Genomic DNA, 56,236 nt, shown 5'->3' on the forward strand with positions numbered 1-56,236 from the left:
CTCTACAATAAAATGTGCTTGGAGACCAAATTTTACATTTTTTGGAAATTTTTTACTATTTATTAAGATGGGTACAAAAACTAGTCAAATTCAGACCATTGAATTTTGTACCCATCTTAATAAATAGTAAAAAAATTCCAAAAAATATAAAATTTGGTCTCCAAGCACATTTTATTGTAGAGATCACATCTAACGGTTTGGATCAACGATTTGGACTTTGAAAATGTAGAAAATGCTTGTTGTAACTTGTTGTAACTTGATCCCTCATATATATATATATATATATATATATATATATCCAACCTACAATTTGTTTTTTTTTTTTTGAATGCCACTATAATCCCAGTGTGGAGGCAATTCTGATAATCTACTAGTTAAAAGTTCTTTTCTTTTGAGAAAGGGGTATATCCATTTTATGAAACTATCTATAGTTAAACTTGAATGTCATGCATGTAATTAAGGTTGTAAAATTAGCTTATATAATATAAAGCGGACAGATAATTAAATTATATATTGACTGCATATATTAAATAGTATAGGTCAATATTAATGGTCCCAGTGCTGTGCCAATATAATTAACAGGTAAGATATGCATGTAATAACATGCATGCATGTCAAATAGCTAGGTAGTAGATTGATATAATATATATTTTAGAAGGTTTAAAGTGCAAATTCAATATTAATGATTTTTTTTTAGCTTGGAGAACTGGATCTGGAAGCAAGAACGGAACAAAGTAGGTAGGTACGTATGAGAATCTTTGTTTTATTTTTCTATGATTGAGGTACGTACGTACCAGAAATTAAATATTATTCGATATTTTGTGTTTCTATTTTGTGTTTTAGAAAATGAAAGAAACGGCGGTTAAGGGTTGATAAGGGCAAGTTACCTCTCCAAATGGTGCATGCTGTTCTCTGGTTAGAATGAGCTGATTTTATATCTTATAATGGTTTCCATATCATAAATTAATTAAACTGTCTAATCCGTGTTGAGATTCATATTAAAAGTTTAATTTCACATAAAGTGAAAATTACTGCACATTTAAATTTTTTTTTTAATAAGAAAATCAACTTTTGATCCAATAACACAAGCAATACTATATGTACAGAACATTGTAGGTTTGAAATCTAGATTAAAGTTTTTTGTGGATATGAAAATATTTGATGATTTGACCTCCAACACTAAAAAAACTGTTTGCACAATTTTCGAAATATTGGACATTTTTTTTTTTTAATAAGAGAACAAATTTCAGTCCGATTGTAGAAAAACCTATGCTATCTTGTTTAGCATCAACCCCAACTCAGCTTGTCATTGAATACAAAACAACATTTCCTTATTTCAAAAAAAAAGAAAAAAAGAAAAAAACCTGTGATCAGGAAAAGGAACCAAAATATAATCAGGACAGAAAGTAGTAGCAAGGTTCTTGTGTGGCAACGGTGGTGTAACAGTTTATGTGTAGAATACAAATCCAGAGATGATCGTCTTTTCCTATGGTGCTAACAGTTTGCAATATATAAAAGACTATATATATAAAATTGTTAAAAGGAGATGTTAAATAAGTTGATTGTAAATATATATTGACAACATACTCATTGCACATTTTTAAAGTGGCAGTTCATAAAACATGGTGCAACACGGAAGCAAACACCGAATATGTGAGAGAGAATCGAAAGAAATAGAGAACCTGGTTCAAGCGTCACTGTCTGACGCGTCATTTGGGCCACGTTTGGTAGAAACTTTTCCTTGTCACCAGGGCAACCTAATTACAATTAAGCCCTCCTATTGTTCACTTCTTAGTTTTACGGAAAAATTTATGCAATTATGCAAATATGCAATTGGATTGGACTGGACTGTTTGTTCCTTCTCCCAGGGGCAAATGTGGCAAATGTGGCAAATGCGGCAAATGATAAGTTAGTTAAATTTCCGGATAGCCTGATGAGTAGAGTAGCTATATTTCCTCCTGTGGTAATGGTATATTGGTATACTAATACTATACCCGTAGGCTAGCAACGTTTAAAATCTAATAAAAAATAAATAGCAAGTAAAAATAAAATCTAATAAAATAAATTAAAAGGCTTGATTAGTGCGGTTGTTATATTATATATATCTATATTCTCAAATGTGATTTTTTTCTTCTTTTAATCTCCAGCAGTCCAAATTCTTGAGTCCGCATCGTCTGCATTAACTCAAAAGAGTATTTTTTTGAGTTAATACACATATCGGTCATCCGATTATAAACGGAGCCCATCTGCTTCCCACCTAAAACATAGGGGTCTTTAATACTAGTGCGGATCTAATTTGTACGAATTTTGAAACTAATCGGACAGTCTAGATGCATTAATTCAAAAGTTTCCTTTTTGAGTTAACGCAGAGGATACAAATTCCAAATTCTTAACCCTTTTCATCTTAATAATTCTGAAACTGGGTAAGAATAAGACACCTAGCTAACATCCAAATTAAATTTAAATTATGACTAGGTGGAGATAGAGGTTTAATAAAACCCGGGTCGGGAATACCCGACCATACCCGCCCGTGCCCGCCGCCCGGGGTACCCGTGCCCGAGCCTGGGTATGGGTCGGGTACTCGGGTACGCGGGTACGGGCAAAAAACGGACCGGACGGAATTTTTTGGACCCATACCCGACCATACCCGTACCCGACCTTACCCGTACCCGACTTTACCCGTACCCGACTTTACCCTATCCGGATACCCGTCTACCCTTACCCGTACCCTTATACCCGACCCACTTTAATTCAAATTCAAACCCAAAATTTGATTTTCCCCCCACCCGGTTCAAAAAAAAAAAGAAAAAATACAGAAAAAACAGAAAAAAAAATAGAAAAAAAAACAGAAAAAAAAATAACAGAAAAAAAAATAACAGAAAAAAAAATAACAGAAAAAAAAACAGAAAAAAAAAAGAAAAAGAAAAAGAAAACAGAAAAATAAAAATAAAATACCCGTACCCGCCCTACCCGTACCCGTCAAGGGTACACGGGTACGGGTATAGGACGGGTAGGGTATGGTTTTTGAAAAATATACCCGCCATACCCGTACCCGTATACCCTTGTACCCGTCCTACCCGTACCCGAGACGTACCCGTACCTGTCCCGGGTATACCCAGGGTATCCGTACCCGCCCTTGTATTAATACACTAGGTGGAGAATAGGAGTAAGAAACTAATTATAATTTAAAATTTAATAAAGGGATGAAAAGTTTATTGGTAAAAATTTGAGAGACAGAAAAGAAAAATGATATTCGACAATTTTAAAACTAAGGATTGTATAATGTTTAGTATAACAGGCCAAAAGAATGTAATAAACTATTAAAACATAATTAACTATTTGAATTGATGTCCCAAAACCTTGGAAAATGTTATGAATAAATATTAAATGTGTGAATATCATTCATTTTGTAACTCCCATATTCCCCACTACTCCATGCACATTGATATCCATTGCTATTGGAATTCATTTCTTCATTTATTATTTGTATGACTTTCATTTACAATTTGTAGCCTATAAATAGAGGTTTTGTAATATTGTATTGTACACACGAGAAATGTATGAATAAAAAGATTGCTATCATTTTTCTCTCTATCTTGTTTATTCTTCTTTATGCTTGTTTATCTTTATTTTATAACACGTTATCAGCACGAGAGCTCTACTAGTTGAAGATTCAAGGTAATTTTAATAACTTTTATTTCAATTTCATTTATATAAATAATACTTTATAGTAATTGCTAAATGAAATAAGTTATCAATTTATTTATATTTATTTTGAGATGTTCAGTATGATTCATATAATTTTATATGAGGTGCAATTTTTTTTTGTCTTCCTGAAGAAGATATATATGATATAGAAAATTAATATGAGAAAATTTTAAGAAATATTTCTGAAGAATTATATGATATACAAATTTTGTATGATGTTTATTTTGTTATTTTTTTCTCAATAGTTTAATCTTCTTGAAGAAGATTTCAAAAGATATTAAGGTCTTCCTGAAGAAGATTTCAAGAGATATTAAGTTCTTCTTGAAAAAGATTTCACAAGCTACTGTGGAATTAACATTAGCCAAAACCACAAGCTGCTTGTCTAAGCATAAAATTGATTATTGCTTGGTACCCAAAAGAAAAATCTATTTGCTCCTTTGCTCGAATTGAGTGGCCTTTGGACAGCCATCTATGGTTTGTATTAAGCCTTCCTTTTATTATCTTGTACCGAGGTTGAGGACAATATTACTTATTTTGAGTAAACTTTTTGTTTCTTTGTGGTTAAACAAAAACATCGAGCTGTTGATGAAAAATTATGAATTTCATCCAATAAATTATGCTTCATTCCCTGAAGTGAATGTATCAACATATAATAATTTATAAGGACGTGATAATGAAGAAAATACATATTTCCACTGGAAGTGGAGAAATAATGAAAAGGAGAAAAATGGACATAATAGTAAATAAGAGAATTCATGTTATCGTTGTGAGGATAAATGTTATTGGTCACGTACTTGTTGTACGTTGAAATATTTTATTGACCTATAGCAAACACTAATAATAAAAAAAAATGAGACAAATTGGTGAAGGTAATCTCAATCTTATTCAAATTGATGTTGCTTATTTGTATTTTTGATAGTAATTTGAAAAAGAAAAATAATAATCTCCTAAGATAGTATCTAAAATAAATAAATTAATAAAACTTAGTTTTATTAAAGTATTATTTATTGTAGAGTCAATTATTATATGACATCAGATTAGCTCTTGTATAAAACAGAATTGATTGGTTATATATTTTATAATTTTCTTAACTTTGTAACTTAGAAATAATTAAGCGATTACGAGTGTTGTGATCCTTATATGATATTCTTAATTTGAGTCTTCGGCATTGATTTATTTTCCTTTTATGTTTCAATGAATGTTGATATATATTATTTTGATCAATAATGTTATTAATAATGAAAATATATTTTGTCGATAGTATAACTCTCGAAATATATCAGTTTTTTTTTTAACCGACAGAAGCTGAGTAGATGTATCAGTTTGTTATTAATTTGAAACAAAATCCAATAAGATCCAAATCCATTCTAGAATCACTTAAAATAAGGATATGGAACTGCATTAAAATTTGTTGACGGTTATCGAGAATTTATGATTCATAATCATTAGCTAAATTAAAAATTTTCGTTCCATGGTATATCATCTGAATTAATAATTACTTATTTCGTACTATATCATAAAGTTACAGAGATAGTTCTTTATGCTATACATAGTTTAAATTTTAGTTCTTTAATGTTTTATTTTTTTATTTGCTTATACTTTATTTATTAGTTTAAATAAAATAAAAATATTATTTTATTTAGTAATTCAAGAAGTCAATATTAGTACTATTTTGGGTAGTACAAAAAATTGATTGAAGGCTTCGAAAAAGTTATCTTGTTGTTACATGGAGGAACACAAAAATATATTGATGTTGCATATATTATTCCAAGTCTCAAAGAAATTTATTAAGATTTAAGAATATCCGCTGAAATGGATATTATGCTGAGACAAATAATGTTGAATATATGCTTATTGAAAATAAATTGCATATGTTTTCCTTCGACTTGTACTACTCATATATTAGTACAATTGAAGTACATGTTATTGTAATTCAGCAGTTTACAAATAAGAATATACTTATAGTTTAGCATGACCGGTTGGGCCATTCCAGATCAATAATGATGCGAAAAAATAGAGACTTAATGTGAACACTCATCAAAGAACCAGAAGGTTATTTAATCTGATGAATTTTTATGTTTTGAATTTATTTCTAGAATGTATAAAATATGATATTTGTGGAACACTATATCAACCATGTGAACCATTTGAATATTTTATAATTTAAATTGATGCATCAATAAGATGGTCACATATATGTTTATTATCAAATCGCAACCTGGCGTTTGCGAGATTACTTGCTCAATTGATTTGATTAAAGAGGATAATTTTATGATTATCCAATTATGAAAATACGTCCAGACAATGTTGAAATTAATGTTGAACATTCTATAGATGTTCGTATATATAAAAAAAAAAGATATGATATTTTACATGCAACAAAACTAATTTGCATCATGCCAATTAGCTATTATAAAACTTTGTTCATACAAAAGCATATGCACAAAGTTTCAGTATAGTAAACTATACTTTTTAACCTTGATTACACTTTCGACTCAGATTGGAAGTATACAATCCTGTCGCGTAGTATTATCAGGTATCGATCTAAGGGACGGTTCGAACTTTATCGGACTTTACTTAAGTTAACTAAAATCTAGAAGTGAGAAATGGTAATTTGATTGTACTTAAAACAATAATGATTTTTGGTTTTGGTTTTAGAAAGAATAAAAAAAAGGGTTTCAGACTCATCTTAGTTCTGCCTCTCAGTTTCTAATACGGGCCGTGTAGCTTCCTACACAGGCCGTACAACTTCCTGTCCTGTCTGTGTTGACTTCGAGTTAATGGACCAGATACTGTTTCTCTGTGTTGTTCCTCTATGTAGGGTTCAACTGACCAGACCTAATGTTCATAAACCTCAACCGTCATATGTTGGTTCATTAACTTGGTATGGAATTGCAATATCTGCCCTCGTCAGGTTCTAGACCACAATTGTCGTATATTGGTCTGAATTACCTAGTTGCTTGTTTGGTATACTAAAGGTAACCTCCCATCCGTTGATAAGAGGAAATGTTCACCTTTCGGCTACTACTTGGTTTCACCTTTCGGATCATTAATCCTACCTCATGTACTTAGTTTGGTTGAGAGATAGTAAGGGTTGAAATACGCTTTAGATGTGATCATTCATCTAGTGACAAACCAATAAAAATCAAACAACTTCCACTAAGCAATTAAAATACTACACAATCAAGCAAACACAAATTTCAACACAAAAATCCAATAACTGACATGCAAACAAAACATTCGATTATATCTTAACCCTAGAAACTAAAAAGCCTAATCTAAAATAATAAAAAAAGGCAAATAAAAGAGATAAAGATAATGGAGTTCATGGCAAAACTCGAAGAACGAAGAAGATTCATCGCAAAACTCATGTTTTCCTCCTCTTTACTTCGTCTCCAAGCCGAGCTGTCGCTCCCAAACCCTAGGTTTGCTCCAGAATAGTCTGAATGCCCCCTCTGGTGCAAGAAATCTCGCTTATATGCTATTCTGGCTGACCTTCCTTCATTAGACCTTATTTCCATATTTTGGATCTGTTTCCGGATTTGTCTGGTATGGCCCGGACAGGATTCTGTACGGCTCGTATGCCTGTGTTTCTTCTGAGGTCGAGTCAGCGGTCGGACTAGTGATCAGGTCGAGGCTGGTACGGCCCGGAAAACATCTTGTACGACCCGTGTAGAAATTTCCCAAATCCAGATTTCTCCTCGATTTTGCCCGATTCCTGCAAAATAGGAACAAACTTGTAGCAGTACCATATTCTATAGATATTCACTGAAATGCGACTGATTTAATGGTTCTAAACACAGGTTTTGATACAAAATATGGTTGGAAAATAGATAAGTTTGCGAGATATCAAGCTTCCCCTTATAATTGGTTTTTGGTCACATACATAATATTTCCCATATAAGAATTTTTGAATGTGCGGTATATGTCCTAATTGCTCCACCACAACGCACTAAAATGGGATATCAAAGAAAGTTGGGAATTTATATTGAATTTGAATCTTCATATATAATAGAGTATCTAGAACCATTGATGGGAGATTTATTCATGGCTAATTTTGTCGGTTGTGATTTTGATTAATAAAAATTTTCAACCTTAGGGGGAGACACTATCAGCTGGAAAAAAAATATATTAGTATGAATTATCATTATTTTATTTTGATCCTCGTACTAAAGAATATGAACTAAATATTCAAAAGATAATTCATTTGCAAAGATTAGTGAATCAATTGCTAGACACATTCATAGACTCAAAGAAAGTGACCAAATTACATGCACCAGCTGTTAATGCTCCAATTAAAGTCGGTGTCCCTGTTGGATAGACTAATTATAACATGCATGAAATGTGAAAAAATAATCGGTTCTAAAGATTAAAAAGATAAAAAAATTCTCATAAAAAAGGAGCAAATAATGAAAATGGTCAAGTCGAGGATATGATAATTTCAGATAAAACTCCAGAAGAGAATCAAATTTATAAATAATATTGGAGTTCCAGCAGAAACTCAGGTATATGAAATTCAGGAAAATAAAGAGATCTCGATAAATTATATCATGAATGGAATAAGATGGAACCGAGATAAAATTGATGTTAATGATATTTTTACATATAATATAGCGCTAAGTATAATAAATATTGAGGATCATGACCCGAAGTCTATTAAAGAATGTCGACTTAGAAATTATTGGCCAAAATAGAAAGACACAATTGAGACAAAATTAAATTATCTTAAAAAATATATATATTAATGCTGGGCTTGCAGTCCCAATAGCTGAAGACATAAATTATGAATGATATAAATTGATATTTACGTGAAAACAAAATGTTTAAGGTTAAATTTTGAGATATACTCACCTGTGGTGGATGCAATAATTTTTTATAATTGATATGGCTGATATTGCCATATTTGATCTATTGTTCTGACCAATTCCCGTACCAAAATCTTCATTTTAAACCATCAAATAGCGTCTATTACATTGAATATCTATAGAATGTGGTACTGCTGCGCTTTCATTCTTATTTTACAGAAAACTAGCGAAATCAGGGAAGTTACTGACATTCTGAGACTCTGACGTGAGTAGCATCAGAGTTGATGCGGGTAGCATCAGACCTGACGCTGGTAGCATCACGCCCTGACGCTACCACAGATGCGAGTCGCATCACGCCCTGACTCTACCACAGACGCGAGGCGCATCAGACAAACTCTGATGTGGGTCGCATCGCTATTGACGCGACTCGCATCGGAGTTTCCCAGAGCAAAAGGCGGAGGCCCAATGAAAGCCCAGTAAAGGCCCAAATTGGATGGGGTCGTTTGGGAAGGCTATAAAAGACCCCTCTCTGCCACTAACCAAGGGTTCATAAATTCAAGATTTAAAACCTCAAGGCCTTTGAAGTGTCGCTCAAGAAAGATGAGGAGCTGAGGAGGGAAGATTGGAAAATTCTTTCTAGATCCATTTCTTCATTTGGTTTTATCATGATTTATTCTCTTATCTCTTTCTTTATGATGCTTGAGTAGATCTTTCTTGTTTCTAGGGTTGATGTAATCTAAAATTCTGTTTGTATGCATTGAACTTGAATTTGAGCTTTTCTTGTGTTTGATTGTCTGAGTATTATTCTTCCATTGCTTGATTGTGATTGTTTGAATGAATCTTGATGTCTACTGTTGAATGTTTCTTGCATCTCTTCTAGTACTTTGACCTTGATGTTTATTGCAATTAGATCAAGTATTTGAGGTAGATCTTAGATCCGAGAGGTGAGATCAATAGTAACTGAGAGGTGAAATTTTCATCTATTGAGAGATAGTGGATACCTTTAGCAAACCAGACAATTGACTTAGGTTGAACACCGGTAAACGAGAGTTTGAGGTTGTAGGTCTAAGAAGGTGAAGTTGCACATCCTTACCAGGTTCATTAAGCCAATAAACGAGAGTTGAGGTTTAGGAATATTAGGTATGGTCAACAGATCCTTACACAAGCAGATAACTCAGATCGAGATTCAAATGCTGCATTCACTCGAGGACCATGTGGGTCGCATCACTAGGGTCGCATGAAGGTCCAGAGATGCAGAGTTGAGGATGAAGTCTGAAACCCTAGAAACTTCATTTTAAAATCAAAGTAAAACCAAACGTTTAATTGCTTTCCTTTTATGTTATTGAACCTAGGAATTTAAACAAATCAAACCAACTTTTTCTCAAAATCTAGTACCTAACTGAGACAAGCAAAGGTTCAGAGTTGAACTATACCGTCCCTGAAGATCGATACCTGATTATACTCTTGAACGAAAGTTGTGCACTTGAAACCTAATTCGAAAGCTAAATCACGGTTTAAAAGGGTACAGCTAGCTGTACCTGAAACTTTGTGTATAGCATATTTTTGTGCGAACAATGGCAATACATGAAAGACTTAATTTGTGTCTAATGGATATTATTATAGCTTATTTAAATGGCTCGATTGATAATGATATTTATATGAAATCTCTGAAGGATTTAAGATACCCGAAGCATGTAATTTAGGTTCTCGAGAATATTATTCAGTTAAATTGAATAAATCTTTATATCGATTAAAGCAATATGGACGCATATGCTATAATCATTTAAGTGAATATTTATTGAAACATGGATATAAGAATGATACGATCTATCCATGTATTTTTAGGAAAAGATATAGAAATAATTTTGTTATAATTGCAGTTTGTGTTGACTATCTAAGTAACATTGGAACTCCTGAAGAGCTTCCAAAAGCAATAAATTATTTAAAGGAAAAATTTGAGATGAAAGATCTTGGGAGAACAAAATTTTGCATTGGATTGCACTATTTGGTCCTGAAGTACCATGACGTAGTGCAATATGAGCACTTATGCATCTTAATGGATATACAATACATGATATATCATTTGCTGGAAATTTATTAGCAAGATATAGTTCTTCTCCCATGTGAAAATATTGGCATATAATTAAACATATACTTCGCTACCTATGAGAAAATTTAGTAATACACAAAAGAAAGCTGAGTATGTGTTTGGTTAAGATCTGTGATTCAACACATTTGTCAGACATGTAGCTTGTCTTTTAGAGAAATGATCCAAACGATCATATATGAATATAATATTGTATATATTGCTCAATGAAATGAATGATACATTAAATGAGATAAAACAAAACATATTTTACAAAAATTCTTTTTCACATATGATCTCTAAAAGAATAATGTTACTAATGTTCAACAAACCCGTTCAAGTGAAAAATCTAGCAGATTTATTCACTAAGGCGCTCCCTACTGCAATATTAGAAAAGCTAGTTCGTAATATTGGAGTTCGCCAACTTAAATATCTTGATTGATGCTGTCATGAGGGGAAGTTAATATGCACTATATTTTTCTTAACCATGGTTTTTCCCACTGGGTTTTTCTGGTAAGGCTGTAGTTGCGTATTTAGAAGAATATTGTACTATTTTTCCTTTACTAGGTTTTTATCCCATATGATTTTTTCCTAGTAAGATTTTAATGAGGCATATTCTTATATAATGGACATCTAAGGGGAAGTGTTATGAATAAATATTAAATGTGTGGATGTCATTCATTTTGTAACTCTCATATTCCCCACTACTCCATGCACATTGATGCCCACTACTATTGGAATTCATTTCTCAATTTATTATTTGTATGACTTTCATTTACAATTTGTAGCCTATAAATAGAGGTTTTGTAATCTTGTATTGTACACACATGAGAAATGTATGAATAAAAAGATTGTCATCATTTTTCTCTCTATCTTGTTTATTCTTTTTTATGCTTGTTTATCTTTATTTTATAACAGAAAACAAATTGTGGCAAAAAGTACTTTGTTTTTGTAGAAGGCCTTTATGTTCCAATGTCATAATTTTTTGGCGTTAGTCCGCGCCAATATATATATATATATATATATATATATATATATATATATAGCGAGAGAGAGAGTTAGGTTACGGTGCTATGCATATATAATGTCATTATGTACTATGCATTTTTTAACCATTCGATCGGCTTTAATATCCGTGCTGATATGGAGCGCTAATTAATTTATTATAATAGAGACAAACAGAAATAAGAAATTTAATTACGGTCGCCCCAACACACGCCCCAACCCCAAGCCTCTCTCCCGCTCCAATCCACAACCTCTCTCACTGCTCGTCGTATTCTTAAATGCCCCTCTCTCACCCCTCTATCCGACTATCCCTCCCCCAGCAGCTCTCTGTTGACATCGCTCTTCTCACAACAACGTTCTTTAGTAGTATGATTTATGAGTGAATAGTATTAATTACCAAGTGGAATTAGATATTTCGAATTAAAATTGGATCGCCTATATAAGAGTTTGTATCTACGGAACCAGTATGAAGAATCAATAATCAATTTTAGAGGATTTCTATTGTTACTGTTACTTGTTTGTATTAGAACATCTCTTTCTTAAGTTCAATTAAGAATCAATTATAATTGTATCGAATTAGAATTTCTCTTTCTTCCACGGCAGCTACTTGCTTTCATTAATTAAGTCCAAATGATCGATTCAAACCGTTTATCTTGTTCTCCATGTTAATATGTCTTTGGAGACCAAATTTTATATTTTTTACTATTTATTAAGCCATTTTGAAAATCATTGATCCAACGATAACAGTAAAATCAAAAGGCACCGTTGGATCAGCGATTTTTAAAGTGACTTAATAAATAGTAAACAAATTCAAAAAAAAAATATAATTTGGTATCCAAACACATATTAATATGGAGAACAAGATGAACGGTTTGGATCGATGATTTGGACTTTGAATCCGGTGATTTATAGTCCAATGCACAAAAATGTCTATATATTGCAATGTATGGTAGCCTTACTCTCTCTCTCTCTCTATATATATATATATATATACAGAGAGAGAGAGAGAGAGAGAGAGAGATGAGCTATGGTGCATTGCAATGCATGGAGGGGTTTGTGCATTGGACCATAAATCTAAAATTCAAAATCCAAATGGCCGATCCAAACCGTTCATCTTGTTCTCCATATTAATATGTGCTTGGAGACCAAATTTTACATTTTTCTGAATTTTTTTACTATTTATTAAGTATTTTACAAAATTGTTGATCCAACGGTGGCTTAACAAAACAGTAAAATCAGCAGCCATTGTTGGATCAACAATTTTGTAAAATACTTAATAAATAGTAAAAAAATTCAGAAAAATGTAAAATTTGGTCTCCAAGCACATATTAATATGGAGAACAAGATGAACGGTTTGGATCGGCCATTTGGATTTTGAATTTTAGATTTATGGTTCAATGCACAAACCCCTCCATGCATTGCAATGCACCATAGCCCATCTCTCTCTCTCTCTCTCTCTCTCTCTCTCTCTATATATATATATATATATATATATATATATATATATAGAGAGAGAGAGAGTAAGGCTACCATACATTGCAATACATAGATATTTTTGTGCATTGGACTATAAATCACTGGATTCAAAGTCCAAATCATCGATCCAAACCGTTCTTGTTCTCCATATTAATATGTGTTTGGATACCAAATTTTACATTATTTGGAATTTTTTTATTATTTATTAAGCCACTTTAAAAATCGCTGATCCAACGGTAACAGTAAAATCAAAAGGCACCGTTGGATCAACGATTTTCAAAGTGGCTTAATAAATAGTAAAAAATTTCCAAAAAATGTAAAATTTGGTCTCAAAGCACATATTAATATGGAGAACAAGATGAACGGTTTGGATCGGTCATTTGGACTTTGAATCCAGTGATTTATAGTACAATGCACAAAGATGTCTATGTATTGCAATGTATGGTAGCCTTACTCTCTCTCTCTCTCTCTCTCTGTGTGTATATATATATATATATATATATATATATAGAGAGAGAGAGAGGGGTTAGCTATTATGTTATACTAAATGCACCGCTAATCGGTTCAAATTGAAAAATAATTGCAATTAAAAAGTAAATAGATGAGTTTAGAGAAATTTGACACGCTAGGTGATAACGGAGTTCGACAAAACAAATGCCTACATTTCCGGGGTGTCGTAACCTCTTCTAGGTGTGTCTTTCTATTCCCAATGAGAAAAGTTTATAACTTGTGAACCGGTGAACCCTTACAACCAATGGGAAGTCACACGGCCAACTTAAAGCGAGAACGAAGTCTCAAAGTTTAGATCCTCAAGAAGAACACTTAAGAAGATCTTACTCTAACCTAATCTAACTCAAGATTAGTGAAGTGGGTTGAGGTTGTTTGATAGATATTGAAGTATTAAGCTCAATCAACAATGAAGGACTCAAGCTCACAGAAAAACAGTGTTTTGAAAGTTAGGGTCGGCTGGGAGAGTTTGGGAAGAAGGCCCAAAACTCTATTTATAGAAATAGCTTCAGAAAGAGCAATTTGACTTAAAACGTTACAATGTTTTAGTTCAAAATTTGAATTTAGGTTTTCTTTTTCCGCGAGATTGATTAAAACATTACCAACGATTTTACTCTGTGGAAACTTGATCAAAAACATGAATTATGAAGTTTAGAAATTTAATTAAAATGTTACAACGTTTTAAAACGTTGAGGTAACGTTTTTGATTCCTTTGTATTTGATCAAGCTGTTCCTCAGTGTTTTCTTACAGGTAAATCATTATAACATTTTACAAACGTTACCAACGTTTGTAACCTGTTGAAACAACATCAAACACACTTTACCAAGTTTAAAATATTACAAATTAAATTCTTGTAACTTGATATGTCTGAAAACAATGATTTGTCTGAAAACAACGATTTTCAATAAATCTAAAATATAGTAAAAAAATTTCAAAAAATGTGAAATTTGGTCTCCAAACACATATTAATATGGACAACAAGATGAACGGTTTGGATCAGTTATTTGGACTTTGAATCACGTGATTTATAGTGTAATGTACAAATAAGGCTATACATTGTAATTTACCGTAGCCCATCTCTCTCTCTCTCTCTCTCTCTCTCTCTCTCTATATATATATATATGAGGAGGGATCAAGTTACAACAAGTTACGACAACCATTTTCTACATTTTCAAAATCCAAATCGTCAATCCAAACCGTTAGATGTGATCTCTATAATAAAATGTGCTTGGATACCAAATTTTACCTTTTTTGAAATTTTTTTACTATTTATTAAGATGGGTACAAAATTCAATGGTCTGAATTTAATTAGTTTTTGTACCTATCTTAATAAATAGTAAAAAAAATTTAAAAAATATAAAATTTGATCTCTAAGCACATATTATTGTAAAAATCACATCTAACAGTTTGGATCAACGATTTGGATTTTGAAAATGTAGAATGAGAAAGAAAGCTGTATTAATTGTCGCTGTAATAATCCTCAGTCCGAAGAGAAGGTATAAGGTAAGAAAATATTATAAAATTTGGTGCCACGGGCCCATGGAGGGATAAAAAAAGGTATTTTCCTATTACGAAAACCAAAGCCTCGGAATAATTGTCGCTGCCTGCTATTAATATTCCATTTGATTTATCCTCCAATCCAATTCGTGTTCTCTTCTTCAGCTCTACTACTCCCACTAGGCACTCCATTCCAAGACTAAAATATGAATAGTCCCGGTGTTCAATAGTTGTAGACCGTATAACAGTCACCTAATTAAGTAATGAGCCCACTGTCAGTGGTTAAACTGCCGCCGCCATCGACCCCTTTCTTTTCTTTTATAAAGATTAAAGATACACCAACTCCACAGAAAACCCTCTTCTTCCCTTTGCCACCCATATATGAAGAAGACGACAACAAGCGACGCGATAGAGGATTAGAGAATAGAGATAGTGAAACAAACAAACGTCTTCTACACGCACGCACTCAATTCTTCACACAGAGATAGAATTGTATATAGCAGCAATATGTCCAATTTTCTACTAGGGCTTGTCATGGCCGTTTTAGCGGTGGCGACCACCGGCGCCGCCTCGTACGCTGATACGCCTCAGACTATATCCTTCGACGAAGGTTATTCTCACCTATTTGGAGGCGGGAATCTCGTCAAGTCGCCAGATGGTACCAGCGTTCGTCTCAAGCTCGACCGTTACTCAGGTATGCGATTGAATCGATTGGATTAGATTATATTAATTAGATTAGTATGCGATTGATTGCGTCGATCGAGATGTTTGTCGTCTGTGGATTGTGAATTTGAAATCGGGACTTGTTGTTTGAATTAGCTAGGTTCGGGGTTTATATCAACGGATTCGTATCAGCATGGTTTCTTCAGTGCTTCGATCAAGCTTCCAAGGGGCTATACCGCTGGAGTTGTTGTGGCCTTTTATGTAAGTTTTCTCATTGCTTATACTTATATATATTAATTGTTGCATGTAATTCTAATTCTAATTGTAATTGCTTTCTACGTACAAGAGCGAAGACATATTAATTAATTCACTAATATATATATATATGTTTCATTCCCCTGGTTTTGCATGCTGCTTATTCACACACACAATTATCTCTCAAGGAACAGAGCACAATCTTCTACTTTTTCTAAAAATATAGCTCCAATAGGAGACTAAATTCACTGTAAGGTTTATTATTTAGACTTGAAGCTTTGAGAGAAATATAGGTGGATCGATTATTCCTTCTGACTCTTTCTTATCTCTTAATTTGTAACCTGCATTCAATATACAATAGGATAAATCATGTTGGGTAAAAACTGCTAGCTTAATTAAGACCAACAACTGAGTTGTCACTAACTTAACCTGTCAAAAGTACATTACATAAATGAGAACACTATCTTATGTAGTGCAATACTATTCTATTCAGCCATTGGACCATCATAAATAAATCTCTACAAATTAAGCCTTTTTATTATTGTAATGATTAATCAAGTGGCTTGGGGATGGACGGGACGACACCACTTTTAATACTGTATGCAAACTCGTGTTTAAAAAAAGTTGATAAGTTAAAAAGTTCATGTATGGTAGAGTAATCACCAAAAAAAAAAATTATTATGGTAGAGCCATTGGTACATCCATGTAAAATTAATGTTTTGTTTGGTGCGGTAGGAGGGACTTATCTGTCACATGCTTAGTGCTACTTCTGAAATCCATCTTTACATTATTTACTGTCTCCTTTCGGTATCCATTTACATATTTTAATCAGAAAAGTGTTGTGGCATAAAAAGGAAATAAATAAAGAAAGAAATTAGTTTCACACAAGCTAGCTAGTACACAACTAGAGTAATAGTTTTTCATTTTAGCCTAGTTATGTGATTTGTGCAGCAACATATGACTTTTGTGCAAGCATACCTTTCTGTCTAGTACATATTATATATATGATATGCAGCTTTTCACCAAGTACATGAACTTACAAATTTGATTTAGGTACATGCAACTTTACTGGAGTTGTATAGTGTATGGTCTTATGCATTCCTCTGAATACCATTTTTTTAAGTGGTCGGTACATCCATGTAATACTATATATAGGTTATGTCTTACTGTTATGTGTTGTCGTATCTTTCTTTTTCGAAGAAGATGAGATGAAAAAAAAAATTTAAGTGGTGGAACAGTATTTTACTGGTGGATAGTTCTGAAGGGAGCTTCTAAAAGTGTAATTAATAATATCAAATAAGAATTGTAACTGTTTAATTTGTTAAAATTACTAAAGCTTTCAGTCTGTTATAACACAAAGTATACCACAATAGTATCAAATTAAGTTAAAGCTAATGGCCATGGTAATAATTAACAGTACACATATTTACTCTATCAAGTTTCCTTTTTCTTTGACTTCTGTTGTGACTTACAGGACTAGTTTAAAGTTTGAACCAGAGCTACATAGTGGAAAGGGTCAATTCGATTTTAAAAATTTAATTATAATAATAATAATACTAACAACACTCCTATGTTTATAAGCAGTTTTTTATAGTATAAAGATGTCTTGTACAGCAAAAAAGGGTTGGCCAGTCCAACAAGCACATGGGAACTGCCTCCTGCATACCATACCATACCATACCATGCTTAATTTAGTATGTTTTTCAAGTACTATAATGAACTCCCTACAAAAAAGTACCATAATGAACAACCAATTGAGCAGCCAATGATTAACTGTAGTTCATACTGTTCTTTGTTAATTAACAATTAATTTTAAGAACTTAATCTTAATTTTTGTATAAATTGAGTTGCTATTGCAGTTATCAAATGGAGATGCATATGAGCATAACCATGATGAGTTGGATTTTGAGTTTTTGGGCGAGAGAAAAGGGAAGGAGTGGAGAGTACAGACAAATATTTATGGTAATGGCAGCACCAGCCGGGGCCGGGAGGAGCGATATCTCCTCCCATTTGACCCATCTGAAGAGCCGCATAATTATTCTATCTTATGGACCTCAAATAATATTATGTATGTCCTTCTATTACTTGATTTTCAAAATTTTAGTTAATTTTTTTTAATATGATCAGACCTTTTACAATACCGACCTAGATTTTTTTAATTGAAGCCATTTTATTTATTTCAGATTCTACATTGATGACATTCCAATAAGAGAGGTAATCCGAAATGAGGAGATGGGTGGTGACTTTCCCTCTAAGCCGATGTATGTATACGCGACTATTTGGGACGGCTCAGCATGGGCCACAGAAGGCGGAAAATTCAAGGTTAATTACAAATACGCCCCTTTCATATCAGAATTTTCAGATTTTGTCCTTGGAGGATGCCGGGCAAATAACATTCGGCAAGCACCATCAATTGAGGATTGCGCAGAGTCTGAGGTGGAGTTAATGACAGAGGAATATGCTATCATGACCTCTAAAAAACGCAATGCTATGCGCCAGTTCAGGAATCGCTACATGACATATACTGTTTGCTATGACACTGTCAGGTACTCGACAACTTTTCCTGAGTGTGATAATATAATTTCAGAGAAGGAGAAATTCTGGGAGTGGGGTGAGTCGAAGGTTGTAATGCCTCGACGCCGGTCAAAGAGGAAAGTACGGGCAGGGGTGAATACTGTGAATACTGGATTGAGGAATCAGGCTGAGATTTAAATTTTATTTGGGGTGGTTGTCTTGTTAATAAGATATTTGATGAATATAGTTGATAGATTTTTGTTTCTCCTCGGATGTCGTTCTCTTTCTTAGATATGTATGTCTGTCTGTATATTGGTTGGACTGATAACAACTATACAAAGTGCATGTGATGGTGTGAGTAGGACTTGAGGAGGCTTTTTCTTTGGTTAGCAAACCTTTGGGTTGATAGATACATTGATTAATTTACTTTTGAGGAAAACAGGGGGGGTCGTTGGGTTCACAGGAAATTTGGACTGTTCCAGGTGTATATTTGTAATGTAGAGAGAAGGACACTGGACATAGATTAAATTATTCTTTTTTTTTTTTTTTTTTCTCTCAAAAAGGTTTGCTGGTTGTGGTTTTGGTTTCTGGTGAGTTGTTTGGCTTGGCCTGTGACTCTTGAAAAAGGTGGTGGTTGAACTGCAGTCGCAAGTGGGACAATTATTAACCAGTACATCCCCCAGTGCACTGCACACATTTCTCTGTTTTAACAGAGTTTTTGTCACTGAACTCAAGTGTGCACAAATATTAATATACACATTTGTCTGATTTTAACTTTTAAGAAATGAATATAATGATAAAGCTACTCTGCAACTGATCATCTTTTCAAAGGACATTGCATCCAAAAAGATGCTTGCTTAAAGCTTAAAGCTTAAAGAGAGGTATAAGTAACTAAATAGTACACATAAATTGCGCCGCAGTTATTTATCAATGAATCAGGCACAACTAAGTTGGGAGATTAAATTTCAATGAATTATGTAAATTTTCAAGTACAAGCATGTCACTAACTAACTAGCATATAATTGATTTTGATTTAATCCATGAAATGGCTACACATAATGGAACTCATAGCTGTCATGTCATCTTCCACCACTAATTATTGTGTGTCAAAGATTTTTTATTTTTTAATTTTTTTTTGCATTAAAAAGATTCCCCGCTCCGCTTTTATCACAATAAATGTACAAAGACTTTTGTTTTAGTGAAAAGAAAAGTGCATGTGTGATGTGGTGGCGAATTCTGTAATCATCTTTTATTATGTGGCTAACAATGCGACTCTTAATGAAATACTTATCAGCTTTTGGTTAGGTAATTTATTAGGTACTGATGCCTTTTGACGCTGCACACTCCTCAAATCGCAAATTTGGCACAAATAACAAATTTTCTACTTCATTTACTTTTTCTAGTGAACTCAACTTAAATCTCTTTTTACAAAAATGGAATCACAGGGGTGCGAAGGATCATTTATTATCCGTCTGTATCTGAGTTCGCATTCAAATTATTGCAGATTCAGATTTTCATATACATATAATTTAAGAATACGGATATAAATATGGATATGATTTATACAGTTACAAATGCAAATACAGTTTTAGTTTTCAAAACGGATACATATACGAATATGGATAATTATTCATATTTGTAAGATCTTATATTCGTTTGTTTTACAATTATGTATGTTGAGAGAAAAATATTTGTTTTGTTGATATTTTTTTTTTATTAAAGATATGGATTAAGTTAGTGATTATTTTTTTGTTAACGTAATGTATATTTTGTAATGAAATAACAAGAATAGTATGAGAAAAAAAATATTTTGTTCACTACAATAATCGAATATCTGAATTATATATGTATTTCATGTTACTTTATTTTGTAATAACATAATTAATTTGTTAAATAATATGTTAATTTTGTTATAATATCTAAATTAGAGTTATGAATTAATAATATCCGTATTCGTGTATATATCTATTTAATATTCAATTCAATTTGTATTTGTCACTACTACAAAAAAACATTTTTTCCATCGTATCTTTACCATCGAATGTGCTTTTGCACAGATGGTGTACGTCACGAGTGGTGATAATGCCAAAACATATAACGAAAATCACTACTTTTTAGTACGGAAAATGGTGGAAAAGTGTATACAAATTATTCATTTTTCTGAATTAGTCACCGCAAACATGTTTTTAGGCTTATTTTAATAGGTTTTGGAGAAAGTTACGAATTTAGACCGAAAACAGAGCAAAAATGTCATATTTAGACCGATTCTGAAGGAAGTATCGAAATAGGGCAACACATGGAGTATGCGAACACCTCACACGAAGTGCATAACATACAACGTGGTGAAATTCACTGAAATTCGACTAAGTACAGTGCCCTACGGCCTCGGCTATACCGCGTGCGGTATAAAGGCTATGTCGCAGGGGCCTACGGATTGGATCCGTGGAGTGTCTAGTTTGTATTAAATCTCAGCCGTTGGACAACAACCTTCTAGAATGACGAATTTCCATGATCTCCATGACTCCTCAACCCCTCTTGTAATAGGAATTAGTGTGCATGTTTTAGTTGTGTAGGTCCATAGTTTAGAGCAGAATATTGCATAAAATATTTAGAGTCGTGGAGAAGAAGAGGCGCTCGAAGTCCAAGGTGGAAGAAGAATGAGTCTTTTAAGGAAGAGGTGTTCTAGGTTCTAGGTTATGTCTTTCTTTTATTTCTTCTTTTATTTTGTCATGGCTTTGAGTAGCTAAGCTCATTCCCTCTAGGGATGGATGTAATGAATTCTAATTGCTCTTTACTATAATATTTATTTTTCTTTTATGTCTATTTGAGATTTCATTATACTTAATATGCTATTGAAATATGTCATTGCATACATAGTTCTGTCTACAAATGGTCTAGTGTCCTCCACAAACCAATAGGTGTTAAGTCATTGTGCCTCAGTGTGAGAGGGGATACAAGTAAAACACTTCGGCTAACGAGTCCTGGCCGCAATTCAAAGGCTAGGGTTCGAATCGAGTGGGCTCCCTTGGTAGGACAAAGAATAGATAGCATCTCGAGGTTTAATTAGGAATTTATTCATTACTTGTAATGAATAGGGTTTAAGGTTATTACTTAGCAAGTAATAGGGGAATATAATTGATTAGATTGGTGTGAGTGATTTAATTACATTATATCCTGTGATAATTTTGAATTGTCTCTCACAAGCTAACCTTAGAGTCGGAGAACCTTTTAAATACGCATAAAAACGAACCCAAGTAATAAGTGGGGAATAATAGTACTAGTATGCGGCTCTGCTCTGCAGGGTGGTCTATATCGCATGCAACAGTGACAGAAGGCCATAGGTGAGGTCGTATGCAGCAGTGACTGTGCCGTATACGGGTAGACATGAGTACTATAAATATTGTATTGAGTTAATTAGAAGGAATTCGTCCAAAACCTTAGAGGCTCCCTAAACTTGATATACAGCAATTAGCATCTCCATCTATACCATCGCTAGAGTAAACTGTAAAATCACTTTTACCTTTATTATTTATTTTATTTAATTAGCATTCATGTGTACCTAACAAACTCGAAGAACCTAAACTAGTGCTAACGTTGTTAAATAACTTAGATCTATCCCTGTGGATCGACACCCGACACCACTACACGGTAGGATTATGTGCTTGTAATCCGACAAAGTAGCATTAGGGTAACTAAGTATATATTTATATATACTAAAAGTTAGTAGTACTCATTTAGAGTCATCAAGTGGCAGCACTGTAATTACTTTGAACTTTTTACCGTCTGTTCTCGGTACAAAACCAATAGCGTTGATGGAACCCCTCCTGACCCCCTCATTTGCCATAGGTTAAATTTCATGAACAGTTAGTATTGAGAGACTCTTCCACATCGGTTCGGCTAACCGGCCGATGGCACTGAAGGGGTTACTTTTACCATCCGTTATGTACATGATTTGTTGGTGATAGTACAAAGTAATAACAACTCGTTACCATATTGAACCAATGGCATATTCCCAGGGGCAACGCTTTGTAAATAATTAGAACCTCGAGTTTAGTATACACTATCTGCTCAATATGTTAAACCGATGGTGATGCTGTTATATTTTATATATTCCAATAAACCTTAGGTCGATCGATTCATCTCTCCAGAGCCTTCCAATATATCCCCAAATTAAGTATTGTGCTATATTGCTTGCTGCAAATTTTAACTTTCCAAATCGACGGACAAAGATCAGCATTTCCTCTCCCAGAGTCATTAATTTATATGCTAGATCACTCTTTCCTCATTTATTTTTTGTTTATTTTAATCATTACTTTGAATGGTTTCTTAAATTAGGGAACAACTAATTTAAATTAGGGTTTAGTTAATTAATGTTATTTTTTTGTTTTGTATAGGCGGAATGAGTAGCCAAAGTAGTCGTTACTCATCAGAACCTTATAATTGCAATAGATGTCTTAAGTCGACTGTTGTGAGGCTTTTGAAGACCAAAAAGAATCAGGGGAGAAAATTTTATACATGTCCAGTATGCAATCAATGGATGGGCTGGTGTGACAGCATGACCAATTTAAGTAACGTAAGTTTAAATAATCCTCATATGCAACCTTACAGGCAAGTTGCGATATACCAAAATGAGGCAGAAATATCTTCGATTCTCAAGAAATAACTAGTAGTATTAATTGTGATTTGTGTGTTGATTATGATTGTGATATTTTTTTTTATTATTTTGTTGCTTCATGTAAAGTAGTTGATTTAATGAGATGGATGTCACAAGCTGTCCAAAATTTATGCAAGACATGTTCTTAAAATTAAACCATGTTTTGATCCCAACTCTTCGGCAGTGTAAAAATGGCACGTGACAGTGCATTGTTGTTTAATCTCTTACACAAACTCCCTTTGAATTAAGTGGTGGTTTGCAAAAGAGTTTAAACAACAATGTAAGTCTACTGTCACATGGACATTTTTACACTACTGAAGACTTAGGATTAAAACATGATTTAATGTTTAGAACATATTTTGCATGGATTCATGTTGGACGGACATACTTTGTGTGTTGATATTTGTGATCTATTTTTTAATTGTTGTGTTGTTGCTTTATGTCAAGTAGTTGATTAATGATATGATCGATTTAATATAGAGTCAAACTTAATATATTTTTTTTTTGCATTGGAAGATAGAACACTATAGCAAAACAATTAAATGAGATGGATGTCATAGTAGCTGTTCAAAATCCATGCAAAACATATTCTTAAAATTAAATTATTTTTTTATCCTGAGTTTCTGCAGTACATGAATGACACATAACAGTGCATTGTTGTTTGATCTCTTACACAAACTCTCTTTGAATTAAGTGGTGGTTTGCGAAAGAGTTCAAACAATAACGTAAGTCCACTGTTCTGTATCCATTTTTGCACTGTTGAAGACTTGGGATTAAAATATAATTTAATATTTAGAACATGTTTTGCATTGATGTTGACAGCTTGTGACACTTATCTCATTTAATTGTTCTGCCATAGTGTTCTCTCTTTCAATGCAAAAAAATATTAAGTTTGGCTCTATATTAAATCGATCATACCATTAATCAACTACTATGTGTGATGCGTTGTAATTGTTGTGTTATATATTAAATCGATCCTACATATTAAGTTTACATATGATGTGTTGTAATTGTTATGTTGTAATTAATTGTAAATACTGTGATGGATTTTATGAATGTTTATTTGAGTGTTTATGTTGCATTCACATGGTAACTTTTATATATATTAATTAATTGTTACATGTCCATTGCGACGCTGCCGAAGACTTGGGATGAATACATGATTTATTGTTCATAACACGTTTTATTAGTTGAAAGTTAGTTTGACCCATTTCTTTGTAACCTAACCAAGATAATTGATAATGACTTTATAAATTTAGTGTCTAATAAAATATAGTGAATTAATTAGTCAAAAATAAATAAATTATTGCATATATATGATGTGTTGTAATTGTAAATAATGAGATGAATTATATATATGGATGTTATTTGAGTGTTTATGTTGCATATATGTACATCGTAACTTTTATGTGGATTAATTGTACAATTAGAATTAGTGAATATTGCTTGCATGTACAATTCAATCGGTGTTTTCAAGCTCCACGTATTGAATTAGAAACGGTTAACTCCAATAGAATTGGCAAATCACTACGAAATATCAACAAAACACGTTCACATAATATATAATCTTCACACAATCTTTATGATTCGTATAGGTGTATATATATATATATAGAGAGAGAGAGAGAGTGACTAATGTGCATTCGTATGCATATGGCCCGATATGCATACGGACCAAATTTGAAATTTCAAAATTCAAAACGTCGATCTGAACCGTTTATCTTGTTCTCTATATTAATATGTGCTTAGAGACCAAAATTTATATTTTTCTGAATTTTTTTTACTATTTATTAAGCTACTTTGAAGATTGTTGATCCAACGGTGGCTTAACAAAACAGTAAAATCAGTACCCACCGTTGGATCAACAATTTTCAAAGTGGCTTAATAAATAGTAAAAAAATTCAGAAAAATATAAAATTTGGTCTCCAAGCACATATTAATATGGAGAAAAAGATGAACGGTTCGGATCGACGTTTTAGATTTTAAAATTTTAAATTTGGATCGTATGCATATCGGGCCATATGCATACGAATGCACATTAGTCTCTCTCTCTCTCTCTCTCTATATATATATATATATATATATAGAGGTTGGCTAAGATCAAAATGGTAGTTCCTGAGCTTTGGTGCTACCAATTCGTTTTTTAATTTTCAAAGTTCAAAACGTCGATCCGAACCGTTCAAGTTGTTCTCCATATTAAATTGTGCTTGGAGACCAAATTTTATATTTTTCTGAATTTATTTACTATTTATTAAGCCACTTTGAAAACAGCTGATCCAACGGTGGCTTAACAAAACAGTAAAATCAGAAGCCACCATTGGATCAGCTGTTTTCAAAGTGGCTTAATAAATAGTAAAAAAATTCAGAAAAATGGAAAATCTGGTCTCCAAGCACAATTTAATATGGAGAACAACTTGAACGGTTCGGATCGATGTTTTAAACTTTAAAAATTGAAAAACGAATTGGTAGCACCAAAGCTTAGGAACTACCACTTTGATCTTAGCCAACCTATATATATATATATATATATACTAGTATCGTGCCCGTGCGATGCAACGGGATATATTATAATAAAACAAAAACATTTTTTTATTAAAAAAATATTTCAATGAAAATAATAATTATTTTGTTAAAAAAGTAATGATATCACAGAATTGTCTGAAATAGAATTTGACATGATAGAAAACTACTTTTAAAAAAGCGGCAACCCATGAATACAAGTATGCACATGATTTTCCCTGTTTAATACATACAAACAGCCTCTGCCTGATTAATACATACCAATAACCCATGACAAACCATTGCAAGCAATTTGTTTGCTTCACCATAAGCAGATGTCATCTGATCCATAACCCCACAAGGAGCTCCTACTATGTGATTCTCAACCTAACATATTTTGAAATTTAGGTAAATCTTACAGCTGCAATTACATTCAGATCAAAAGACCACATATACAATTGATTAATTACATCTAATAATACTTTCTGACAAAGCAACGCAAGCTTCTTTGGTTCAATACTCCAACCTAATATGGGGAAAAAGATGTCTCCAATAACCATCAAGATTGACATAGAACAACATAATTAAAAATGTTCAAAGAAATAATAAAAAGGATAACCATGAGCTGTAACAATGGCAGACATAGTGGCAACCTCCACTGAAGCAGAAGAAGATACCCCCTTTCCTATGAGCAGGATAGTGGTATAGCCGTATAATCAAGAATAGCAATCTTGTTAAGTAACAATAAGAATGACATAAACAATCTGATATTTGTGTTAGTTAAAAGAAAAAAAAGGAGATAGGAGTGTAATGTAATACATACCAGTATGGAAATGCTATCAGTAAAATGAACACCTAGCTCTGTCATCAATATCAGAATAGTCCCAGCAACATATGCCGCCCATCTAAGATACAGACCTGGCAAAGTTAAAATGAATAATTCTCAATATATCTGCTTATTTATTTCCCTTGTTGGTTTTTTTTGTTCCGAGCTTAATTTGACTGTGAAATTGAAATTCAAGGAAAAATTGTTTGACCTGAACAATGTGGCCTAAAACTTTTCACTGGTCGATGCTGATGTAGGTCCCGCTGTTATTGCTTCAACCACAAAATCAGGGTCCTAACGAAATTAAATAAACATGAAATATTAAATTAAATTCTTAGAAGATGAAGTTTCTATAACCATGCTTTCGAATGACTTAGATATATGTCAGACAACTAATTTGTTAAATGAAGAAATAAAATATGAAAAAATAGATTAATTGTTCTTTGAGTGGTTGCGTCAGAATCCTCATGTCCATTAGTCATACTTTCTTGAACTTTAACTTGCTTTCCTGTATGATGTCTCGACATGGAACATTCAATGAGGCTCCAAATGAGTTTATGGCAAGAGACTGATATTAAAGCAGTTACTGAAAAATAGTGAGATTCACTGTAATCTTTTTGTAAAGAAATTAAAAGGCCCCAGTGATGTTTCGTGCTAAGTGACTGGTACAACAAGCCTCTAATTAAAAGGCGCATGTAATAATTCAGTGTATTTTTAATATTACCGTCATGGATGTTATAACTTCAACAGAATTTAAAAGGCGGCAGTGTATTTTGTAACTTCCGTATAAAATGAAAGAGTCTAAATTTAATTGGATAAGTGGCACATGGCGCCACAATTAAAAAATTCAAATTTATATATAAATTCCATGCGCTGTCAATAACTAATTAATTGTAGGCTTGTAGCACTTTGTAAAATATATACATGATAAAAAAATTATGTAGAAAAAAGTCAACCAATCGAATAAAGATCCTAATTAAGAGCATATATATGTCCCAAGAGATTTTAATTAATAATTGTTTTTTTTATTGCATAGAGCTTATTTATACTAATTGTCCTGGTTGTCTATAAAGTCAATCAGTAGTTATGCTTTTGTCACCCAAGCCTAAAAAAGAAGGATAAACTAACATTTTGCCGGCTCTCACGGATGCGGTGTCTAGTGCTAGCTCTGCGAACATTAGTATAAAGAGGCATTAGTCAATCAGTAGTCCCGTTTGTAAATCAAGAGGCATTGGATGAATTGGGTCTGGAATTCTAACTGCTGCATGACAGATATCTTGCGATGCCACTATCTGAAAGAGGAGCCTTCCGCCTCTCTATCGGGTCGTAATCTTTACGGGATGAGAGCTTTCAGATAACATTGTATTTCAAAGATCTCTGTAATTTTATGACTTTTAACAACATTGACGTCTCTTGTTCACATGCAAGCGTATACACAAAGTTTCAGTACAGCGAGCTGTACCTTTTAAACCTTGATTTTAGCTTTCGAATTAGGTTCCAAGTGCACAACCCTTATCAAATAGTATAATCAGGTATCGATCCACAGGGATGGTTCAACTCTGGACTCTTACCTATCTCAGTTAGGTACTAGAAGTGAGAAAATATTGATTTGGTTTGGTTATATTCCTAAGTTCAATAACAGTAATGACGACAATTAAAAGTTTAGTTTTACTTGATTACAAAATGAAGTTTTCAGGGTTTTAGATTTCATCCTCAACTTTGCCTCTCTGGACTCTCACGCGACTCGCACACTTTCACATGCAACTCTTGTAACGCAACCCACGTGCTCTCCCACGCGACTCGCATGGTCCTCGAGTGGATGCAGCATGTAGCCTGTTTCTGAGTTATTCATTTGTGTAAGGATCTATTGACCGTACCTAATGTTCCTAAACCTCAACTTTTGTTTGTTGGCTTAATGAACCTGGTAAGGAAATGCAACTTCACTTTCTTAGATTTCAAACCTCAAACTCTCGTTTACTGGTATTCAACCTAAGTTATTTGTCTGGTTTGCTAAAGGTATCCACTATCTCTCAATAAATAAAAAATTACCTTTCAGTTACTATTGATCTCACCTCTCGGATCTAAGATCTACCTCAAATACTTGCTATAATTGCAAGAAACTTCAAGGCCAAAGTACTAGAAGAAATGCTATAGATATTCAATAGTAGACAACAAGAATCATTCAAACAATTTCAATCAAGCAATGGAGAATAATACTCAGACAAATAAACACAAACAAAAGCTCAGATTCAAATATCATGCATTACAAAACAGAGTTTTAGACTACATCTTAACCCTAGAAACTAAGAGATCTACTCAATCATGATCAAGAAAGAAATAAAACAAGTAAAGAAAGAAGAAATCACGATAAAACCGAAGAAGGAAATAGATCTGTGAAGAACTTCAAATCTTCCCTCCTCAGCTCTCTTTCTTGAGCGACACTTCAAGAAACAATGTAGTTGGAATCTCCAGAATCTACTGAATCCTTTAGTTAGTGTCAGAGACTGGCCTTTTATAGCCTTCCCAAACGACCCTTCCACTTTGGGCCTTCATTGGGCCTCCGCCTTCTGCTCTGAAAACTCCGATGCGAGTCGCATCAATAGTGATGTGACCCGCATTAGGGTTTGTCTGATGCGCCTCACGTTGGTTGACGATGCGACCTATCTGATGCGCCTCACGTCTGTGGTAGCGTCGAGTGTGATGCGACTCGCGTTGGCAATGATGCGGGTCGTGCGCAGAGTCTCAGAATGTCAGTAACTTCCCTGATTTCGCCAGTTTTCTGCAAAATAAGAATGAAAGTGCAACAGTACCACATTCTATAGATATTCAATGTAATAGATGCTATTTGATGGTTTAAAATGCAAATTTTGGTACAGGAATTGGTCAGAACAATAGATCAAATATGGTGATATCATCTCTATTATCCAAGTCTGGATGGTGTGAGTATTTATTATTATAAACAGATCTATTATTTTTATAATCAACTCCTTTATTTCATTCTGACACTGACTATTTTCAGGTATTGCACGAAACTAATTCCTAAAGGTGCCCAAAATAATGTTGACATTGGTTTCCTGGACCCCAGTCAGCTTAGCGACATAGTTATTAAATATGCTGGTGAACATTACCTTTCGTACTTGGTCGATTCCTTGCTAAAGTTGCAGGATAAGAATATTGTATTCTTACCATGCCACAAAGATGAATAAGCTGCTAATTATACTCATGTTTATTGTCTATTCTTAACCGGATAAGAATATTATTTTATTACTTAAATTGTAGGGAACGTTGGAGGCTTCTTGTTATTATTCCAAGATAGAATGTTGCCTACTTGTTGGACCCGATGCCAAATAATAATAACCGGGAGATTTACATTGTTCCCGTATTATAACAGTAAGCAAAATACATATAATTTAAAATGCAAAGTACTTCCTATTGACTACTTCTAGGTACGTACTATATATTGACATTTAATAATTCTAGGACTTTTAAGTCATACATCTCTCGGGAAGGTCGGCACACACTGGGGAGAAGAGCACTGAAGGTCAGAATGTTTCAGGTAAGAAATATTTTAATCGAGTATTTTCTTGCAACTTATTTGAAATTCCAATTGCACTACTAATTAGATCTTGTTTTAAATAATACACATTTGATCAGAGCCCCACACAAAGTAATTTACGGGAGTTTGGGTATTATGTAATAAAGTACATGGAAATGCTCATAAAAATTATACACATTATTTTCCAAAGGTTTGTTAATCACCTGTTTTTATCATCTTTTCAGATTTAAGTTCTTAATTATATATATCCTTCATATATTTTCATTTATTCATGCAGTGTCGTCTGTCCGAAACGTCGTACAAAGAACACGAATTACATGACATCCATATCCAATGATGTAAGTTTTTCTTGGAATTATCATCAATTTAATTGTCGTGCAGGTACTTGGCGGTGGGAGGATTTGACAAGTTATTGTCTGTGGTTTGAAGCAGTTATTTTTTTTCAGGTTCTTGTGTTCAAACACTTAATTAATTTGTTGTTGGTTTTAATAATTATGGTAAGAACAATTAGTTTTCTAGTACAATGAACTATTACTGTGTTTATTGGTTGTATGTTTAATAATTGTTGTAAACTCTTTTTATATATTGCTTGTGGCATGGATTGATATATATTATATGTTGGAGTACTTATGTATATATTAATTGTTGGTTCAGAGATGGGCATGGAATGAGCACATGCATGTTTATCTTTGCTTTGCTAGCTGTGTTTTAAAAATGGCTAGGCTAGCCAGTAATACGAGAATTAATAGTAAAAAATAATAATAATTACATATACACCATCATCGACCCAGAAATTAATGACCCATTATAATTCTAGGATTTGCCAATGCCAACATAGATAAAATAGATGATGCAAGACACTATTGCAATTGGCTATTGAAATTCAGTAGACAGCATTAATCACATTTTCCATCGGTTGGCGAAACAAAAGCGATGGCGTTGGGTTCGTCAAACCCGATGGAGAAAGGTGCACTGTTGATTGTATATTGATTAACGCCATCTATTTTGATCTGATAGCATAGATGTGTACATTTTCTATCGGGACGATATGCATCGGTTCGAAACCCGATGGCGGAACGCGATTTCAACCAATATAAAAGTGTTTTTTTGTAGTAGTGCGTTTAACATCCAATCTGTATTTGTATTTTTGTTTAAAAATACATATATAATTTTACTACTATCTATCCGATATGATCTGTATTCGATCTGTTTGCATCCTTTTTATTAGATAGAGGCGGCCTTTTGTTTTTTTGCATCGTCTTGCGTCACAGTTTTGGAGAATTTCTTTAATCCAACTTAAATCTCAAGTGCACTCTTTTTTTTCACCACATAATTTTGTTTCTTTTTTCGGAGAATATGCTTCGGAAATTTTTATTAGTACTCTAAAAAAATAGTTTTTACGAATCTACCTTCGATTTCATTTTTCTTTAAATTGCCCCAACCGCCCTCTCTATGGGCGGTCCACTATCCCTATCTGACCGTCCGGGGCACATGCGGTTCTGTCACACCCCAGATTTTTATCATACGGAGCGTGATTATATAAGCATCTTCGCACCTTTTCTTGGCCCGTCAACCTACGTCGCCAAAAAGAAATGAAAACAAAATAACAAAACGGAGTCAGCCACAAAGCTCAGTAACCGGTTATTTAACGACGCGCTTCTCTATAATTGGCTTAATTTAACAACTATTCAAATAGGCCGGATTAATCCACACAAATACACATCAAATTATGCACGTATATTTAATCAGCAATAGCACGTCGGTCTAGGTTATCCATAAAACCAGTCACATCATATTCACACATGTGTAAATCCCTGTCACAGGCGATTCCCACATTCTCATAACACAATTCCTTTAAACCGCCAATCCAATGGGAAATCCATCCAACATTGGAAGGCCGCCAACCCACTGGGAAATCCATCCAACAGTGAGAGGCCAAATTCCAACCTCAGACCCGCTATCCCACTAAATATACCATCATAATTCAATATGCAACATATACCAATATTCAAATCAACCATACAAAACGAAAACACATTTATAGAGAAGTCCGGTTACCTGATAGCGAGATATTTCAGAAACTGAAATCAGATTGCAGTCAGTGGTACAGAATTAATCGCGACGTAGGATCAAAATTTCACTCAGGCGGATTACATAATTTTCTTTACTATTTTTGTTTCTCCTTTTCTCTGACATTTTTCTTTCTATTTGGTTTTGTTTTTCTTAACCGAAGAGAATGAGATAGAAATCATGAATAAAACAAAAGGGAAGTTATTATATGGCAGCGGTTGCGTGATTAGCGTCGTTTCATTTTTTTTTTGCAATTCTGCCCTTTTAATAGAATTCAAAAGGTCGATTATGAATAATTTAATATATGGAAATAAATATAAATAAACAAAGTGGCGTTACTAGCATCCAATGGAATTGAATATAGTGTACCGGCAAAGTAAAAGGAAATAAAGAAATTAATAGAAACAAATTTAATCAAATTAATTATTTCAAAATCCAACCAAAGATGACAAGTTTTTTTTTATTTCATTAATTATTTATTTTCAGTAGACGTATCAATGGTTTCCATATTATATGAAAATAATATTTAAGCATAAATAATTATAAATCCAAATTTTCGGGTTGTTACAGGTTTCTTAGCAGACCCAGCCGCCCATAGAACGGACGGTCCATTATTATTATTTTTTTGCACTATAAAACACCTTCTCTCCCCTCCCTCTCAAACTCACCATAATTCAAAGAGAGAAAGCTCTAAAGAGAAAGAGAAGGTAATTTCAGAGGCAAAAAAAGGGCAAATTCTGAGGTGATTTCGGGTAATTTTTTTTAATTAATTATTTTCCATGCAACTGTCACAATTAATCGAGTATTAATTGTTAGAAAGTGTTACAAACTGCTCTAGACTAATAGTAATTAATTTTTATGAATTGTTTACAATTGATACTGAATGTCTAATCCATCGCTGTTATTTGAAACCATAGGTCTTATCTTGTCCATTTCACATGAAGAAAAACATGAAATTATTAACAATTTCTGGATGGGTAAAGCCCTCACGAGAAGGCGAATGCAACGTATATATTCTTGGGAAATGAGGGATGAAGAAATGCTTGATGAGGGCTCGGCAGACAAGAACCCTCCAACTGGATGGGGACATTGCCTCTTATGTCAGGTGAAGGGGGATATGCTCGATATGTTCTTTTGTTTTAATTGTGGTAGAGTTGTTCACCCCAACTGCATGGACACGAATGCAGATCCGGTGAATGACGCACGTCTTACTAAGTGGGAGTGTCTTTCGTGTGTACGCCAGGCTTCAGACAAGAAAGCAAGTTCCTCATCTCGTAAAGCCATAGGCTACATTTTTTGGTATCGCTGTATTGGTTTGTATAATTTTATGTTTAAACTTTACTAGTTTGTAGTATCTGGATTATATGTTGTATTATTTTATGTTATGATGTATCCATGTTTTAGCATTTTTACGTTGAATATGGATTGTAGTATTATTTCATGTTTGTAACTTAGAGGAGACGGTTTTGATGGAATTGCTTAGTTTTCAAACTTGCATCTAATCAAAAGATACGCCTGCAAATAAAAATGACGAAATATATACGTTATAACTTAAAGGAGACGGTTTTGATTAAATTGCTTAGTTTTCAAACTTGATTAGTTATAATCTGTTATGTTATAATTCGATTTGTTATAATTATGTTGTAACTAATAAGTTGTTTTTTTTTCGAATAGATACGCCCGCATATAAAAATGATGAAATGTAAAGTGAAAACAACATAAAAGCCAACATGAAATATAAAATAAAACAATCCCAAACATGTAATACTACAGTGTCAAAGTCACAATACTACAGTCAGAACTGCATCATAATAAAAAACAGATATCATTTTCGGGGTTTGCGATCGGAGAGATCCAACTTATTAGGCGCACGGCGCTCCCTGTATGGCTGCATGCTCCCCAAGCAGTGTCTTCGGATGGCACCTCAACAACTTCAGTATCATCTTCTGCAGGTCTGGATGGTCTGAGATGCCACCTATGGGGTCGCCATCGATATGTAAACCCCATAAGGCGCTCACATCACCAAGGGTGACTGTCATCTCCCCAACCGGGAGATGAAATGTATGGGCCTCAGATTGCCATCTCTCCGCTAGGCCATGCATTAAAGCCTAATCGATCTTACTCTGCAGCATGGTGGCAATCTGATACAACCCAATATTCATGATGCATCGCTCCATCAATGGATGGGCGACATATGAAATCTCAGGTGTGCGGTGCCTCACCGTAAACATCAACTCGTCCTGTATTTATTATCAATTTGTGAGACTCAAATTGTGTCATTTTTAGTACTATTTAAATTACGTATAATAACCACGTACCTCAATAAATGCCAATGAGACACAATGCTTAACATGGTGGATCCATAGAAGAGGACTAAATGTGTCAGGATCATGCCAGCCCTCTCTAGTCGGATCCACCGAGGATGGACCCTCTCCAATCGGAGACTCATATAACGGATCTGCTCCAGTCGGATCCACAAAGGATGGACTCGCTCCAGTCAGATCCATAGAGGACGAATCTTGTAATCCCCACCATCTAGATCTGGTCATACTACATTTACAAAAAAATAATAATAATAAATCACAATTTAATCAATCGAAATTTATTCGCAATTTTAAATAATTTCTAAATATTTTCAATCAAATTCAAACCCTAAACCCTAATTCAAGCACAATTCAAGCAATTCAAACCTACACGCTAATTTAAGCGTAATTTAAGCAATTCAAAACCTAAATACTAATTCAAGCACAATTCAAACACAATTCAAGCAATTCAAACCCTAAACCCTAATTCAAGCACAATTCAAGCAATTCAAACCCTAAACCCGCAATTCAAGCAACTCAGAACCCTAAAACGTAATTCAAGCGCAATTCAAGTGCAATTCAAACCACAAGCACTAATTCAAGTCCAAATTCAAGCAATTCAAACTTTAAACCCACAATTCAACAATCATTTCAAACAATTCAAGCAATTCAAAACCCTAAACCCGTAATTCAACAATCACACAATTTAAGTGCAATTTAATCGCAATTGAAACAATCAACAATCAACGCAATTTAACCATAAACCTTAACCCTGCAGTTCAATCGAATTGGAAAAAAAAAAACTCACAACTTACCCGAAATTGGGGATCACGACCGGTAGCGAAGAGAGCGAGGAGGCAGAGTGAGCGGTGATGGCAGCGAGGAGGGGGGCGAAGGCAGCGAGGAGGGGAGGCGTAGAGGAGACGCATAGGGCGGAGGCGATGGAGGTGGTGGTGGCCGAGAGGAGACAGAGGAGGCAGGGGGGGGGGCAGCAGTGTCTTTTTTCTTTTCTTTTTTGGAACGACAGAGTGAGGCAGAGAGGGAGAAAGGAATCACGAGTGGGGTTTTAGTCTCATAGTTAGTGGACCGCTCATGGGGCGGGTGGTTGGAACAATTTAAACTTTTTTTTTTGTAGGTATTAATAAAAATTTCCTAATATGCTTTCTATTCATTTCGGGGTGTCTAGCTAAACATTGAAAAAGTGTAAACACCTACCTCCACACAGGTTCTAAAGTCAGACGAATAAAAAATTGGGCCTTGAAGACAGTTTGTGCAGGCAATTAAAAGGAGTCGCATTTGTAGCCCAATAAAGGCCCATTAACTTTATATGATCTGAATCTGGTCATCTGGTTATCCGATTGAAATCCTGCGGCTGGCGCAGCTACTTGGAAAGGAAGGAAGCCACTGGGTGCCAGCCAGCTGTATTTTCTGATAGCCCAGTTTTACCCCTGGCAACGGCTAGTTCTCTCCCCAGAAAACGGCTATATTCAAACTTTACCGTTGTACCCCCAAATCTTTTTTTAAAAACCCACCGATCATTCTTTCCTCATTCTCTGTTTCTTCTTTCTCTGTGTCTTCTCTCTCTCTCTCTCTCTCTGAAGTGCAATTGTAGAACCATTGTCAATGGAGACACCATCCTCCGTGAAAAAGGCATCTCCAGGCTCTAGCGCCTCCTGTAAGTAAAAATAACCTTCTTTAAGGGTTTTTCTCAAAAAAATAAGAGTAAAAATAACCTTCTTTAATTTTTGTTCTCTTTATTTTTATTTCTCCAAGTCCAGGATATTACACCTTGTCTTGAATTTGAATTTGTAACTCTTCTCCTCTTGTTGTGTTGCAGACAGGAGCAAGAGCAAGCAAGAAGGAAAGAAGGCTGATCGCACGGCACTGATAGACATTACAAATGACTCTCCAATTGTCGGTGTTGCTATTGGATCGGGTTCCTTTGTGAAGAGCCCCATTAAGATTGATTTGACACCTGGATCCGGCGAGGCAATCTTGCGTGGCCAAGTGAAGACACTTCTTCAGAAAATAGAGGAGGAGAGCGAATTGGCAGCCAAGATCCCTTCTTTCCCGCGCCTTGTACCTCCCTCAAGATCAATTCTAGGGTTTGAACGCTCACCACTGCAAATCCTTGCACCGACTCCTAACAATACACCTCACATCCCAGGGGCAGGGGCAGGGGCAGGGGCAGGGGCAGGGGAGGTTGTTCAGGAAGATTTTCTCCATCCACCACCACAGGTTTCTATGCTTTATTTTTACTGAACTTACCTGTAAATGTTTCAATACGAAATTTACCTGTTCTGGTAATAATAATATAGCCTTTGTTTTTTCAATTAAGAATGAAGTAGTCACAGTTCTCCTGGGTTTATGTGTGCGAATTACAGTGTGAATGAAGACTTGAGATCTCTAACCGTGCTCTCTCTCATCTTTTCCAATTTCAGATTATATCCCCAATTGTGCAACGTGATGAGCCGCTCGGGCCATGCGTACTGAACCGGGCACTGCTATTTGACTCACCCGACAAACAGGAGACCTCCAGCTCCAGTGGCGGTGCTGGCTCCACTGTCACCAACCTGGCGTGCCAAGAGAGCGTCTCCTCCAATGACAGCTTCACCATCTCCTCCATTTGGTCCATCCAGGGAAATGCCGGCACCGATAAAGGGGAAGAAACAGAATCTGAATTTGATGTAGAAGAGTTGTGCAAGGGGTTTAGAGATTTTGCGGTGGGAGGCGGAAAATTTGAAGGGAAACACATCAGGTTTGTTTATAATAGTGATGGAGAGATGGAAGGGGAAGAAGAAGGCATTTTGCCAGTGCCAGTGCCAGTGCCAGTGCCAGTGCCAGAAGCAAAGCATCTCAGGTTCCAAGAGGAGGAAGGGGAAGGGGAAGATTGAAATTGTTTCCATCTGATTCAGCATTAACTTATAAGTGGTGTGGTGTCAATCCCTGACACATAAATGGGTTGTTTTGTTTCCATGTGTTGAGTTTGGTTCCTATTTTTAATTTGGTTTTTGGATTTGATATCTGGGTACAGGTAAATTGAAACTTGTTTTCAGTGTAGCAGCTGGATAAATAATTATTCAATTTCTGATGGAACCTTTTATTACGTCTTTCTTTTTCTTTTTCTTTTTTCTTTTTGAGTAAAATGAAATTGTTGTTGACGTGTACAACTATATATAATTGTTGCACCAATCACATTCCTTCCGCATTTGGATAAAAAGGAAGGCGGAAAATAGCCAATTTACCATAAAAACCCCACTAAATTTTAGTTTATAAATCTTTGATTTTTATCAGTGCTAAATAATTAAGACTTGTTTTCACTGGGGTTGTCATGAAATCACTGGGGTTGTCATGAAATCCCAATTAATGGGTTTGGAGAAAGATGAGACTGTCCAATTGAATTTGGAATTTTTCCAGAAAGATATTTGACTTTTGAGAGCACTCCAAATGGTTGAGAGATGGTTAAAACTAAAGCTAAAGATGGTTACTGATAAAACGTGGTACAGAACCAGGAATTTCTAGACTAGATAAATAAAAGGTGTTTGTCAATAATTTAATAAATTAGTGGAGGAAAGATAATTTGAAATGAAAGGGGATATTGATAAAGGGAGCACCACCTAGCTATTAACTACAAACTATCTGGGGGGCATCACTTACTATTTGAGAATCGCCTATTATTTCAAAGATTTTACAACTGACACGCGTAAATATTCATATATAATACATTAAGTATTCATGTATAATATATTTAGTATTCATATCTAAGATATCAAGTATTTAAAAAAAATTGGACACATCACTCACTCATCTTTTACACGTTTTTAGATGTGATTTTTTTTCTCTGTTCAATTTAACCAATAATATTTCTGATGATCTTCTACACAATTTTCTCTTTCAAATGAGATCCATGAAGACATACTTTCGAGTTGTCTGTTGCACAAGTATTCATACCTCGTCATGCAAGTATTCGTACATCATCGAGCAAGTATTCACATCTCATCGTGTAAGTATAGTTCATGTATCAAGAATATGACAAGCATATGTGCATATCTTGATTAATTTTACACAAGTAGCTGAATAGTATTGAACATTATTTTATTGCTTTCTTGTTCAAATTTATTTTTTGAAAATAAAAAATAGTTGCCACATGTTTCACTACTGAAACAAAAATAATCTACCAAATTTTACATATTATGTAATTGAAATGTTAAAAAAAAAACAATATTTAAAAGAAGGGGAAATTGTGAATTTGCCACTCCTAAACCTTGAAATTGGAAAAATGCCACTCTAAACTTTGAAATTGAAAATATGCCACTCTAAACTTGGTTAATTTGTAAATTTTCCATTTATACTGTATTTTTATACTATTTTTATTAAAAATTAATTGATTAATTGGTATACGTATTTCTGTATTTCCGACTATACCCTTCATACAATTAATTGGTTATTTGCCACTGTATGCCTTCAGTTGTAATCGTCTCCTCCTCTTCAAATCTCGTTTGGTGCAAACCCTCTTCGGTTCAGGCGTAATTCACCTCCTCTTCCAGAGGCAGCTCAAGCAAAAGGGATGCGTCGTTTGGAGCACCAGACTCAGTGGGAAAAGCATGCTGGCATGTACGCTAGATCACGAGCTGCACTCGCATGGAAAGCTGACCTATGTGTTCGACGGCGATAACCTCAGGCACAGCCTCAACAGGGACCTTGGCTTCTCTGCTCATGACCGCACTGAAAATATCTGCCGTGTCGGTCAGCGCTCCTCATTTTCTAGAAATAGAAATCAATTGATCATCAATCACATTGTTATCTATTCAATCTATTGGTATATAATATTAGATTTTTTAAATGATCCAGGCGATGCAGGTCTCATTTGCATTGCAATTAGTCTCATCTCTCCTTACAGGAGGGATCATGACTCGTGCCGTGCAATCTTACCTGATGCAAGTTTTATTGTAGTCTGACCCCTCTTTCATCTTCAATCTATTTTGTTATCTTTTCTCTTTTTTCATTCACACAACCTCATCATGTACAGCTTCATAATTACTATGTTAATTTGGGGAATTAGAGCTTCAATCTATTTTGTTATCTTTTTGTACAGCTTCAATCTATGTACAGCTTTGATGATCAGGTTTGATGATCCCATAATTACTATATTAATTACTATGTACAGCTTCAATCTATTTTGTTATCTTTTCTCTTTTCTCTTTTCTCTTTTTTCATTCACACAACCTCATCGTGCAATCTGGCACCCAAAACATATTGCTCATGTAGTATCAGAATTTGGGGAATTAGACAGTATTGATGAGCAGAACATACAAGGGCCAGATAGGAAAACTCTAAACCTTTGGGTAAATGTGATAGACCCAAGGAGGATACCGACTTCCAAGATCCTGCCATTTGGGGATAGATGGGCAAAATGCTACATCAATGTAGTAGGATGGCAATACATAGGATGGGTGCCGCCGGAGGCGAGGATGACAAAAATGGACCAAATGGGGAAATCATACATCTTACAGGGGATTATGATCAGGCTAGATTCACGCTGAAAATAGCACATGATAGGATACAGTTTTACTTATCAAATAGAAGTCCGGCATCCGCCGCGTTGGGATCTCAATCCGATACCATAGACATGGCGGACCACGGCTGGGGTTGTAGGCCAAGTCTAGCAAGAAACGTTTGTCAGAGTCCAACGGCTGGTGGGAAACCCAATGAGGACAGAAGACTGAAAAGGAATGCTCAAAATGGAAGTTTTACTACTGTCAAAGACACTGGGGAGAAAGGGGTCCTGCAAGTGGGAGATTTCCTTTTCCTGGCTGACAGATCTCTCGTGGAAAAAGGAGAAATACTGGATAAAAAGGGCAGTACTGGGGGAGGACAAACTGAGAGAGTAACAATAAAAGTAGGAGAGGTAACAATTATTCATAAGAATTTGCTACTCACTAGTCCAAGCTGGGAGAAATGTGGACACGTGGAGGTAGGCATAAGTGAAATGCAGGTCAAAGTCACATATGCCAAAATAAAAGCTGATCAGGAAAGCACGGGGGCTATGACTGACACTGTAGGAGGAAAAAAAGATGGACCCATCTGGACAGAAGAGATATCACTTTTAAACCCTTCATCTGAGTATGGGCCTGATATACAAGGGTCAGACAAAAAGCCCGAAAAGAGTTTTCATGAAAAGGGCATTTCTAGTCAAGAGGAGTTATGCTTGTTAGGTGAAGGACCACCAACAATTCAAAAGCCCAGTAAGTATGTGCAGAGCAAACCTACCAACAGCCCTAACCCCAAACAGTTGTCTCTAATACAACAAGACCTCAAACCGTCCAAGTACACACACCCCCATACCTCAACAAGAAAGAAGAAAATAAGCAGAGCAATGGATGAAAATGATGAGGTCTTTCTGGCCCAGTTTGCTAATCTCTCGGCGGGATCTGGATTGAACACACCAATTCAAGTATCCCTCAACACTGGCAGCAACAGAGATTGGTATGCTTGTGCAATGGCACGGGTGGTTTCAGATAGAACAGTGATGACACAGAGTTTCGTCACAACCATGATGAAGGCGTGGGGAACGCACTCGAAAACAGAAATAACCCCACTAGCCCAAAATATCTTCCTAATCCAATTCCTAGACTCCAACGAGCTAGCACGAATCATGGGGAGAGGTATATGGTCCTACAGAGGAGATGTGGTAGCCCTAAGGAGGATATATGGACCAGAGGAGCTCGCTAGGCCAGCTGTAACGCACATGGAAGTGGTCACACAGTGGCATGGCATACCACCACAGGCAATATCAGAGGATGGCATCAAAGCTCTTGCAACAGACTTTGGAACACCTATGTCAAACGTAACAACTGGATTCATTGCAGGTAACATGTATAGCAAACTCAAAATGATGGTCCCGATTGATACACCATTGAAACCGATTGTTCCGGTAAACCATCCAATCTTTGGAGTTTTCCCAATCTATATCTCATATGAAAGGATTAACACTGTTTGCCAATTTTGTGGTATGGTCGGCCATGATGTAGAACATTGCCAAGGAAAAGTTAGAATTGAAAGGATGAGGGTAGATCCTAAATACAGAAACAGGCCGGAAGTCCAAAATGCAGCCCAACACAAAATAGCTCAGTGGCTGACAAACCCATCTGCCGTACCACAATACAACCCAGAGGATGAACAAAACCAAAACCAAACACAAACAAATCCTACCTCCCAAAACCAGGCCGGACCCGACCAGCACACAGAAAACACAACCCTAAACCAAAATTTTCCAAATAATAACCAGACAGCCCATCCCAATATGACACACACAGGCCCAAACCAAGCAAATGAATTTGGATACATGGCCCTCACAGAACCATACGCAGGCCAAGGTCAAAGAGAAACAGTACCAAGACAGGGCCCAACCCGAAGAACTAGGGCTCGCGACACAAATGGACCTGACTTAAACACGGCCCTAACCCCGTACTCTACTCAGTCTGGACACAAGAGATCCGGAACCTCTGAAATTCCATCCACCTCCACCAACCCAAACCAATATGAAAATACCAGTGCGCAAGCCACTGCAACACCAGCAGTAAAGAAAAGAGCGGTAGAGGCGTACGCGCCTCTACTGGACCAATGAGTCTGTTTGCTTGGAATTGCCGTGGAGCCGGAGGGACACGGAAAGTTCAATTCCTAACACGAGCCTTCCGGGCGACAAGAGCTGCCATAGCTTTTGTATCTGAGACCAAGAGTTCACTAGCAAAATCCGAAAACATATTACCTCAAATGGGACTACCAAACTACACAATAGTTCCATCAAGAGGACTATCTGGTGGACTTTGGTTATTATGGGATAATCACATCAATCTCCGAATTATATCAAAAAGTAATTCTATGATTCATGCTAGGTTGTCATCGGCTGATAGACCTGATTGGACCCTATTATGTGTGTATGGGGATCCATCCCATGTGAGAAATGGGCAGATATGGGAAGAGATAAAAAGAATTGTCCAGGCAGAGCAAGTAGTATGCGTAGTGGGAGATTTTAATGCGATTGCGGGTCCGGTGGAGAAGTGGGGGGGGGAACCCGGTCATGAGTGGAAATAACCGGGCCTTTAGAGAATTTCTATTTCAGGCACAGTTAATGGACTTGGGGTTTAAGGGACCCGCTTACACATGGACAAACAAACAATACACGTCATCACTCATGTTTCAGAGACTGGATCGGATAGTGGCAACAGTGCAGTGGACAAACCTGTTTCCGCATGCACAGGTAAATCACCTACCGCGAATACACAGCGACCATGCCCCAATATTATTGAAGACAAATGACAGGCCAATCCAACGGCCAAAGTTTAGAGTTGAGAATTGGTGGTTTAATATGGAGGGGTTTGAGTACCAATGTGAACAAAGCTGGGCAGCAAGTGAAGGAAAACAATGGCAAGAACGATTTGAGGAAGTAAGAAGTGGAATGCAGAGATGGGCTAGGCAAGTACAAACACCACAACATAGACTGGATCAGATCTCCCGCAGTCTATACAACCACCAAATGATGCACCCAGCTCTGCAAGACCATAGAGTAGAGCAAAAACTGATGGAAGAGTATGCAAACGCAGAAAGAGATTTGGAAGAGTATTGGAGGCAGAGATCGCGAATGAGCTGGCATTATGAGGGGGACCGTAACACATCCTTCTTTCACACGGTTGCATCAACTAGGCGAAGAGCAAACCTGATCACTAGAATTAACAATGAGGATGGGGAAGTGGTTACAACAGATAAGTTGATCATGGGTGTGCTAGTTCGGTATTATAAGGCACTGTATAAAGAGGATGTGCAACCAGATCCGCAAGGATTAGAGAATTTTTTCATACAAACCCCAAATGTGCAGTACACAACAATTCCAGGAGAAAGGCATGAGTTCCTTACAAGACCACCGACGATGGAGGAGGTGAGAGTAACACTGTTTCAGATGGGACCCGATAAGTCCCCAGGTCCCGACGGGGTCACTGTACGGCTCCTCCAGACAAAGTGGCACCTGTTCGGAAAAAGCATTACAGAAGCCATGGTCAACGTATTTGTACAGAGAAGAACACCGGATGAGTGGTTAAGATGTCACATAGTACTCATACCAAAAACGGATGAGCCGATGGAATCAAAGGATTTTAGACCAATAACAATTGGAAATATTATCTATAGGCTATTGATGAAAATCATAGCAAATCGAATTCAGCCGTACATGGGGAAGGTGATATCTAACAATCAAACCGCTTTTCTCAAAAACCGTAACATTGCGGACAACACCATACTAGTGAAAGAGATATTGCATTCTTTCAAGTTGAAGGAATACAAGGAGAGCGCGTTTCTGTTAAAGGCAGATATAGGGAAAGCATTTGATACTTTGAGATGGCCATTTTTAAACAGAGCAATGCAAGCCTTAAACATGCCTCCAACCATAATCCAGATTATTCAATCATGTATGAGACAAAGTAGAGTTACTGTGCTATTGAATGGGAAAGGACAGGGCTTCATTCAACCAACACGGGGACTGAGGCAGGGGTGCCCGATGTCCCCATACCTCTTCATAATTGCGATGGAGTTTCTCACAAAGCAATTTCAGATTAAAATGGAGAGAGGGGCCCTAAAAGGTATCAAACTAGCACATACTGCACCAAGTCTCACACATGTGCTATACGCGGATGATCTGATGGTGGCCGGCCAAGCAACAAATGTTGAGGTAAATAACCTTAAACAACTGCTTAATGAATTTGCTGAGGTGTCGGGCTTGAGTATCAACCCGAATAAGTCTACTATGTGGTTCAGTAGGGCATGCAATGAGGAGACAAGAGAAATGGTGTTGGCAGAAATTGGTGCGAAACTGGCGGAGGACAATGAAAAATACCTCGGAATTATAGTGTCTCAATCGGATAGACGAATGGATCTGACACATGGATTACTCATTGACAAGCTCTACACAAAACTTGCGGGTTGGAAAATGGGACTCCTATCAGCTGCGGGTAGACTGGCCTTGCTAAAATCGGTGCTCATGACAATCCCAGTTTATTACATGAGTGTGGGTATGTTGCCGCAAAGAACAATAAAGGAGATGACGAAGGTAATTCGGAATTTTTTTTGGGGACATATAGGAAATGAGAGGCACATGTGTATGATAGCATGGGACAAAATGTGTGAATCATATGAAGAAGGGGGCCTTGGGATCAGGAAATTAAAACTGTTTAATGAAGCCCTTATGCTGAAAATAGTTTGGCAAGTGGCAGCCAACAGTGATAAGATATGGGTACAAATTGTGAGGGCCAAATACTTCTCAAGGAGGGGGTTCTGGGGAGTTTCAGGATCACAGAATGTAAGCCAATTGTGGAGAGCAGTCCAGAGTTTGAAGGAGTTTTTCAAGGATGATATTTCCTGGCATATGGGAGACGGCACATCAATACAGGTGTTGAATCAACCCTGGTTCCCCGCATGGGGAATACAGCCGATTAATACAAACATGCAAAGGGATGCCACTGTGGCAAGCATCTTTGATCAACAAACTCAGCAATGGAAAGAAGAAGAAATAAATGAATTGCTTGGTCCTCAAGCGATGGTATCAATATCGGGACTGAGCAGAAAGCCAACGAGAGATCCGCTCATTGGGGACAAACTCATTTGGAAGCCGAGTAAGAAAGGTACGTACACCACACGGGAAGGGTACAAGCTGTTACATGAACAAAAAAGAACCAGTAGAGCATACAGTGAGTCACAAAAAAAGGCATGGGGAAATGTGTGGTCCTGGAAAGAGGTATTACCAAGAGTGCGTATTTTCTTATGGAAGGCAATTCATGGAGGAGTGCCAACGATGACGGAATTGCACAAGAGAGTAAGGGGGGTAAATCAGGAATGTATAAGGTGTGGAGGGGAGAATGAGTTCCTAACACACCTAATATTTTTTTGTCATCTATCAAGGGTGATTTGGTTTGCATCACAACTCTCAATCCGGGTAGGGGATCTTCCGTTGGATTTCACAGAGGCTCTTCTCAATATCACGAAAAACATGGAGACAGAGCAGGTAATAGAAGTGTGTAATATAATTTGGACCATTTGGAAAGCAAGAAACAGACTAGCCTTTGATGGAAAGAATACGCCGCCGCAGGTGATTCTACAACAGGTGAAATACTTACAACCTCCGCTAATGGGATTAGGTAGAGGGAAAAGAGAGGGAAGGAGAGAACAAATGCAAACTGTGCTTAACGTCCAGCATGGCACTCACGTTGCTTTGATTGATGGGTCTTGGGACAGTACACACAGGGCAGGATGGGGGGGGGTAGTGTATGATATCTGGGGTAAAATTCAATTGGGGGTGTATGAAAACACAATGGCTATGGATGCTTTGCATGCGGAAGCAATCGCTTTGTGGGGTATACTGGGTATCTGGGAAACACACTGGGGGGAGGATGAAAATGCAAGAGTACACATATTCACAGATAGCAGCATTCTAGTGAAGGCAATGCATGACCATCGGGAACAGGACATACCATCATGGGGAGCTGCTGAGACAATAATGAAATGTGCAAGAAAAATAGCAAGAATGGAGGGCAAGATAACAGTATCACACGCAAGGAGAGAAGCTTTAAAGATTCCTCATGCAATGGCAAACTATACAAGAAGAACGGGGCAGAGAAGACAAGTTGGGGGAAGGAATTTTGACCCAACAGAAGAGGAATGGATGCAGGAATTCATGCAGCTGGATCCGGTCTTCTTCCACATAGACACTGGATAAACAACAGCCACCAGTAATTTTGTACTTGTTATTTCTATCTTTTATCCTAAACTAGACGCAATTGGAATGCCAGTTTAATTACTTTCTGTTTTTACATCATTAAATTTCAGTAAGTTAGGATGAATATAATTTTTAGTTTTCTGTTTTTCGTAGATAGAAACTCTTTATTTTCAAGTACTAGGAATGATGTGTGTAACTCGGTTTTTTTTTAGTAATCAATATAACCTACGGGTTTTTCCTCAAAAAAAAAAAAAATAATTACTATGTTAAAACAATGGCAGGTTTTCTTGAATATGCCATTGGAAGTGTGCGAATCAAGGGATCCCAACTTCTTTTCTTTTCTATCTGTCTCTTAAAGGCCATTACAACCTTTCTGGTTCATGCGTATTAGTTGGTTCATTTGTCTGAAAGTCAGATAATCAGAGTACTTAACTGATTTCTTCCATGTTTTACCGGAATAGATGACCCCTATGAGCCACCGTTGAATTGTGAGGTACTTGATTACTTCTTTTAATTTGCTCTAGCTTTTGTTTTTGCTTGCAGCATGTTCATACATCAAGCTCTATTTCTGTGTCTGGCTGGTGAAATTCTTATGTTCAAATTCTTTTAAATAAATCTTCTGTTCAGAATCAAAGAGACTAAGTAATTTATTGTCATCAAAATCAAATTCCTAGAATTTGAGAGTTTATTGACAAAGGCTTTGAATTAATTTTGTTCAGATAGAAATAAAGCAGGAAGAAGGAGCATGCCCCTCTCCGTCAGCCGTGGCGGGTCAAGTTGTCTCTTATTTAGAGGAGAAGGGCTTCCTTGAAGACTAAAATCAATGTTTTTTACCCTTCCTTACGCTTTATTTTCTTCTCTTCGCAAAAATTGGTTTCAATTGGGATCCTTCACTATCTGACATGATGTCTTCTTCCTTCTAGACGATGTAAATTGACTGTGATTTTTTTTTAATTAGTTAAGAGTGATATCCAGAATTTGATTCTGTCGAGGTCTAATATAAATATTTCATTGTTCCTTCCTTTTCAGAGCTATCTAATCTACCACCCACAAAAGTGGTTTTATGGTAGTTGACACAAGGAATATTAACAACGCTGTCCTTTATAGTTATGCAATTGTTATTTGTCATTTGAAAAATCTGAACGATTATCTAATTGAAGATAGATAGATTGTCGCAATTTTCTCTGGTTATGATTTCTTATTTCATCCACTATGATATGACATGCTCTGCTCCATGGAGTTCTTCTCTTCTTTTTTGAACTCAGTCAGGCAGGTTAAGTTTATAACAAAAAATGTTTATCATTAGAAATGACATGCATGTGTCTTATGTACAAACAAATACATAGGAATATCGGATGTAGGTTCTTTTTCCAAATTTTAGCAATGCTCCCATATGTACTAATTTACCAATTATATCATTTCACATAGACAGTACATTGACGTGGAAGATGTACCAGCCAGCCTTATAAAGTATTAAAAAGTATAGAAGATTAATTCGCTTTTTATTTTTCAAAAATGATTCTACTGCTACCAGCATATTATGCTCCTCTGAGACTACACTAAAATTTGTTGATAGGAATATTTATTGATTGAAACGTACACATAATAAAAGAGAAATGATTTCATTTGAGTAAAAATGACTTTTGTGCCCTTAAAATATATACTTGCACCCATTCAATTTTCAGTTTAAAAATAATTCATCAACCAACTAGTCTAGCTAGTTTTGGACATAACATATTTATATCTGAATTGATATTGATACCAAATGGTACCATTCTTACTGGTACGGACAGTACTCAATTAATTTAACATTATAATAACGTATTGGACAAAACATCACTGAAAAAAGATTGAAACAATCATACATTACAAAAAAGAAGTTTCACAACTACATTCATTATTTACAAAAGATACAATTACAAAAATATGAAAAGTTCACATCTTTTTTTTTTTTGGACAAAAAGCCCTTCAGCATCTATTATATGATAATATTCATATTACAATAGCTCAAGCAATTAAAGCTCACATAAACAAAACCCAACTAATACATAAGAAAAAGAAGTAAAATACTTTGCTGGTAAAAAACGAACTAGTATATAGAAAGTAATTAAAGCTGAAACTAACTGGTACATAAAAGCAAAATACCTTGCTGCTGATATAAACAAAAACCAAATGGTACATAGAAAATTAAAATAACTTGCTGCAAACATATCCAATTTCATTAAGCATTTTTATCCCATATAAAAGTATCAAAATCCAATTGCACATTTATCTAAACACGTTGGCTGAGGTCTGTGTCTGGAATACCAGTAAAACTCTGACCCGTCCTTTTAGTGAGATTTTCCAACCAGTGAGGAAGATGCGGTATATCTCATTGGCCGTAGCAGACCACCATTATTCCGAGCGTGTCCTAAATTATTTGCATGCCTCTTGCCACTGCATCTATTGATCTCCAGGATGATAACATTTCTATAAAACCCTTATGAATCGTCCATATCAGTATTTTGCAATCAGAATAGATCATAACCTTACCATGCTAGCCTGCATGTATTAGGTTTTGCATTCCCTAAAGGATAATCAGTAAATATGTCAACTAAGGAAAATATTCAATTCACCTTTAATTCCTCTAAAAATATAAAAAGTATGTCAATTTAGGTAAATAATTAACCCCTACTTATGGTCAATATATTGTTTGCACGTAGTCCAGTCATGTATCTTTTTTATGGTCAATAAGATCATGCATCGTCACCTGTAGCAAAAGTGTTCATTAACCAAGTAAAAGTGTACCAGTAGTATTCATTAAAGTGACGTCAATTCTAATTCGCATTTTAGAGTAGAATATGGGTTCCAATCACAGTGTAAGTCCCTGCTATATGTGATTTGATCTACACTTCAAAGGAGGCGATTGAAACTGGGTGACAAATAAAAATTTTGAAAGTTTCTCAAATACTGTCACTGTTAAAAATTAAAGCTCCAATTAAGTCCAACGTTAACAATATTGCCAGATGAGATGACTTCCCAATTAGACAATATCAACAATTAGACATAGCATGGATAGACACATGGCACGATTTTCTCTATAATTAAAATGAAAAATATACACAACCTCTGTATTTTGCATTTACAATAGTTCCAAAAGGGGCAAAAAAATATAAGGAAAAATATCTATGAAAAATGAGAAGTGCTTGGCTTACTCGTAAGGGCAAGCAGATGCTTGCATTATAGGAAAAACCCGAGGCAGCCTTGTGCTAGGTGGGACTGGAGGCGGCAAAACCAGTGGTAGTCTGATATAGTTGGGTTAGATCTTTGCATTGACCCGTTTTTTTCTTGCAAATTAGTTGGAAACAATTAGGTGTAAAAGCAATATAAAATTGTTCACCCTTAATTATCAGCGATAAAAATAAAATATATTAAGTTCATTAATTTGGTTTTTGCATATTACTTAAGCTCTAGTACCATTGTCAAGGCTTAACTGAGAGATAAACAGGTAACAGTATACACATGTGACAGTTTTCGGTACAAATATTACATGGTTGTGCCAAGTCCAAACAATGCCTAAAAGAATTTCCCAAAGACACTAAGCAAATTTTATCTATTCAATTCAACATAATAACCTGTACTTAAACTTGCTCAATTTCAATTTTTCGAAACTCTAAAATTAGGTGGAAAGGAAATCAACCAAGAAAAAGAGGAATACCATGAATCACAAGTCTCAGTAGAAATCACGCTTCTTCTTCTCAATCCGAGTAACAACCACTAGCGTAAATGCTTAGGCCACCGAGATAAAACGGGCGAAATCCAAGATAGGGTTTGAGAGGAACTGGTTCAGTAATTCTGGAGCAGTCCCTGATAGAGAGAGATAGAGAGTGCAGGTTGGGTGGAATTGCTCGAACGAGCGAGAGAGACGGCGGAGTTGCACGCGCCAGAGCGAGCAGGTGACACGGCGAGAAGAGAGCGACAGCCGAGAGGAGATGAAAAGTCTCAAGCTTTGTGTGGGTATTCTAGTGAGAAGGGTATTTTAGTAATTATTATTAATTTTTTTTTTTAAACAAGACTAATACCAAAGAATACTATACTGTATAAATGGCAAATTTATAAATTAATCAAGTTTAGAGTGGCATTTTCTCAATTTCAAAGTTTAGAGTGATATTTTTCCAATTTCAAGATTTTGGAGTGGCAAATAACTAATTTTCCAAAACATACTTCATTAAAGTATTCATATATATACGTTAAAGTATTCATACCTAAGATATCAAGTATTCATTCATACACGTTGAAGTATTCATGCCTAAAACATAAAGTATTCATTCATACACCTCTATTTTTTTTAATTTTGTTTTTCTGTCATTTCTTAGTACTTAGTACGCATTGGCCTAACTCACCATTAATGAAGATTTGTTCTTTGCAAATAACTCGCTACTGCATGAGGAAGAGAAACATTAACGCGAAAGGAATTAATTGCATCCACATAGACAAAATTAGTTGAATCGATCCATTTAAGTTTCATTTTGAGACAGTCGATGGTGATGGAGTGACAAATGATCTCTGGCAGAACGTCCGCTGGAGCGAAAGCAGCAAGCAAAGATGGAAAAGCGAAGGCGAAGATCGAGATGAGAGAGGTAGGAAGCTTATCATATTTATCATTTCGAAGTGAAAGAGGAAAAACTTATCAATGAAAAAATAGACGGAGGTGAGAGAAGCGGAAGTGGTAGAAGGAGATGAAGACGAAGGTCGGAGGTAGGGGCAGAGATGGAAGAGAAAAGAAAGAAATAAAAGTAGTTAGAATTGATAATTATAGTTAGAAAAGAAAGCTAATTAGTTGAAGAAAGAAATGAAGGAATATTAAATGGAGGAAGATATAATTACCTTATTGATAAAATGTTATTAGATATTGATAAATAAAATACAAAATAAATAAATGATAATTGTGTTATGAATATAGTGGATGGTCCATTCATTTGTAACTCTCAATATTAATCCCCACTACCCACTACCATTGGAATTTATGTCCCACTACTATTTAGAATTCATTTTCATATTTATTATTGTAATGGCTTTTCATTTACAATTGGTAGCCTATAAATAGAGGCATTGTAATCTTGTATTGTATACATGAGAAATATATGAATAAAAGGTAGTCATTCTTTACATTCTTGTTTATGCTTGTTTATCTTTATTTTATAACACGTTATCAGCACGAGAGCTCTACTAGTTGATTCGAGGTAACTTTGATATATTTTATTTCAATTCCATTTAAATAAATAATGCTTATAGTAAGTAATTGTTAAATGGAATAAGTTATCAATTTATGTACATTTGTTTTTAAGATTTTTTAGTATGGTTCATATAATTTTATATGAAGTGCATTTTTTTTAATCTTCAGGAAGAAGATTTAAAGAAATCTTCCGGAAGAAGATTTAAAGAAATCTTCCTGAAGAAGATTTAAAGAAATCTTCCTGAAGAAGATATATATGATATAGGAAAGTAATCTGAGAAGATTTTAAAAATCTTTCTGAAAAAGAATTATATGATATACAAATTTTGTATGATGTTCATTTTGTTATTTTTTTCTCAATAATTTAATCTTCTCGAAGAAAAATTTCAAAATATATTAAGAATGTCTTCCCGAAGAAGTTTTCAAGAGATATTAAGTTCTTCTTAAAGAAGAATTCGAAAATTTTTATATTATGTTCATATTTTTATTTAATCTTCTTGAAGAAGATTTAAAAATATATATTAATTTTATCAAATGATCAAAAGTCATTTGTTAATAATGAATTATGGACTTAATCAAATCGCCCAAAGCTATCTATTAATCATAAGGTTTTAATTTATCAAATGGCCTGAAGCCATCCATTGATCATAAATTTTATAATTTGAAATTTAGATCTAATTCATATTTTTTTTGTGCAATATTTTATTTTCAATAATTTAATCTTCTTGAAGAAGATTTCAAACGATATTAAGGTCTTCTTGAAGAAGATTTTAATAAATTTTATATAATCTGCAAAATTTATATCATGTTCATATTAATTTTGTTTTTCAATAATTTATTCTTCCGGAAGAAGATTACATAATAAAAAAAAACAAAAAAATATTTCAAGTATCTCCCTGAAGAAGATTTATGTGGCTCATAAAAATTAATATGTGAAGATTTCAATATATCTTCCTGAAGAAGATTTCAATAAGGTTGATATGGTATGAAATTTTTTTTTATTAAGAAATTTTCCTGAAGAAAATTTAAACAATGTGCAAAAATTAATGTGATGTTCAAAATTTTTTCTAATAATTTAATCTTCCTGAAGGAGATTTCTAGAAATATTTTGAGTATATTTCTTGTTTTTTTTATGATTGACCAAAATAATAATTTCACCAGAAGTGGAAAATAATATGATGGACAACTAGTCATGTGGACAAAATTGAGATTATTATCATGGCGATTATTCCAAAAACACATACTTCCACCATAAGTGAAAAAATAATGAAGAAAAAAAAAATATGAGAAAAAGAAAAGTGATAAAATAGCAAACAAGAGAATTCATGCTATCATTGGTCACGTACTTGTCGTACGTCAACGTACATGTAGTACGTCAAAAAATAAAAATAAAATCATGTTGATCTTTATCAAGGATCATTAAAATTAATCTTCTTTCAGATGATATTTTTATCTCCTCTGAGTCAAATTGCTTTCAAAGTTCATGCAATTGTTTTAACCATCTCTCTTTATTATTTATTAAAATGATACCGTTTATGTATACTTATTTGGAAAAATATATTGATTTATCTTTAATTACTAGTTTTATGAATCTGTGGGTACTTTTGAAAAAAATAGTTATATGAGGCCATCAAAAGACACGTATTGTTATATATCCTATAAAAAGGTACTCAAATTGATACTATTGTTATTATTGTTATGAGACAACACATATTACCATGCTATGTATGCCACATAGATACTTTACACGAAGCATAAAAAAGGTACTCAAATTGATACTAGAATACTAGTCTTACAAATTAATTTTGTTAATTTTTATTGTTCTTCGAAAGATCTGATAATAATTTTAGTAATAACTTATTTAAAGTCATCGGTTTTCAAACATGATGTACATTAAAATGCACACATTATACCTGACAAGGTTATTTTTTTTTTTCTAAATTTATTCCTTAAAAATTAATGATGGTAAGAATAAAGAAAATGTAATTACAATTGTTATTATTATTTTTGTTTGTAGTATTGATTGAAAGCTCCAGAAGAGCTATTTTGTTGTTACATGGAGGAATACAAATTTATATTGTATTATATTCTTGTAAGTCTCAAATGAATTTATTAAGTTTTAAGAATATCCACCGAAATGGATATCATTATTGAGACAACTAATGAAAAAATAATGAATATATGAAAAACAATGCATATTAAAAATAAATTGCATAAGTTTTTCTTTGACTTGTACTACACATATATTAGTGTAATTGAAACACATGTTATTGTAAACCAAAAGTTTACATACAAGAATATAATAGTTTGGCATGACCGGTTGGATCATTCCGGATCAATAGTGATGCGAAAAATAATAGATAATTATTATGAACATTCATCAAAGAACTAGAAAATTCTTTAATATGATGAATTTTTTTTGTGTTGGTTTTATTTCTAGAATGTATACAATATGATATTTGTGGAACAATATATCCAACATGTGAATCATTTGAATATTTTATGATTTTAATTGATGCATCAATAAGATGGTCACATGTATGTTTATTATCAAATCGCAACCTGGCGTTTGCGAAATTACTTGCTCAATAGATTTGATTAAAGAGCATAATTCAATTATGAAAATACGTCTAGACAATATCGAAATTAATGTTGAATATCATGTAGATATTCGTATATAAAAAGAAGATATGATATTCGCATCATGCCAACTAACTATTATAATGCTTCCCCTTATAATTGGTTTTTGGTCACATACCTAATATTTTCCATATAAGAATTTTTGAATGTGCGATATATGTTATAATTGCTCCACCACAACGCACTAAATTGGGATATCAAAGAAAGTTGAGAATTTATATTGAATTTGAATCTAGAACCTATCAGCTGAAAAAAAAAATATTAGTATGAATTATCATTGTCTTATTTTGATCCTCGTACTAAAGAATGTGAACTAAATGTTCAAAAGATAATTCATTTGCAAAAGTTAGTGAATCAATTGGCAGACACATTCACGGACTCAAAGAAAGTGACCAAATCACATGTATCAGCTGCTAATGCTCCAATTAAAGTCGGTGTCCCTGTTGGACAAACAAATTATAACACGCATGAAGAGTGAAAAAGCAATCGGTTCCAAAGATTAAAAATATAAAAATCCTCGAAAAAGAAAAGGAGCAAAGAATGAAAATGGTCAAGTCGAGGATATGATAATTTCAGATAAAACTCCAGAAGAGAATGAAATTATAAGTAATATTGGAGTTCCAGCAGAAACTCAGGTATCTGAAATTCATTAAAATTAAGAGATCTCGATAAATTATATCATGAATGAAATAAGATGGAACCGAGATGAAATTGATATCAATAATATTTTTGTATATAATATAGCGCTAAATATAATAAATATTGAGGATCATGAATAGAAGTCTATTAAAAAATGTCGACAAAGAAATGATTGGCCAAAAAAAAAATGGAAATGTGCAATTGAGGTAGAGTTAAACTCTCTTGAAAAATGAAAAGTTTTTGGACCTGTAGTCCATGTACCTCAAGGTATAAAATCAGTAGGATATAAATAAGTATTTATGAGAAAATAAAATGAGAAAGGTGAAATTTTGAGATATACTCACCTGTGGTGGATGCTACAACTTTTTGATATATAATTAGTCTGGCAGTCCATGAAGGACTTAATTTGCACCTAATGGATATTGTTACAGCCTATTTAAATGGCTTGCTTGATAATGATATTTATATGAAAATCTCTGAAAGATTTAAGATGCCTGAAGCATGTAATTTAGGTTCTCGATAACATTATTCAGTTAAATTGAATAAATTTTTATAACGCTTAAAGCAATATGGACGCATATGCTATAATCGTTTAAGTGGATATTTATTGAAACATGGATATAAGAATGATACGACCTGTCCATGTATTTTCATGAAAAGATATAGAAATGATTTTGTTATAATTGCAGTTTATGTTAACGATTGTTCGCTTCTCAGAGTGTGCTTACAAAGTCTCAGGTATAGCAAGCTATACCAGTTTAAACCTTGAATCTACTCTCGTCTAGGGTTGCAAGTGCACAACCCTATCCGTATAGTATATTAAGGTATCGATCCTCAGGGACGGTTTAATTCGATTCTAAATCACCACTTATCCAAGCTAGGTACTAGAAGTGTGAAAAGTTGGGTTTGGTTTGTTTATGTTTCCTAATTTCGGGTGTCAATTCAATTAACAGTAAATGAAAGCAATTAAAGGTTTTGGTTTTGAACAATGATAAAAGGCGTTCCTAGGGTTTCAGGTTTCATCCCAAACTTTGCCTTCTCTGGACCTATCATGCGACTCGCATCATCTCTGATGCGACCCGTATGATGCGACTCGCATCATCTCTGATGCGGGTCGCATGGCCCTCGAGCAGAGCTGACATGTGTTCGTATCTAAGTTGATTTCTTGTGCGAGGCTTCAACCTGTGGCTCTCGCCTACTGGTATCTAACCTAAATTGATTGTCTGGTTAACTAGAGGTATCTACAACCTTTCGATAATAGAAATTTCACCTCTCGGCTACTATTGATCTTAGATCTACCTCAAATGCTCAATCACAATTACAAGATACATCAAGGCCAAATTACTAGAAGAGATGCTATAGACATCTAACAGTAGACAATCAAGAATCAATCAAGAAATCACAATCAAGCAAACAATGAATACTCAAACAACAATCACACAAGTTCAAACTTAGATCAAAACATCATTCAACTCAAAGACAAGGTTTAGAGACTACATCCTAACCCTAAGAACTAGAGATCTACTCAAGCATAGCAAAAGAAAGCATAAAAGAGA

General features: G+C 34.8%; 2 protein-coding genes and 2 long non-coding RNA genes across 4 annotated transcripts; 2 read left to right on the plus strand and 2 right to left on the minus strand.

The window, feature by feature from the left end:
* Positions 1-15,512: 15,512 nt before the first annotated feature.
* LOC144576052 (putative xyloglucan endotransglucosylase/hydrolase protein 30) lies at positions 15,513-19,079 on the plus strand. The gene is made up of 4 exons (XM_078326295.1): positions 15,513-15,779; positions 15,909-16,009; positions 17,863-18,071; positions 18,187-19,079. Exons 1-4 carry the CDS (start codon positions 15,593-15,595, stop codon positions 18,713-18,715), a joined length of 1,026 nt encoding a protein of 341 aa, XP_078182421.1. The 5' UTR covers positions 15,513-15,592; the 3' UTR covers positions 18,716-19,079.
* Positions 19,080-26,497: 7,418 nt separating this feature from the next.
* LOC144576169 (uncharacterized) lies at positions 26,498-27,678 on the minus strand. The gene is made up of 3 exons (XR_013518611.1): positions 27,625-27,678; positions 26,708-26,790; positions 26,498-26,575 (listed from the first exon to the last, which is right to left on the minus strand). It is a non-coding gene; the product is annotated as an uncharacterized LOC144576169 (long non-coding RNA).
* Positions 27,679-36,014: 8,336 nt separating this feature from the next.
* On the plus strand, positions 36,015-37,319 carry LOC144576184 (uncharacterized). Its single transcript, XM_078326469.1, has 4 exons — positions 36,015-36,100; positions 36,263-36,600; positions 36,637-36,663; positions 36,867-37,319. The coding sequence occupies exons 1-4, from the start codon at positions 36,049-36,051 to the stop codon at positions 37,317-37,319; spliced, it is 870 nt and encodes a 289-aa protein (XP_078182595.1). The 5' UTR covers positions 36,015-36,048.
* Positions 37,320-48,241: 10,922 nt separating this feature from the next.
* LOC144543754 (uncharacterized) lies at positions 48,242-50,178 on the minus strand. Its single transcript, XR_013508058.1, has 2 exons — positions 49,884-50,178; positions 48,242-49,512 (listed from the first exon to the last, which is right to left on the minus strand). It is a non-coding gene; the product is annotated as an uncharacterized LOC144543754 (long non-coding RNA).
* Between the last annotated feature and the right edge of the window lie 6,058 nt (positions 50,179-56,236).

The sequence above is a fragment of the Carex rostrata genome, chromosome 25, assembly GCF_964058835.1.
Source record: "Carex rostrata chromosome 25, lpCarRost1.2, whole genome shotgun sequence".
Lineage (NCBI taxonomy): Eukaryota > Viridiplantae > Streptophyta > Magnoliopsida > Poales > Cyperaceae > Carex > Carex rostrata.

What these genes read in the sequence shown, in the direction of transcription:
- LOC144576052 (XM_078326295.1), top strand. Translation starts at nt 15,593, where the DNA reads ATGTCCAATTTTCTACTAGGGCTTGTCATGGCCGTTTTAGCGGTGGCG. An exon ending in GAGTTGTTGTGGCCTTTTAT is followed by an intron (nt 16,010 to 17,862) that starts GTAAGTTTTCTC and finishes TTGCTATTGCAG; the next exon opens with TTATCAAATGGAGATGCATA. An exon ending in TGGACCTCAAATAATATTAT is followed by an intron (nt 18,072 to 18,186) that starts GTATGTCCTTCT and finishes TATTTATTTCAG; the next exon opens with ATTCTACATTGATGACATTC.
- LOC144576184 (XM_078326469.1), top strand. Translation starts at nt 36,049, where the DNA reads ATGGAGACACCATCCTCCGTGAAAAAGGCATCTCCAGGCTCTAGCGCC. An exon ending in TCCAGGCTCTAGCGCCTCCT is followed by an intron (nt 36,101 to 36,262) that starts GTAAGTAAAAAT and finishes GTTGTGTTGCAG; the next exon opens with ACAGGAGCAAGAGCAAGCAA. An exon ending in TTCTCCATCCACCACCACAG is followed by an intron (nt 36,664 to 36,866) that starts GTTTCTATGCTT and finishes TTCCAATTTCAG; the next exon opens with ATTATATCCCCAATTGTGCA.